General features: G+C 33.8%; 4 protein-coding genes across 4 annotated transcripts; all 4 read right to left on the bottom strand.

Annotated features, from left to right (window-relative positions):
- Positions 1–16047: 16047 nt before the first annotated feature.
- LOC131623445 (uncharacterized) lies at positions 16048–17444 on the bottom strand. The gene is made up of 4 exons (XM_058894451.1): positions 17406–17444; positions 16799–16870; positions 16469–16680; positions 16048–16361 (listed from the first exon to the last, which is right to left on the bottom strand). Exons 1-4 carry the CDS (start codon positions 17442–17444, stop codon positions 16253–16255), a joined length of 432 nt encoding a protein of 143 aa, XP_058750434.1. The 3' UTR covers positions 16048–16252.
- Positions 17445–30004: 12560 nt separating this feature from the next.
- LOC131623446 (uncharacterized) lies at positions 30005–31450 on the bottom strand. Its single transcript, XM_058894452.1, has 4 exons — positions 31412–31450; positions 30756–30827; positions 30425–30636; positions 30005–30318 (listed from the first exon to the last, which is right to left on the bottom strand). The coding sequence occupies exons 1-4, from the start codon at positions 31448–31450 to the stop codon at positions 30210–30212; spliced, it is 432 nt and encodes a 143-aa protein (XP_058750435.1). The 3' UTR covers positions 30005–30209.
- A 5773-nt stretch (positions 31451–37223) lies between these two features.
- On the bottom strand, positions 37224–39139 carry LOC131623447 (uncharacterized). Its single transcript, XM_058894453.1, has 6 exons — positions 38987–39139; positions 38744–38837; positions 38482–38510; positions 37826–37897; positions 37495–37706; positions 37224–37388 (listed from the first exon to the last, which is right to left on the bottom strand). The coding sequence occupies exons 1-6, from the start codon at positions 39137–39139 to the stop codon at positions 37280–37282; spliced, it is 669 nt and encodes a 222-aa protein (XP_058750436.1). The 3' UTR covers positions 37224–37279.
- Positions 39140–39326: 187 nt separating this feature from the next.
- On the bottom strand, positions 39327–40579 carry LOC131623448 (chloroplastic group IIB intron splicing facilitator CRS2-B, chloroplastic-like). Its single transcript, XM_058894455.1, has 4 exons — positions 40499–40579; positions 39731–39883; positions 39495–39545; positions 39327–39404 (listed from the first exon to the last, which is right to left on the bottom strand). Exons 1-4 carry the CDS (start codon positions 40577–40579, stop codon positions 39327–39329), a joined length of 363 nt encoding a protein of 120 aa, XP_058750438.1.
- Positions 40580–62497: the final 21918 nt, after the last annotated feature.

Consider the following 62497-nt stretch of genomic DNA (forward strand, 5'->3'; position numbering starts at 1 on the left):
CTTAAAGCACCAACCGTTTAAGCATAATTCTGATAGACGTTATTTCTACAAAGTCAGAAAGAAGTTTTCTTGAAGAAATACAAGATAAAATACTCTGACAAAAGAAAGATTATCGTTAGAGACATAATGATTATTAACGGCTAAAAGCAGATTTAGTAACAAGTCTCAAGAAGCGTGAAAAGCAAGTTTATCCAAGATAACACGCAAACATGAAAAGCTAAGCTAGCCTATTATCCAGCATTGGACGAAATCTTCAAATCGCTATAAATAGAAGATCATTTGAAAAAGAAAGATACAGAGCTCATACATGATATAGACAACACGCGCAAGATATACGCAAGCACGCTCAAAGAAAATATTTCATACTTGAACACTTATACTGAAACAAAATAATAATATTATTGTTCATAGTATCAGATTAAGTTCATCTTCATTATACTAAATTTAGTGAAAAATCACAGTTGTGATACAACTTAGATTAAGAGGCATTTAAGATCACTTGTTAGAAATTTTGTTTGTAATTGTTTCTTGAGTAACCAGGTTGTTGTTAGGATTCTCAAGAAGTCAAAGTTTGTATTCCTTGAGTAGCCAAGTTGTGGTTAAGATTCTCAAGAAGACGTTGGCTATTGCCTCCGTGGATTGTTGTAATCAGTTTTTGATTAGTGGATTAAGTCCTCGACAGAGAGAGGTAAAATCACCTTGACGGGTGGACTGGAGTAGTTGAGTTATAACGAACCAGGATAAAAATACCGTGTCTTTTTATATTGCAAAAAGAAACCACTTATTCAAACCCCCCCCCCCCCCCCCCCCCCCCCCCCCCCCCATTTCTAAGTGTTTTCATACCCTTCAAGTTATAGTAGAAGAAGTACCATATTTATCGTAGGTTCTAGTCAAAGAAAGACCTACAAAGTACCGATAAACACTCTGACGATCATGTCAGTGAAGACCGTAAATGAGATATTTTAGATTAGAATAATATGTACTTAAATTTGAGGTATTTATTCTACTTTTATAGTGACATTTTAGAGTTTTCAAAAGTCTAGAACCTTCTGTTTACTACACTGTGTTAGAAGACAAATCTTAAGGGATCCTGCAAGTTCTTGTCATCTAATGGTCTACAAAGACCCTTGGTCAGTCTTGATCAGATATGTGTCTAGTATGTGTATCCATCTAGTAAGCTACCCAACAATTAGAACATGGGTCACACGATCCTACGTTATTAAGCATTGGTTCAATTCTGCCTACCGATTTTTAGAAATTTCATATAGACAAATAAATTTTAATAATAAAGAATTTCATCATTCTATATAAATTTAAATATTTTGAAAATGAAATCTAATTAAATATTTAAATTGTCAAAATTTTAATTTTCTTAAAAGTGAAAATGTCTTCTTCATGTATTAACTTTGACAAGATTTAATATTAAATTATATATTGACGGATTTGAGTTCACTCAATTTGGATTAATACATTATAATGTACATGTGTGGTATCTTTGATTTAATTGGTGGTTTACGACTGCCAAATAATATTCGAATATGTATGGGAACCAAATAAGCAGTGAAGCATGAAATATAGTTTGACTCATGGGTGGAAAAGGTGCCATGATTTCAAAGGGAACTTCGGTTGGTTGGTTCTTATGCAAATAATGAGAATCACATATATTCCTATATTACTACTACCTTTTTGAAACAATGACCTAATTTTTTTCTTTTTGTTATTGTTATTAGGTTGTGTGTGATTAATTAAATGGAAAATTAACTATTAAAAGAGAGTATTAGAATAAATTGTGTATTTCTAATATATGTGGTGGGGATTTTTTTAAGGTATAGAGAATATGAGTCATTATTTTATGTATAAATATTTTTTTAATTTGTAGTCAATGTAAGATTAATCACTCTATTTTGAAATTTAAGAATTTTAAAGTTAGTCGTGTTTATAGTACGACTTATCCATATTTGAATCTTATTCTCACTCTCTCACACAAAGTCGAACTAGGACTCTGATATCATTTATTGGGAGAGTTTAAGGAGTGTGAGAAGCGACAAAGAGACGGCGTTTAAGATTCTTAAAAAATTGATATTACAAATTTTTTTGCTCTGGAATTAATTTGTGATCAAAAGGGATGAATTCACAATTCGTTACGGTGGATTAAGGCTTTCGATATGGTGGAGAAAAGACTGAATTGCAAGGTTAACACTCAAACGCTCAAATCATTAAGTGTGTGAAAAAGTGGATTTTGAATGAGAACTATTCCGTACCTCAAGAGTGGCATGTTTTTCTCTTTAAATAAGGGAGATAGTTGGTAACTGCCCATGCGTGGGATACAGTCAACTGTTGGATGGATTCTAGGAGATTGACATGGTATCCTCATGATGGACACTATGTGATCTCGCGAGAAAAAGAGTATGCCCACTCTATAGGCGACAAAAACTTATATCTCTATTGAGCTTTGTTTCTTGAGCCTCGCGGTTTACTCAAACAGTTTCCCCCAAACCATTGTCCCTGCTTTGTAGGGCGAGGAATTGTGATGTATGTTATTAACCGGTCATGGTATGTCGTCTCCTTGAATTATCTTACTCTCGAAGAGATTGAGATGAAGAAATACCTTTAGGCTCTTTATGAGGGTCTTGATTATGAAGAGGTGTTTGGCCCGGAATACTTCCAATATTTTGCTTGCCGCTTTACCGCTTCAGCATCTCACTAAAATTTAGCCATAACGCATTTGAGAAAGTCGTTTTGCAAGTGAGGTATTTATAAATCTAGAAAGGATGTGTTGTAAATACACCAAGGAAGTTTTATTTCACCTTGGTTGAAAAATTCATCCATTTAGGAATTATTTATTTGGGCTTGAAGCTAAGCCCATTAAAAGCTTGGTTTTGAGGATTTAGTTACTAAGTGACCAGTTCGGTTCGAAGGCTAAGCCCGGTCAAAAGTCTTCATTAGGTCGAGATCAACCTGTGGTTAAAATCTCATATTGGTTGGTGGTTATCCTATGTAAAATCTCCTTTTGTTTCAAACTCAACCTGGTGTTAAAAGCCTGCTAAGATTTGAGATCAGCCGATATAAAATCTCCTAGGTTCGTGAGTTTAACCCGATATTAAAAGCTCATACAGATCAAGATCATCCCTGTAAAATCTTGGTTTGAAGCTTGAAGACAAACTGATCCAAATTTCTTATGGAAAGAAGACTAATCGCTTCAACTATTCGTTTGGAAGGAAGACTCAACACTTCTCTCTGTGTTTGCTTTTTGTTTGAAGTTAGCCATGTACTTCATTTTTCTTTTCTAAGAGGTTCGAGAGTTTAACCTACTAAAATCTCTTAAGATATTAGATACTCTCAAGAAAAAATCTTGGGGAGAGGATTAGGTCTTTTCTTTTGAATGAACCTCTATAACTTCTATTTTTTTCTCTTTACCCTTAACTTTTACTTTCTGCAATTTACTTTCTGAATTTTATTTTCCTGCTGCTTATTTCTAAAGTCTATTCTAAAATGTTTTTAAAATCTAAAATTAATTCTAAACGTTTTTCAAAATCAAGTTTCTCTAAAACACACAATCCACCCCTCTTGTGTGGGAAGTCACATGATAGTAACGGGAACTTTTAACGGGAACACAAAAGATTTATAGTAATGTCTCTAGATGATAGTAAATTATTTTATGTTCATAATTGAAAAACATCCAAGGAAATGTGAGATACTCTGGTAATGATATATGGGGTTACTCCAAGCATCGAGCAAGAGGAGATGAACACACGAGGCAAAGAAGATGAAGATACCACTTTTAAATGTTTTTCAAAATTTAGAAATTTTAGAAATTATATTGGAATGTTTGTCGTTAACCAATGTCTATGAATGAAGAATTGGAAGTTTCATCCAATTCTTATATCGAGAGATATGAGCCTTCATGAATTTCAGGAAAAATCAAGGAAGAAGGAAATCATAGAGAAATAGAATGAACTAGTTAAATTACTTAAATATGAAGGAGCAAGCTAAAAAACCAAAGAATCATAAACTTCATCAAACTCTTATAAAACAACTCAAATATTTTCCTTCAAAAGGATATACTCAATAGTTGAACGATCTTCGAAAGATTCAACATTAAATAAAGGAACCTCATGTGTAAGAAACTGTGAATAAGAAGTATCTTTAAGTGGAATCTTGGAAAGAAGAAAAGAAGAAGAGACATCAAACTCAGGGAAAAATATTGAAGAACCTTATTCAAACGAAGAAGACAAAGTTTTTGTTGTGAAAAACGATACCAATAACAAAGTATAATAGGGAATTAGGGAAGAGAATAAGAACACAAGAATTGGTTATAACTGCTATTCTTTCACTTTCTCTTAAAACAAGATTACAAGTTTACAAGAATAACAAATAACCTCTCTCACCCTAAATTAGGATTTGCAGCTTAGCAATGATGAGAGACTAGTATGCTATTTATAATAAAACCTAACATACTAACTAATGGGCTTTTTCAGCAAGGCCCATTACACAAGCCAACTTAATAAACAAGCTAACTTAACAAATTAGGGTTTAAACACTAAAACCTAATTTAACATGCTAACAACCCTAGCATCTTCGACATCTGCATGCTAGACCCATCTTCGACTACAGCATGCATACTTCGACACCAGCATGTGAACAATCCTTCGACTTCATGCTTAACTCTGTCGAACTGTCGAACCAAGAAGCTACCCTTCGACAATACCAGAGTTTGATCCAATATCTCACAAATCTCCACCTTGGACCTAACTCTACAACGTCAAGGAACAAACTAGCTTTCTTCATGCAGCTTTATCAACTGCATACAGTGGAAAAACTTGCAACTCGGCAATGTCTTGGTGATCATATCAGCAGCATTGTCTTCAGTCGAAACCTTCAGCACTTGGACTTCTCCACGCTCGATTACTCCTCTGACGAAATGCAGCCTCACATCAATGTGCTTAGTTCGCTCATGATAGGCTGAATTCTTCGACAGGTGTATTGCACTTTGACTATCACATTTAACAGTGATACCTCGACCTTGAAGTTTCAGCTCCTTCGCAAAACCTTCAAGCCACAATGCGTCTTTCACAGCTTCAGTTAGGGCAATATACTCCGCTTCAGTGGTTGATAGAGCAACAACCTTCTGAAGTGTTGCTTTCCAACTAATTGCAGTGCCAAACATAGTGAAAACATATCCAGAAATAGATTTTCTGGAATCCATACAACCTGCATAATCAGAGTCGACATATCCTTCTATTACTGCTTTACTATCTTCACCCAAGGCTCCACCATAAATTAGGACTCTATTCAGAGACCCATTTATGTACCTTAAAATCCACTTCAATGCTTGCCAGTGAGCCTTTCCAGGATTCACCATGTACCTGCTTACAAGACTGACTGCGTAAGCTATGTCGGGTCTAGTACAGACCATAGCATACATCAAAGAGCCGACTATATTAGCATATGGGATGCTATTCATATAGACTCTTTCGACATCAGTACTGGGACACTGATCAATACTCAGCTTGAATTGAGGGTTTGTTGGAGTCACAACTGGCTTTGAATTCGACATACCAAACTTTTCAAGAATCTTCCGTAGATATGCCTCTTGAGATAAGCATATCTTCGACTTCTTTCTATTTCTCCGAATGTCAATTCCAAGAATCCTGGAAGCAGCTCCCAGATCCTTCATATCGAACTCCTTATTGAGTTCAGCCTTCACCCTCATCACATCTTCAACACTGTTGCTTGCTATGAGAATATCATCCACATAAAGCAACAAAATAACAAATGAATTACCAGGTCGAAATCTGAAGTAAACGCAGTGGTCGAACTGACTTCTAATGAAACTTATGCGTGCCATGAACTTGTCGAATCTCTTATTCCACTGTCGAGGAGATTGTTTCAGCCCATACAAAGATCTCTTTAACTTGCACACATAATTTTCCTTCCCCTTTTCGACATACCCTTCAGGTTGCCTCATCAGGATCGTTTCATCTAGATCACCATACAAGAACGCAGTTTTCACATCCATCTGTTCCAGTTCAAGATCGAACTGTGCCACCATGGCAAGCAACATTCGAATGGACCTATGCTTCACAACAGGAGAAAACACATCATTGAAGTCGACACCTTCTTTCTGAGTGAAACCCCTTGCAACTAACCTTGCCTTGTATCTTTTCGACGTCACTCCTTCAATTCCTTCCTTAACTTTGAAAATCCATTTACAGCTGACTAACCTTGCCCCATCAGGTTTCTTGATCAGTTCCCAAGTATGATTATCATGAAGAGATTTCATCTCATCATCCATGGCCTTCAGCCATTCAGTCTTATTTCGACTCCTCATAACTTCCTTATAGTCTCTAGGTTCTTCGTCTAGAACCTCACTTGCAGAGATTAAGGCATAAGCTATAAGATCTGCATATCCAAGTCTTTGAGGTGGCTTGATGACTCTTCTCGACCTATCTCTCGACAATAGGTAGTCATCGTCAGTTTCCTCAACTTCAGCATCTTCTGCTTCTTCTTCGACTTCATCTGGGATATGCAATTCAGCATCAACATGCTCCACCTCAACAGGAATCTCTACCTGTTCCAGCTCTTCGTCAGATGTTTCTGTACTTCGACCAACATCATCAGTTTTCTTAAAAGCCATTTCAGCTTCATTGAAAACTACATCTCGACTGGTGATACACCTCCTGTGACCTGGCTCTAGGCACCATAGCCTATAAGCTTTGACTCCTTCAGGGTATCCCATGAACATGCATTTCAGAGCTCTAGGTTCGACCTTGTCTTGCCTAATGTGAGCATAGGCTATGCAGCCAAATACTCTCAGTTTGTCGAGATCTGGTGGATGTCCCGACCAAACTTCTTCAGGTGTCTTCATATCTAACGCTGTCGAAGGACATCTGTTTATCAGATATGTTGCTGTCGAAACAGCCTCAGCCCAGAACACCTTCTTTAACCCCGCACTAGTCAACATGCATCTGACTCTCTCCAAAATAGTTCGATTAAATCTTTGAGCCAAACCATTTTGCTGTGGAGTACCTGTAGTAGTTCTATGCCTTGCAATACCAGAGGCAGCACAAAAACTGTCGAATGCCTCATTGCAAAATTCAAGGCCATTGTCGGTTCTCAACCTCTTGACCTTTCTACCAGTCTGATTTTCAACCAGAGTCTTCCAACTTTTGAAATTCTCAAAAGTTTCATCCTTAGTCTTCTGGATGAATACCCATAATTTTCTGGAATAATCATCTACTATGGATAGAAAATACCTTGCTCCTGAATGTGATGGACACCTTGCAGGCCCCCAAAGATCAGCATGGATGTAATCAAGGGATCCATGTGTTCTTTGTTTGCCTTTGTTGAACTTCACTCTGCAAGATTTTCCAAGTACACAGGGTTCACAAAACTTCAGCTTTTCGATTTTGTCTCCACCAAGCAGATTTTGTTTCCCTAATTCGACCAGACCCCTTTCACTGACATGGCCCAATCTCATGTGCCAGATTTCTGTTTTCGACAAAGGTTTCGTGGATGCAACATTTGTCGAACCACTTACAACTTCAGCCTCAAGGGTATACAAGCCTTGTTTCTTCACGCCTCTCAAGACTTCCTTCGAACCCTTCATGACTCTTAGGATACTTTTCTCTCCTTGGAAAACATATCCTTTCTTGTCGAATTCACCAAGAGAAAGCAAATTTCTCTTCAAATCAGGAACATACCTGACTTCAGTCAACAACTTTATTGACTCATCATGGAGCTTGAATCTCACAGATCCAACACCTGCAATCTTGCAAGCCTTGTTGTTTCCCAGTAATATTGATCCACCATCTTGATCACATAATTCCTCGAACAAGTCTTTGTTTGGAGTCATGTGCCAAGTGCAACCTGAATCCATAATCCACTCCTTCTTAGAGTCACTGCTTGAAACCACAAGAACATCAGATGATTCGAAATCATCTTGAACAATGGCAGCGTTGCCATTATCCTTACCTCCATGATATTTCAAGCGTTCAGGGCACACCTTTCTTGTGTGACCCTCCTTCTTACAATGGTAGCATCGAATGCCAGATGCTTCGCCACTGTAAGTCTTCGACTGGCTTTTGCCTTTCTTCTTGTCGAACTTACCATCCTTTCGTAAGAGTTTTCCTTTAACGGCCAAACCTTCGCCAACAGTCGAAGGTTTATGCTCCTTTCGTTCATTCAAGTCCTTAGAGTACAAGGCTGATTGAACTTCTTCAAACGTCAGGGACTCCCTTCCATACAAGAGAGTTTCTTTGAAGTGAGCATGTGATCGAGGCAAAGCGCACAATAGTAAGAGCGCTTGATCTTCATCATCGATCTTCACATCAAAATTTTCAAGATCAAGAATCAGCTTGTTGAACATATCCAACTGCTCAGCCAATACTTTGTCTTCAATCATCTTGAATGAATACAAAGCTTGCTTCAGGTAGAGTCGATTTACCAGCGATTTGGTCATATACAAACTTTCAAGTTTCACCCATAACCCTGATGCCGTCGTCTCCTTTGATACCTGCCGGAGAACCTTATCACCAAGGCTCAACAAAATTGCGCTGTGTGCTTTCTCGATCATAGTTGTCTTCTCTGCTGCCGTTAATGTAGCATTCATGGCTGCCTCTCCCTTCAACGCTTCCAAACAACCCTGCTGAACCAATAGGGCTTTCATCTTCAAGCGCCACAGACCGAAATCATTCACTCCGGTGAACTTTTCAATCTCATACTTTGTTGAAGGCATCTTCTCCACGCTCACCGCACCAATTTGTTGTGAAAAACGATACCAATAACAAAGTATAATAGGGAATTAGGGAAGAGAATAAGAACACAAGAACTGGTTATAACTGCTATTCTTTCACTTTCTCTTAAAACAAGATTACAAGTTTACAAGAATAACAAATAACCTCTCTCACCCTAAATTAGGATTTGCAGCTTAGCAATGATGAGAGACTAGTATGCTATTTATAATAAAACCTAACATACTAACTAATGGGCTTTTTCAGCAAGGCCCATTACACAAGCCAACTTAATAAACAAGCTAACTTAACAAATTAGGGTTTAAACACTAAAACCTAATTTAACATGCTAACAACCCTAGCATCTTCGACATCTGCATGCTAGACCCATCTTCGACTACAGCATGCATACTTCGACACCAGCATGTGAACAATCCTTCGACTTCATGCTTAACTCTGTCGAACTGTCGAACCAAGAAGCTACCCTTCGACAATACCAGAGTTTGATCCAATATCTCACAGTTTTTTTAAAGGCATCCTACGAGGAAGATGATGTTGAGGTAGTTAAACCATCTTACAAGAAATTGTTTAGAAGTTGGTTGAAGAGAGTGATAAACTTATAAAATTAAATTTAGACCTTAAGGAGTATTTAGGATCTCTTGAAGAATGTAATAAATCATTTAACTTAGAAATAACAAAAATTCAAAACTCAAGAGAAACATGTGAGACTCGTGTCTCCCTAAAAAAAGGAAGTAATTGATTTGCATGAAACCCTAGGTAAGTTTACCCGAGGGAAATAAAAGCTTGACTTGATCCTATTAAGTCAAAGGCCTTCGTTAAATAAAAATGGACTAGGATTAAAAAAGGATAGAAAACCTAGTGAAAATGTAAATCATAAGAAAAAGAATCATCCAGGATATAAATGCACACATGGAAAAAGATTTGGCAATTTAGAGTCTTTTGGTTTTGACACATTGAAAAGGTCTAAAGGTAATAACGAGACCTTTTGGAAAAACTAATGTAAAAGCATAAGGGATTTCTCATAAAGTAAAGTTCAAGCAAGTGTCTATAAGAGTTCTCGTCCTGAAAGGTCTGATTGGATAACATTGTAAAAGCATAAGGGATTTCTCATAAAGTTTTACGGCCAATCACACACATGCACACACACACACACACACACACACACACTAAAACAACTTTTCTAAACATGTTTTTCTCACGAAAATATTTCTAAAAATGTCTTGAAGTCGTGCCAGATGATTTGGGAACTGTCAGAAAAGTTCTCGGGAAATTTTTGTTCCCTCCAATCGATTGACACATCACCTAATCAATTGGGTCATTGTAAAAATATGTCCTAAACATTTAGGACAACATCTTAATGAATGGTAAAGACTATAGATATTTTCTTTCCTTTTAAAACAAACCAAACCATTATTTTTAGGCCAACCAATCGATTGGTGCTTGATGTTAGTCGATTGGCTCATCAATTTTGGCCACAAAAAACTTACTTTTTTATGCCAACCTCGATGAAAAAATTTAAATAACAATGTTTATAAAAAAAATTACATAAAAAACAAGGTTTTCAGAAAATTTACCAAAGTGTCTAGGTTTTGCAGGACCCCCTAGAGTATGCGCCAAACCATTTGGCGCATTAGTATAATTTTTTTTGAATTAGCCAATTCATTTGGCGTATATGTGTTTGTGAAAAGTAAAAAAAAATAAAAAAATAAAAAAATCCACATTTGCGCCAAACCATATGGCGCATACTCCTAATTTTTGTACTAATGCGCCAATTCATTTGGCGCATACTCCAGGGGGGTCTTCAAAACCTAGACACTTTGGTAAATTTTTTGAAAAACTTGTTTTTTTTGTAATTTTTTTTAAACCTTGTTATTTAAAATTTTTTTCGCCAACCTCTAGCTAATAAATAGAGATCCCTTTCCACACATTTTCACATCCAGAAACATGAGCTTTCATTTCTCACTCCTCAATCTCTCTAAAATATTTTTATTTACTTTCTATCCCTAAAATTTAGTCTTAGCACTTTTGAAAAAGCCGTTTTGCAAGTGAGGTATTTGTAATTATAGAAGGCCATTGTTGTAAATTCACCATGGAAGTTTTGTTTTACCTTGATTAAATAATTCATCCATTTAGAGATTATTTACTTGGTTTTAGGAATTTAGTTACTAAGCCACCAGTTTGGTTCGAAGGATTTCAAAAGTCTTCATTCTGTTCCAGATCAGCCTGTGGTTAAAATCTCATATTGGTTTGTGGTTAATTGTGTAAAACCTATTTTTGGTTCAAGCTCAGCGCGATGTTAAAAGCTTGCTAAGGTTGGATATAATCCTAGTATAAAGTCTCCCAGGTTCACGAGTTTAATCCGGTATCAAAAGCTCAACCAGGTTCTAGATCAACCTGTTTAAAATATTGGTTTGAGGCTTTTAGACTAGTCGTTTCAAGTTTCTAATTGAAATTAGACTAATCGCTTAGATTCATTGTTTGAAAGGTGAAAATAAAAGATATCATTTTATTGACTCTTAACATAAAATTGGGGGTAAAAGTACACAAAGATTGGAGAGAAAAGTGTATCGAAAAGAACAATAAATATATAACTATAGTAAAAAACACATACAAACACTCTCACAAAAACAAAAAATGTCAGAAGAAAAAAAAACTATAAGCCCTGGCTTTTAGGCTTCATTGATTTCATTACTACTTTTTCATTAATTTAGAACATAATATGGTAAAACCTAATACATATACTGCAAAATAAAAAATACATAATAGACAAAAATGAAAAACATAAACATATTAGAATATTTACATTTGTTATTTTCCCTTTCCATTTCCTACTCTATCTCGTTCATTCTTGTCATTTTTTTCACTTCTAATCCCTTAAGTCCCAAAACACAAAAAAAAAAACTTCAGTACGATTACAATATAACCTTGAATTTTTTGTCACTTTCTTTTCTTTAAAAATTCTAGACACCTCATTTACGAGCTATAAATTTTTTACAATTCTTTGTTTTTGAGTGATTACACTAATTATTGCACGTGTCAAGTTGCACCTTCGTTTGGTTTAATATGCATTAAAACATATATTGGCACTTTCGTTACTATGGTGACACTAATGATAGCTCCCAGCGGCTTGCCATATGGTGGTCATTTTGAATCAAAAAATTGCTTTTTAGCCGCCATTTCTTCAGAAAAATATGATTTATTGTGTTGTTTCCTATTATTTCATGGAGACTTTTAGCTAGCCCACCCAAATGGGAGCAATCAGCCACTATAGTGAAGTTAACTCCAATCGGAACATATTCCGCAATCTCCCTTAGATGGAAATATGTACAGCAATAAATAAATATAATAGAGTAAAACAGAAAAAGTAAAATAAAATAAACTAATAAAAATATTAATACCATAAATATGAGAACCATCCCCTGATAGCATATATTCTTCATGCTCACTATTGTTATTGTAGGAAGTTTCTATTCCGCTACCATGTCCAATCAATTAAATAGAAATGGATTGTGGCAACATCATTGTACTGTACCAACATTTTAGATAACATGCTGCAAATATTTCTCAATTGATTCTTGGTATTTATGGATTATACAATATAAGAATTTCAGCTACGATAAAAAAAATGAAGGTTTCTTCTAAGCTTTAACTTAGGGAAATGATGGGTGTAATTCAAGAACATCATCTATCATTAGGATTACGTCTTCAGATAAAAAAGCAGTAATAATTAACATGACATTGTTTCATTGTTATTGTTGCAAATAATGGACCAATAAGACATTGTGTCGAACAAGGGTAATTGAAAGTATTGATTAAGGCTTTTTTATAAAAAACATTGTGAAATTAAATATGAAATAAATGAAGAAAAATGTAAAAATAGGTGAACAGGCGAAGGTGAAAACAAGATAGTCCATTTTATAAACTCTATTTATAAAACTGGAGATACAAGTACACAAAGATTGCAGGGAAAAGTGTACCATAAAAAAAAATATAACTATCGAAAAATAAACATACAACCACTCTCACAAAAACAAAAATGTACTTGATATTTGAATTTATATATTTGTTTTTTATCTTTCTATTGGTTGATATAACTCACCAAACATTTGTCAGTAGAAAAAAAACTCTAAACTTTTGCCTTTAGGTTTTCTTGAATTCCATGACTAATTTTTCATTAATTTATAACATTATATGGTAAAACCTAATACATATAGTGCAAAATTAAAAAAATAAATAATAGAGAAAAATGAATAATAGTAACATATACAAAATATACATTTTTTCTTTTCCTTTTCCTACTTATCTCATTTTTTCTTGTCCTTTTTTTTCTCACTTCTAATCCCTTAAACCCATACACAAAAGAATTAATTTCATTGCAATTACACTATAACCCATAATTTTGTGTCACTTTCTTTTCTTTAAAAGTTATGGACACCTCATTTACTAGCTCTAATTTTTGACGAATCCTTGTTTGTGAATGATTACACTAATTATTGCATGTGTCATATTGAACATTCGTTTCTTTAAAGATACTTTAAAACCTATATTGGATCTTTGTTCACTATGGGCGGAACTAATGAGAGCACCCCACGACTTTCCATGTGGTGGTCATTTTGAATTTTAAAAATAACTTTTATGCCACCGTTACTTAAAAAAAAATTTCTTGTGATGTTTTTTATCATTTCAGGATTCCTTTAGTTAACCCACCCGAATGGAAGCAATTGGCCGCTACAGTGAAGTTAACTCCAACCTGAACATATTGAATTATCTTCCTTAGATGAAAATCTGTACAATGATAAATAAATATAATCGAGAAAACAAGTAAAACAAAAATAGTAAAACAAAAGAAACTAAGTAAAGTAATAAAACCATAAATATGAGAATCATGTCTACAAAGCTTATATTGTTCGTATCCACTATTGTTATTGTGGGAATCTTCTTTTCCGCCACCATGTCCAATAAAATAGAAAAGGATGGTGTCACCATCATTGGGGTGTGCCACCATTTTAGACAATTTGTTGCAAGTAGAGATTCATAGTATTTTTTTAATTATGTTATATAAGGTCTTCAACTACGGTAAAAAATGTAGGTTTCAAAGCTTTGGCTTTGGGAAATGTTGGTCGTAACTCAAGAACAACATCTACCATTAGCATAACGTCTTCGAACAAAAAACGTAATAATTAACAAGACAAAAATTCATTTTTATTGCTGCAATTGATGGACCAATAAGTCATTTTGCTGAAAAAGCATTGACTAAGGTATTATTTTGGTAAAACCTAATACATATTAGAACATTTAGACTTCATTGATTCCATTACTACTTTTTCATTAATTTAGAACATAATATGGTAAAACCTAATACATATTAGAACATTTACATTTTTTCTTTACCCTTTCCCTTTCCTATTCTATCCGGTTCATTCTTGTCCTTTTTTTCACTTCTAATCCCTTGAGCTCCAAAATGCAAAAAAAAATATACTTCAGTACAATAACAATATAAACTTGAATTTTGTGTCACTTTCTTTTAAAAATTCTAAACACCTCATTTACCAGCTATATGATTTTCACAATTCTTTGTTTTTGAGTGATTACACTATTTATTGCATGTGTCAAGTTGCATCTTCGTTTGGTTTAATATACATTAAAACCTATACTGACACTTTCATTACTATGGTGACACTAATGATAATTCCCAACGGCTTGCCATCTGGTGGTCATTTTGAATAAAGAATTGCTTTTTAGCCGCCATTTCTTCAGGAAAATATGATTTCTTTTGTTATTTCCTATTATTTCATGGAGACTTTGAGCTAGCCCACCCCAATGGCAGCAATCAGCCACTATAGTGAAGTTAACCCCAATCGGAGCATATTCCGCAATCTCCCTTTAGATAGAAATATGTACAACAATAAATAAATATAATAGAGTAAAACGGAAAAAGTAAAATAATATAAACTAATAAAAATGTTAATACCATCCAATATAAGAACCATCCCCACATAGCACATATTATTCGTGTTCACTATTGTTATTGTAGGAAGTTTCTATTCCGCCACCATGTCCAATCAATAAAATAGAAAAGGATTGTGTCGCCATCATTGTACTGTACCAACATTTTATACAACATGCTGCAAATATTTCTCAATTGATTCTTGGTATTTATGAATTATGCAATACAAGATTTCCAGCTACAGTAAAAAATGAAGGTTTCAAAGCTTTAACTTTGGGAAATATTGCGGGTAACACAAGAACATCATCTACCATTAGCATTACGTCTTCAGATAAAAAAACAATAATAATTAATATGACATTGTTTAATGGACCAATTAGACATTGTGCTCTACAAGGGTAATCGAATGCATTGTTTAAGGCTTCTTTTTAAAAAAAAAAAACAATGTGAAGTTAAGTTTGAACTAAATGAAAAAGAATGTGAAAATAGGCAAACAGGCGAAGGTGAGAACAAAATAGTCCATTTCATATATTTTTTTCATAAAATTGGAGTTAAAAGTGAAGGGAAAAGTGTACCATAAAGAAATAAAATAAAATATAACTATCATAAAAATAAACATACAAGCACTCTCACAAAAACAAAAATGTACTTAACATTTGAATTTTTATATTTGTTTTATTTCTTCCTATTTGTTGATATAAATCACCAAACGTTTTCTTGTAGAAAAAAACTTGAAACTCTATCTTTTAGGCTTTATTGAATTACATGACTAATTTTTCATTAATTTATAACATAATATGTTAAAACCTAATACATATAGTGCAAAATTAAAAATACATAATAGACAAAAATAAATAATAGTAACATATAAAAAAATATACATTTTTTCTTTTCCCTTTCCTAATTTATCCCTTTTATTTTCTTTCGCTTCTAATCCCTTAAGCCCTAAAATTTAAGAATCAACTTCACTGCAATTACAGTATAACCTTGAATTTTGTGTCACTTTCTTTTCTTTAAAAGTTAAGGACACCTCAATTACTAGCTTTAATTTTTTGATGACTCCTTGTTTTTGAGTGATTACACTAATTATTGCATGTCTCATGTTGAACCTTCGTTCGTTTAAAGATACTTTAAAACCTATATCGGATCTTTCTTCACTATGGGCGACACTAATGAGAACACCCAACGGCTTTCCATGTAGTGGTCATTTTGAATCTTAAAAACAACTTTTAAGCAACCATTACAAAAGATATGCACAGTTTTTCAACTTTTAAGCAACTTTTTATTCCAAAGTTTCACTCCTTTTTCGGATAGTTCATATTTCAGTACTTATAAGACTTTCAATGCTTTCATAGAAGATAGTATCACATTATAAAAAGATATGCACAGTTTCTTTTTTAACAAATAAAATACAACTCATAAGATATTAGTTTCTGATCATACATGAAAAATAGTTCCTTATGATTTTATTTATTTTCATATTAAAATACACAATATCCATACTCCATATAAACATATACTGCATTAATGTGAGGATAGTGCAATTTCCTGCTCAAACATGACCTCTGTCAGTTTGTGGGTGATATGTTCGACGCCTAAGTTGAGAATCGGTATTTGGTTGCTGCAGAAATATTCTTGTTGGATCGTTAGGATCAACATACCTGCATAATGTTTTCAACTATAAATCTTCAGTTTCTAGATTATAAACAATACAATCCATACACTAACAGACTAACCAAAAAAAAACTAAATTTCAACTTTCACTTACGCATGTCTCATCATCTCATCGATAGGAGCCTGAGATACTGGCAGAGGATCGACACGAGATTCTGTAGGCGCACTAACACGTTGATTATACTGTCTCACTGCATCAATCAAATTGAAGAAAAGAGGAATGAATGTTCCACAGCCTCCCTCTTTGAATATGATCTTAAATGAGTGTGTGGAGTAAAGAGCTCTATGTTGATCAGCTGGGACTACCTATATTGCAATTATAGAAAGTTACAAATTTTAGGACCAAATATTTTGATACAACAATAAATAATTACATAATCTATAGACCAAAATCAGGGTAGTAAATAATGAAAAATTAACTTACGAGTTTAACAAGTCCAGAAATATTATTGCAATGAAATATTGGTTGGTTAAATTTTTCACCATTGATATACAGCTGCATAGGGACCAAGACATTGAAAATATCAAATAAAGAGCATGTACGTAAATTGAATATTTATTGGCAATTGAGAAATAAAATATAAAATGCGAAATACATTTTATCCATTTCTAGTAAATAGCTCTTTCTCAACTTAACCCCCTAAGAAACGAAATAGCAACACACAAAACTATCTCAAATTTTGATTTCAAGTGAAAAAGTAATAGTTTGGAGGTTAAACTTAAGCCTTAAATAACAAGTATACGCATGCCAGGATTAATAACCTGACACACTAACATAATAAAACCTAAAGTTAGCAGGCCTCAAATAATAATGGCAATAATCATAATTTCACATGGCTCATATAACAGAAGATATACAGGGCAACATGAATATATTTATAAACCCGATAATATGACATATATTTGTACAACCTCTACAATGATTCTATTCTGCTACTCATAAATATTAATCATAGTAACACAACAAGAACCTAAAACAGAAAATTTAGTCTGCTGGCAATTGGAAGCAATGAAATAATTGTATCACATACCAAAGGGATATCGAAAGTAAAATCTAATCCTGGAAACATTATTTTATTTTAATTAGTTTATAGACTTGACCTCCCTTGGTATTCACATTACTATATTATTGACTATCCAACACAACACAACAGAAGAGTTAAAAAATAAAAAAGATGAAGTGTAACTCAACTTTTGATGCAAAATCTCCATTTCAGCATAGCATTATAGTTTCAATTGATAAATGCATTTCCAACGAGAACAAAAACTACACTTAAATGAGAAGCAACTCACCTGTTTTCTTCAGGAGGTGACAAAATGCAGCCACACATTTTCACATCCAGAAACATGAGCTTTCATTTCTCACTCCTCAATCTCTCTAAAATATTTTTATTTACTTTCTATCCCTAAAACTTAGTCTTAGCACTTTTGAAAAAGCCGTTTTGCATGTGAGGTATTTGTAATTATAGAAGGCCAGTGTTGTAAATTCCCCATGGAAGTTTTGTTTTACCTTGATTAAATAATTCATCCATTTAGAGATTATTTACTTGGTTTTAGGAATTTAGTTACTAAGCCACCAGTTTGGTTCGAAGGATTTCAAAAGTCTTCATTCTGTTCCAGATCAGCCTGTGGTTAAAATCTCATATTGGTTTGTGGTTAATTGTGTAAAACCTATTTTTGGTTCAAGCTCAGCGCGATGTTAAAAGCTTGCTAAGGTTGGATATAATCCTAGTATAAAGTCTCCCAGGTTCACGAGTTTAGTCCGGTATCAAAAGCTCAACCAGGTTCTAGATCAACCTGTTTAAAATATTGGTTTGAGGCTTTTAGACTAGTCGTTTCAAGTTTCTAATTGAAATTAGACTAATCGCTTGGATTCATTGTTTGAAAGGTGAAAATAAAAGATATCATTTTATTGACTCTTAACATAAAATTGGAGGTAAAAGTACACAAAGATTGGAGAGAAAAGTGTACCGAAAAGAACAATAAAAATATAACTATAGTAAAAAACACATACAAACACTCTCACAAAAACAAAAAATGTCAGAAGAAAAAAAACTATAAACCCTGGCTTTTAGGCTTCATTGATTTCATTACTACTTTTTCATTAATTTAGAACATAATATGGTAAAACCTAATACATATACTGCAAAATAAAAAATACATAATAGACAAAAATGAAAAACATAAACATATTAGAATATTTACATTTGTTATTTTCCCTTTCCATTTCTTACTCTATCTCGTTCATTCTTGTCCTTTTTTTCACTTCTAATCCCTTAATTATTGCACGTTTCAAGTTGCACCTTCGTTTGGTTTAATATGCATTAAAACATATATTGGCACTTTCGTTACTATGGTGACACTAATGATAACTCAACTTTTGATGCAAAATCTCCATTTCAGCATAGCATTATAGTTTCAATTGATAAATGCATTTCCAACGAGAACAAAAACTACACATAAATGAGAAGCAACTCACCTGTTTTCTTCAGGAGGTGACAAAATGCAGCCACACATTTTCACATCCAGAAACATGAGCTTTCATTTCTCACTCCTCAATCTCTCTAAAATATTTTTATTTACTTTCTATCCCTAAAATTTAGTCTTAGCACTTTTGAAAAAGCCGTTTTGCATGTGAGGTATTTGTAATTATAGAAGGCCAGTGTTGTAAATTCACCATGGAAGTTTTGTTTTACCTTGATTAAATAATTCATCCATTTAGAGATTATTTACTTGGTTTTAGGAATTTAGTTATGTTGAAAGTATTTTTGGGTAAATATTTTCGGTAATATATCGTATCCACAGGGATTGGTTAATATCACTGCCGTTCTATAGTTGTTTATTTTGAGTTAGGAAAATTGAGTTGATTTATTTTATGGTTTTAATAATAGCAAAAGTAAACAATAAATTAAAAGCGAGTAATGAACTGTTGTTAACGATTAGAGAAATATGTTGAACCTTAGGGTTCATCAACCTATTCCTATACAATTATCAATTAATTCACAATTGAACAATCTTTTGAATCATTATCTTCACTTATCCTCAAATAAGATTCCATGTCTGCAAATCAAATTAGATAACTTTTACCGGTATGAGATTCGATCTCTCCAAATATCAATATCGATAATAGTAATTAAGAACGATAATTATGAAAACTCAATCCCAATTCCATCTCTGCGAATTGGTATTGAATCAATATAGTAACCTAGGGCAAAAGTTAAATCCTTTCTTTCGATCAAAGATTCAACGATAATTTAAGAATAAAAACAAGATTTCTTATGATAATGAATTCAAACAATTGTTCACAGGAATTAATTAATGGTATTGTATATACATAGGTTAACTACTACCTTAGATTCAACACGAAGGGTTTAGCTCTCCATAGACATGAAGAACACACAAAGATTAATGGAAGAATTCATCTTCATCAAAGGAATGTCTTCGCTTGATAGAGAATTGGTCTTCAATTGATGATTGTGGCTGCACCTTCAGATTGCTCTCCTAATTTCGCTCTTCCCAAAAAGTTCTCTTTCTCTTGGAAGCTAGGGCTTTTAAATAGAAGTTTTGGGCTTTTAACGCCGAGGCCGCGGCGCGGTATCAGACTGGCGCGGCGCGCTTCAAAACAGAGATATTTTCGCGGCGCGCTCTAGAAACTCTCGCGGCGCGCCCTTTGCAATTTCCATCTTTTTCTTCTGCCTTTGAGACTTCCAGCTCTCTTTCCTCCTCATGTTCTTCTCAAGCTTCAATTCAGCTCTAAACCTACAACAATAACACCCACAAGTGATTCGATTTGCTTTACGCATGAACTAAACTTGTTCAGTTCAATTCTTAATAAAAACCTATGGATTTATCACATTTTGCATTGGTTTGGAAACTAAATCACTTCTATTAACACATGAATTTACCATTAATTTACTCCTAACAAGTTACTAAGCCACCAGTTTGGTTCGAAGGATTTCAAAAGTCTTCATTCTGTTCCAGATCAGCCTGTGGTTAAAATCTCATATTGGTTTGTGGTTAATTGTGTAAAACCTATTTTTGGTTCAAGCTCAGCGTGATGTTAAAAGCTTGCTAAGGTTGGATATAATCCTAGTATAAAGTCTCCCAGGTTCACGAGTTTAGTCCGATATCAAAAGCTCAACCAGGTTCTAGATCAACCTGTTTAAAATATTGGTTTGAGGCTTTTAGACTAGTCGTTTCAAGTTTCTAATTGAAATTAGACTAATCGCTTGGATTCATTGTTTGAAAGGTGAAAATAAAAGATATCATTTTATTGACTCTTAACATAAAATTGGAGGTAAAAGTACACAAAGATTGGAGAGAAAAGTGTACCGAAAAGAACAATAAAAATATAACTATAGTAAAAAACACATACAAACACTCTCACAAAAACAAAAAATGTCAGAAGAAAAAAAACTATAAACCCTGGCTTTTAGGCTTCATTGATTTCATTACTACTTTTTCATTAATTTAGAACATAATATGGTAAAACCTAATACATATACTGCAAAATAAAAAATACATAATAGACAAAAATGAAAAACATAAACATATTAGAATATTTACATTTGTTATTTTCCCTTTCCATTTCTTACTCTATCTCGTTCATTCTTGTCCTTTTTTTCACTTCTAATCCCTTAATTATTGCACGTTTCAAGTTGCACCTTCGTTTGGTTTAATATGCATTAAAACATATATTGGCACTTTCGTTACTATGGTGACACTAATGATAACTCAACTTTTGATGCAAAATCTCCATTTCAGCATAGCATTATAGTTTCAATTGATAAATGCATTTCCAACGAGAACAAAAACTACACATAAATGAGAAGCAACTCACCTGTTTTCTTCAGGAGGTGACAAAATGCAGCCACACATTTTCACATCCAGAAACATGAGCTTTCATTTCTCACTCCTCAATCTCTCTAAAATATTTTTATTTACTTTCTATCCCTAAAATTTAGTCTTAGCACTTTTGAAAAAGCCGTTTTGCATGTGAGGTATTTGTAATTATAGAAGGCCAGTGTTGTAAATTCACCATGGAAGTTTTGTTTTACCTTGATTAAATAATTCATCCATTTAGAGATTATTTACTTGGTTTTAGGAATTTAGTTATGTTGAAAGTATTTTTGGGTAAATATTTTCGGTAATATATCGTATCCACAGGGATTGGTTAATATCACTGCCGTTCTATAGTTGTTTATTTTGAGTTAGGAAAATTGAGTTGATTTATTTTATGGTTTTAATAATAGCAAAAGTAAACAATAAATTAAAAGCGAGTAATGAACTGTTGTTAACGATTAGAGAAATATGTTGAACCTTAGGGTTCATCAACCTATTCCTATACAATTATCAATTAATTCACAATTGAACAATCTTTTGAATCATTATCTTCACTTATCCTCAAATAAGATTCCATGTCTGCAAATCAAATTAGATAACTTTTACCGGTATGAGATTCGATCTCTCCAAATATCAATATCGATAATAGTAATTAAGAACGATAATTATGAAAACTCAATCCCAATTCCATCTCTGCGAATTGGTATTGAATCAATATAGTAACCTAGGGCAAAAGTTAAATCCTTTCTTTCGATCAAAGATTCAACGATAATTTAAGAATAAAAACAAGATTTCTTATGATAATGAATTCAAACAATTGTTCACAGGAATTAATTAATGGTATTGTATATTCATAGGTTAACTACTACCTTAGATTCAACACGAAGGGTTTAGCTCTCCATAGACATGAAGAACACACAAAGATTAATGGAAGAATTCATCTTCATCAAAGGAATGTCTTCGCTTGATAGAGAATTGGTCTTCAATTGATGATTGTGGCTGCACCTTCAGATTGCTCTCCTAATTTCGCTCTTCCCAAAAAGTTCTCTTTCTCTTGGAAGCTAGGGCTTTTAAATAGAAGTTTTGGGCTTTTAACGCCGAGGCCGCGGCGCGGTATCAGACTGGCGCGGCGCGCTTCAAAACAGAGATATTTTCGCGGCGCGCTCTAGAAACTCTCGCGGCGCGCCCTTTGCAATTTCCATCTTTTTCTTCTGCCTTTGAGACTTCCAGCTCTCTTTCCTCCTCATGTTCTTCTCAAGCTTCAATTCAGCTCTAAACCTACAACAATAACACCCACAAGTGATTCGATTTGCTTTACGCATGAACTAAACTTGTTCAGTTCAATTCTTAATAAAAACCTATGGATTTATCACATTTTGCATTGGTTTGGAAACTAAATCACTTCTATTAACACATGAATTTACCATTAATTTACTCCTAACAAGTTACTAAGCCACCAGTTTTGTTCGAAGGATTTCAAAAGTCTTCATTCTGTTCCAGATCAGCCTGTGGTTAAAATCTCATATTGGTTTGTGGTTAATTGTGTAAAACCTATTTTTGGTTCAAGCTCAGCGTGATGTTAAAAGCTTGCTAAGGTTGGATATAATCCTAGTATAAAGTCTCCCAGGTTCACGAGTTTAGTCCGATATCAAAAGCTCAACCAGGTTCTAGATCAACCTGTTTAAAATATTGGTTTGAGGCTTTTAGACTAGTCGTTTCAAGTTTCTAATTGAAATTAGACTAATCGCTTGGATTCATTGTTTGAAAGGTGAAAATAAAAGATATCATTTTATTGACTCTTAACATAAAATTGGAGGTAAAAGTACACAAAGATTGGAGAGAAAAGTGTACCGAAAAGAACAATAAAAATATAACTATAGTAAAAAACACATACAAACACTCTCACAAAAACAAAAAATGTCAGAAGAAAAAAAACTATAAACCCTGGCTTTTAGGCTTCATTGATTTCATTACTACTTTTTCATTAATTTAGAACATAATATGGTAAAACCTAATACATATACTGCAAAATAAAAAATACATAATAGACAAAAATGAAAAACATAAACATATTAGAATATTTACATTTGTTATTTTCCCTTTCCATTTCTTACTCTATCTCGTTCATTCTTGTCCTTTTTTTCACTTCTAATCCCTTAATTATTGCACGTTTCAAGTTGCACCTTCGTTTGGTTTAATATGCATTAAAACATATATTGGCACTTTCGTTACTATGGTGACACTAATGATAACTCAACTTTTGATGCAAAATCTCCATTTCAGCATAGCATTATAGTTTCAATTGATAAATGCATTTCCAACGAGAACAAAAACTACACATAAATGAGAAGCAACTCACCTGTTTTCTTCAGGAGGTGACAAAATGCAGCCACACATTTTCACATCCAGAAACATGAGCTTTCATTTCTCACTCCTCAATCTCTCTAAAATATTTTTATTTACTTTCTATCCCTAAAATTTAGTCTTAGCACTTTTGAAAAAGCCGTTTTGCATGTGAGGTATTTGTAATTATAGAAGGCCAGTGTTGTAAATTCACCATGGAAGTTTTGTTTTACCTTGATTAAATAATTCATCCATTTAGAGATTATTTACTTGGTTTTAGGAATTTAGTTATGTTGAAAGTATTTTTGGGTAAATATTTTCGGTAATATATCGTATCCACAGGGATTGGTTAATATCACTGCCGTTCTATAGTTGTTTATTTTGAGTTAGGAAAATTGAGTTGATTTATTTTATGGTTTTAATAATAGCAAAAGTAAACAATAAATTAAAAGCGAGTAATGAACTGTTGTTAACGATTAGAGAAATATGTTGAACCTTAGGGTTCATCAACCTATTCCTATACAATTATCAATTAATTCACAATTGAACAATCTTTTGAATCATTATCTTCACTTATCCTCAAATAAGATTCCATGTCTGCAAATCAAATTAGATAACTTTTACCGGTATGAGATTCGATCTCTCCAAATATCAATATCGATAATAGTAATTAAGAACGATAATTATGAAAACTCAATCCCAATTCCATCTCTGCGAATTGGTATTGAATCAATATAGTAACCTAGGGCAAAAGTTAAATCCTTTCTTTCGATCAAAGATTCAACGATAATTTAAGAATAAAAACAAGATTTCTTATGATAATGAATTCAAACAATTGTTCACAGGAATTAATTAATGGTATTGTATATTCATAGGTTAACTACTACCTTAGATTCAACACGAAGGGTTTAGCTCTCCATAGACATGAAGAACACACAAAGATTAATGGAAGAATTCATCTTCATCAAAGGAATGTCTTCGCTTGATAGAGAATTGGTCTTCAATTGATGATTGTGGCTGCACCTTCAGATTGCTCTCCTAATTTCGCTCTTCCCAAAAAGTTCTCTTTCTCTTGGAAGCTAGGGCTTTTAAATAGAAGTTTTGGGCTTTTAACGCCGAGGCCGCGGCGCGGTATCAGACTGGCGCGGCGCGCTTCAAAACAGAGATATTTTCGCGGCGCGCTCTAGAAACTCTCGCGGCGCGCCCTTTGCAATTTCCATCTTTTTCTTCTGCCTTTGAGACTTCCAGCTCTCTTTCCTCCTCATGTTCTTCTCAAGCTTCAATTCAGCTCTAAACCTACAACAATAACACCCACAAGTGATTCGATTTGCTTTACGCATGAACTAAACTTGTTCAGTTCAATTCTTAATAAAAACCTATGGATTTATCACATTTTGCATTGGTTTGGAAACTAAATCACTTCTATTAACACATGAATTTACCATTAATTTACTCCTAACAAGTTACTAAGCCACCAGTTTGGTTCGAAGGATTTCAAAAGTCTTCATTCTGTTCCAGATCAGCCTGTGGTTAAAATCTCATATTGGTTTGTGGTTAATTGTGTAAAACCTATTTTTGGTTCAAGCTCAGCGTGATGTTAAAAGCTTGCTAAGGTTGGATATAATCCTAGTATAAAGTCTCCCAGGTTCACGAGTTTAGTCCGATATCAAAAGCTCAACCAGGTTCTAGATCAACCTGTTTAAAATATTGGTTTGAGGCTTTTAGACTAGTCGTTTCAAGTTTCTAATTGAAATTAGACTAATCGCTTGGATTCATTGTTTGAAAGGTGAAAATAAAAGATATCATTTTATTGACTCTTAACATAAAATTGGAGGTAAAAGTACACAAAGATTGGAGAGAAAAGTGTACCGAAAAGAACAATAAAAATATAACTATAGTAAAAAACACATACAAACACTCTCACAAAAACAAAAAATGTCAGAAGAAAAAAAACTATAAACCCTGGCTTTTAGGCTTCATTGATTTCATTACTACTTTTTCATTAATTTAGAACATAATATGGTAAAACCTAATACATATACTGCAAAATAAAAAATACATAATAGACAAAAATGAAAAACATAAACATATTAGAATATTTACATTTGTTATTTTCCCTTTCCATTTCTTACTCTATCTCGTTCATTCTTGTCCTTTTTTTCACTTCTAATCCCTTAATTATTGCACGTTTCAAGTTGCACCTTCGTTTGGTTTAATATGCATTAAAACATATATTGGCACTTTCGTTACTATGGTGACACTAATGATAGCTCCCAGCGGCTTGCCATATGGTGGTCATTTTGAATAAAAAAATTGCTTTTTAGCCGCCATTTCTTCAGGAAAATATGATTTCTTGTGTTGTTTCCTATTATTTCATGGAGACTTTTAGGTAGCCCACCCAAATGGCAGCAATCAGCCACTATAGTGAAGTTAACTCCAATCGGAACATATTCCGCAATCTCCCTTAGATGGAAATATGTACAGCAATAAATAAATATAATAGAGTAAAACAGAAAAAGTAAAATAAAATAAACTAATAAAAATATTAATACCATAAATATGAGAACCATCCCCTGATAGCCTATATTCTTCATGCTCACTATTGTTATTGTAGGAAGTTTCTATTCCGCTACCATGTCCAATCAATTAAATAGAAATGGATTGTGTCAACATCATTGTACTGTACCAACATTTTAGATAACATGCTGCAAATATTTCTCAATTGATTCTTGGTATTTATGGATTATACAATATAAGAATTTCAGCTACGATAAAAAAATGAAGGTTTCTTCTAAGCTTTAACTTAGGGAAATGATGGGTGTAACTCAAGAACATCATCTATCATTAGGATTACGTCTTCAGATAAAAAAGCAGTAATAATTAATATGACATTGTTTCATTCTTATTGTTGCAAATAATGGACCAATAAGACATTGTGTCGAACAAGGGTAATTGAAAGCATTGATTAAGGCTTTTTTTATAAAAAACATTGTGAAATTAAATATGAAATAAATGAAGAAAAATGTAAAAATAGGTGAACAGGCGAAGGTGAAAACAAGATAGTCCATTTTATAAACTCTATTTGTAAAATTGGAGATACAAGTACACAAAGATTGCAGGGAAAAGTGTACCATAAAAAAAATATAACTATCGAAAAATAAACATACAACCACTCTCACAAAAACAAAAATGTACTTGATATTTGAATTTATATATTTGTTTTTTATCTTCCTATTGGTTGATATAACTCACCAAACATTTGTCAGTAGAAAAAAACCTCTAAACTTTTGCCTTTAGGTTTTCTTGAATTCCATGACTAATTTTTCATTAATTTATAACATTATATGGTAAAACCTAATACATATAGTGCGAAATTAAAAAAAATAAATAATAGAGAAAAATGAATAATAGTAACATATACAAAATATACATTTTTTCTTTTCCCTTTCCTACTTATCTCATTTTTTCTTGTCCTTTTTTTCTCACTTCTAATCCCTTAAACCCATACACATAAGAATTAATTTCATTGCAATTACACTATAACCCATAATTTTGTGTCACTTTCTTTTCTTTAAAAGTTATGGACACCTCATTTACTAGCTCTAATTTTTGACGAATCCTTGTTTGTGAATGATTACACTAATTATTGCATGTGTCATATTGAACATTCGTTTCTTTAAAGATACTTTAAAACCTATATTGGATCTTTGTTCACTATGGGCGGAACTAATGAGAGCACCCCACGACTTTCTATGTGGTGGTCATTTTGAATTTTAAAAATAACTTTTATGCCACCATTACTTAAAAAAAATTCTTGTGATGTTTTTTATCATTTCAGGATTCCTTTAGTTAACCCACCCGAATGGAAGCAATTGGCCGCTACAGTGAAGTTAACTCCAACCTGAACATATTGAATTATCTTCCTTAGATGAAAATCTGTACAATAATAAATAAATATAATCGAGAAAACAAGTAAAACAAAAATAGTAAAACAAAAGAAACTAAGTAAAGTAATAAAACCATAAATATGAGAATCATGTCTACAAAGCTTATATTGTTCGTATCCACTATTGTTATTGTGGGAATCTTCTTTTCCGCCACCATGTCCAATAAAATAGAAAAGGATGGTGTCACCATCATTGGGGTGTGCCACCATTTTAGACAATTTGTTGCAAGTAGAGATTCATAGTATTTTTTTAATTATGTTATATAAGGTCTTCAACTACGGTAAAAAATGTAGGTTTCAAAGCTTTGGCTTTGGGAAATGTTGGTCGTAACTCAAGAACAACATCTACCATTAGCATAACGTCTTCGAACAAAAAACGTAATAATTAACAAGACAAAAATTCATTTTTATTGCTGCAATTGATGGACCAATAAGTCATTTTGCTGAAAAAGCATTGACTAAGGTATTATTTTGGTAAAACCTAATACATATTAGAACATTTAGACTTCATTGATTCCCTTACTACTTTTTCATTAATTTAGAACATAATATGGTAAAACCTAATACATATTAGAACATTTACATTTTTTCTTTACCCTTTCCCTTTCCTATTCTATCCGGTTCATTCTTGTCCTTTTTTTTCACTTCTAATCCCTTGAGCTCCAAAATGCAAAAAAATATACTTCAGTACAATAACAATATAAACTTGAATTTTGTGTCACTTTCTTTTAAAAATTCTAAACACCTCATTTACTAGCTATATGATTTTCACAATTCTTTGTTTTTGAGTGATTACACTATTTATTGCATGTGTCAAGTTGCACCTTCGTTTGGTTTAATATACATTAAAACCTAAACTGACACTTTCATTACTATGGTGACACTAATGATGATTCCCAACGGCTTGCCATCTGGTGGTCATTTTGAATAAAAAATTGCTTTTTAGCTGCCATTTCTTCAGGAAAATATGATTTCTTTTGTTATTTCCTATTATTTCATGGAGACTTTGAGCTAGCCCGCCCCAATGGCAGCAATCAGCCACTATAGTGAAGTTAACCCCAATCGGAACATATTCCGCAATCTCCCTTTAGATAGAAATATGTACAACAATAAACAAATATAATAGAGTAAAACGGAAAAAGTAAAATAATATAAACTAATAAAAATGTTAATACCATCCAATATAAGAACCATCCCCACATAGCACATATTATTCGTGTTCACTATTGTTATTGTAGGAAGTTTCTATTCCGCCACCATGTCCAATCAATAAAATAGAAAAGGATTGTGTCGCCATCATTGTACTGTACCAACATTTTATACAACATGCTGCAAATATTTCTCAATTGATTCTTGGTATTTATGAATTATGCAATACAAGATTTCCAGCTACAGTAAAAAATGAAGGTTTCAAAGCTTTAACTTTGGGAAATATTGCGGGTAACACAAGAACATCATCTACCATTAGCATTACGTCTTCAGATAAAAAAACAATAATAATTAATATGACATTGTTTAATGGACCAATTAGACATTGTGCTCTACAAGGGTAATCGAATGCATTGTTTAAGGCTTCTTTTTTTTTTTTAAAAAAACAATGTGAAGTTAAGTTTGAACTAAATGAAAAAGAATGTGAAAATAGGCAAACAGGCGAAGGTGAGAACAAAATAGTCCATTTCATATATTTTTTTCATAAAATTGGAGTTAAAAGTGAAGGGAAAAGTGTACCATAAAGAAATAAAATAAAATATAACTATCATAAAAATAAACATACAAGCACTCTCACAAAAACAAAAATGTACTTAACATTTGAATTTTTATATTTGTTTTATTTCTTCCTATTTGTTGATATAAATCACCAAACGTTTTCTTGTAGAAAAAAACTTGAAACTCTATCTTTTAGGCTTCATTGAATTACATGACTAATTTTTCATTAATTTATAACATAATATGTTAAAACCTAATACATAAAGTGCAAAATTAAAAATACATAATAGACAAAAATAAATAATAGTAACATATAAAAAAATATACATTTTTTCTTTTCCCTTTCCTAATTTATCCCTTTTATTTTCTTTCGCTTCTAATCCCTTAAGCCCTAAAATTTAAGAATCAACTTCACTGCAATTACAGTATAACCTTGAATTTTGTGTCACTTTCTTTTCTTTAAAAGTTATGGACACCTCATTTACTAGCTTTAATTTTTTGACGACTCCTTGTTTTTGAGTGATTACACTAATTATTGCATGTCTCATGTTGAACCTTCGTTCGTTTAAAGATACTTTAAAACCTATATCAGATCTTTCTTCACTATGGGCGACACTAATGAGAACACCCAACGGCTTTCCATGTAGTGGTCATTTTGAATCTTAAAAACAACTTTTAAGCAACCATTACAAAAGATATGCACAGTTTTTCAACATTTAAGCAACTTTTTATTCCAAAGTTTCACTCCTTTTCGGATAGTTCATATTTCAGTACTTATAAGACTTTCAATGCTTTCATAGAAGATAGTATCACATTATAAAAAGATATGCACAGTTTCTTTTTTAACAAATAAAATACAACTCATAAGATATTAGTTTCTGATCATACATGAAAAATAGTTCCTTATGATTTTATTTATTTTCATATTAAAATACACAATATCCATACTCCATATAAACATATACTGCATTAATGTGAGGATAGTGCAATTTCCTGCTCAAACATGACCTCTGTCAGTTTGTGGGTTATATGTTCGACGCCTAAGTTGAGAATCGGTATTTGGTTGCTGCAGAAATATTCTTGTTGGATCGTTAGGATCAACATACCTGCATAATGTTTTCAACTATAAATCTTCGGTTTCTAGATTATAAACAATACAATCCATACACTAACAGACTAACCAAAAAAAACTAAATTTCAACTTTCACTTACGCATGTCTCATCATCTCATCGATAGGAGCCTGAGATACTGGCAGAGGATCGACACGAGATTCTGTAGGCGCACTAACACGTTGATTATACTGTCTCACTGCAGCAATCAAATTGAAGAAAAGAGGAATGAATGTTCCACAGCCTCCCTCTTTGAATATGATCTTAAATGAGTGTGTGGAGTAAAGAGCTCTATGTTGATCGGTTGGGACTACCTATATTGCAATTTTAGAAAGTTACAAATTTTAGGACCAAAGATTTTGATACAACAATAAATAATTACATAATCTATAGGACCAAAATCAGGGTAGTAAATAATGAAAAATTAACTTACGGGTTTAACAAGTCCAGAAATATTATTGCAATGAAATATTGGTTGGTTAAATTTTTCACCATTGATATACAGCTGCATAGGGACCAAGACATTGAAAATATCAAATATAGAGCATGTACGTAAATTGAATATTTATTGGCAATTGAGAAATAAAATATAAAATGCGAAATACATTTTATCCATTTCTAGTAAATAGCTCTTTCTCAACTTAACCCCCTAAGAAACGAAATAGCAACACACAAAACTATCTCAAATTTTGATTTCAAGTGAAAAAGTAATAGTTTGGAGGTTAAACTTAAGCCTTAAATAACAAGTATACGCATGCCAGGATTAATAACCTGACACACTAACATAATAAAACCTAAAGTTAGCAGGCCTCAAATAATAATGGCAATTTTTCCATGAACAACCAACAGGCCTATAATGCACTCTCATGGCCCACATAGTAATCATAATTTCACATGGCTCATATAACAGAAGATATACAGGGCAACATGAATATATTTATAAACCCGATAATATGACATATATTTGTACAACCTCTACAATGATTCTATTCTGCTACTCATAAATAATCATAGTAACACATCAAGAACCTAAAACGGAAAATTTAGCCTGCTGGCAATTGGAAGCAATGAAATAATTGTATCACATACCAAAGGCATATCGAAAGTAAAATCTAATCCTGGAAACATTATTTTATTTTTATTAGTTTATAGACTTGACCTCCCTCGGTATTCACATTACTATATTATTGACTATCCAACACGACACAACAGAAGAGTTAAAAAATAAAAAAGATGAAGTGTAACTCAACTTCTGATGCAAAATCTCCATTTCAGCATAGCATTATAGTTTCAATTGATAAATGCATTTCCAACGAGAACAAAAACTACACATAAATGAGAAGCAACTCACCTGTTTTCTTCAAGAGGTGACAAAATGCAGCCACACATTTTCACATCCAGAAACATGAGCTTTCATTTCTCACTCCTCAATCTCTCTAAAATATTTTTATTTACTTTCTATCCCTAAAATTTAGTCTTAGCACTTTTGAAAAAGCCGTTTTGCAAGTGAGGTATTTGTAATTATAGAAGGCCAGTGTTGTAAATCCACCATGGAAGTTTTGTTTTACCTTGATTAAATAATTCATCCATTTAGAGATTATTTACTTGGTTTTAGGAATTTAGTTACTAAGCCACCAGTTTGGTTCGAAGGATTTCAAAAGTCTTCATTCTGTTCCAGATCAGCCTGTGGTTAAAATCTCATATTGGTTTGTGGTTAATTGTGTAAAACCTAATTTTGTTCAAGCTCAGCGCGATGTTAAAAGCTTGCTAAGGTTGGATATAATCCTAGTATAAAGTCTCCCAGGTTCACGAGTTTAGTCCGGTATCAAAAGCTCAACCAGGTTCTAGATCAACCTGTTTAAAATATTGGTTTGAGGCTTTTAGACTAGTCGTTTCAAGTTTCTAATTGAAATTAGACTAATCGCTTGGATTCATTGTTTGAAAGGTGAAAATAAAAGATATCATTTTATTGACTCTTAACATAAAATTGGAGGTAAAAGTACACAAAGATTGGAGAGAAAAGTGTACCGAAAAGAACAATAAAAATATAACTATAGTAAAAAACACATACAAACACTCACAAAAACAAAAAATGTCAGAAGAAAAAAAACTATAAACCCTGGCTTTTAGGCTTCATTGATTTCATTACTACTTTTTCATTAATTTAGAACATAATATGGTAAAACCTAATACATATACTGCAAAATAAAAAATACATAATAGACAAAAATGAAAAACATAAACATATTAGAATATTTACATTTGTTATTTTCCCTTTCCATTTCTTACTCTATCTCGTTCATTCTTGTCCTTTTTTTCACTTCTAATCCCTTAAGTCCCAAAACACAAAAAAAAAAAAACTTCAATACGATTACAATATAACCTTGAATTTTTTGTCACTTTCTTTTCTTTAAAAATTCTAGACACCTCATTTACGAGCTATAAATTTTTTACAATTCTTTGTTTTTGAGTGATTACACTAATTATTGCACGTGTCAAGTTGCACCTTCGTTTGGTTTAATATGCATTAAAACATATATTGGCACTTTCGTTACTATGGTGACACTAATGATAGCTCCCAGCGGCTTGCCATATGGTGGTCATTTTGAATCAAAAAATTGCTTTTTAGCCGCCATTTCTTCAGGAAAATATGATTTCTTGTGTTGTTTCCTATTATTTCATGGAGACTTTTAGCTAGCCCACCCAAATGGCAGCAATCAGCCACTATAGTGAAGTTAACTCCAATCGGAACATATTCCGCAATCTCCCTTAGATGGAAATATGTACAGCAATAAATAAATATAATAGAGTAAAACAGAAAAAGTAAAATAAAATAAACTAATAAAAATATTAATACCATAAATATGAGAATCATCCCCTGATAGCATATATTCTTCATGCTCACTATTGTTATTGTAGGAAGTTTCTATTCCGCTACCATGTCCAATCAATTAAATAGAAATGGATTGTGTCAACATCATTGTACTGTACCAACATTTTAGATAACATGCTGCAAATATTTCTCAATTGATTCTTGGTATTTATGGATTATACAATATAAGAATTTCAGCTACGATAAAAAAATGAAGCTTTCTTCTAAGCTTTAACTTAGGGAAATGATGGGTGTAACTCAAGAACATCATCTATCATTAGGATTACGTCTTCAGATAAAAAAGCAGTAATAATTAATATGACATTGTTTCATTGTTATTGTTGCAAATAATGGACCAATAAGACATTGTGTCGAACAAGGGTAATTGAAAGCATTGATTAAGGCTTTTTTTATAAAAAACATTGTGAAATTAAATATGAAATAAATGAAGAAAAATGTAAAAATAGGTGAACAGGCGAAGGTGAAAACAAGATAGTCCATTTTATAAACTCTATTTATAAAACTGGAGATACAAGTACACAAAGATTGCAGGGAAAAGTGTACCATAAAAAAAATATAACTATCGAAAAATAAACATACAACCACTCTCACAAAAACAAAAATGTACTTGATATTTGAATTTATATATTTGTTTTTTATCTTCCTATTGGTTGATATAACTCACCAAACATTTGTCAGTAGAAAAAAAACTCTAAACTTTTGCCTTTATGTTTTCTTGAATTTCATGACTAATTTTTCATTAATTTATAACATTATATGGTAAAACCTAATACATATAGTGCAAAATTAAAAAAAAAATAAATAATAGAGAAAAATGAATAATAGTAACATATACAAAATATACATTTTTTCTTTTCCCTTTCCTACTTATCTCATTTTTTCTTTTCCTTTTTTTCTCACTTCTAATACCTTAAACTCATACACATAAGAATTAATTTCATTGCAATTACACTATAACCCATAATTTTGTGTCACTTTCTTTTCTTTAAAAGTTATGGACACCTCATTTACTAGCTCTAATTTTTGACGAATCCTTGTTTGTGAATGATTACACTAATTATTGCATGTGTCATATTGAACATTCGTTTCTTTAAAGATACTTTAAAACCTATATTGGATCTTTGTTCACTATGGGCGGAACTAATGAGAGCACCCCACGACTTTCCATGTGGTGGTCATTTTGAATTTTAAAAATAACTTTTATGCCACCATTACTTAAAAAAAATTTCTTGTGATGTTTTTTATCATTTCAGGATTCCTTTAGTTAACCCACCCGAATGGAAGCAATTGGCCGCTACAGTGAAGTTAACTCCAACCTGAACATATTGAATTATCTTCCTTAGATGAAAATCTGTACAATAATAAATAAATATAATCGAGAAAACAAGTGAAACAAAAATAGTAAAACAAAAGAAACTAAGTAAAGTAATAAAACCATAAATATGAGAATCATGTCTACAAAGTTTATATTGTTCGTATCCACTATTGTTATTGTGGGAATCTTCTTTTCCGCCACCATGTCCAATAAAATAGAAAAGGATGGTGTCACCATCATTGGGGTGTGCCACCACTTTAGACAATTTGTTGCAAGTAGAGATTCATAGTATTTTTTTAATTATGTTATATAAGGTCTTCAACTACGGTAAAAAATGTAGGTTTCAAAGCTTTGGCTTTGGGAAATGTTGGTCGTAACTCAAGAACAACATCTACCATTAGCATAACGTCTTCGAACAAAAAACGTAATAATTAACAAGACAAAAATTCATTTTTATTGCTGCAATTGATGGACCAATAAGTCATTTTGCTGAAAAAGCATTGACTAAGGTATTATTTTGGTAAAACCTAATACATATTAGAACATTTAGACTTCATTGATTCCATTACTACTTTTTCATTAATTTAGAACATAATATGGTAAAACCTAATACATATTAGAACATTTACATTTTTTCTTTACCCTTTCCCTTTCCTATTCTATCCGGTTCATTCTTGTCCTTTTTTTTCACTTCTAATCCCTTGAGCTCCAAAATGCAAAAAAATATACTTCAGTACAATAACAATATAAACTTGAATTTTGTGTCACTTTCTTTTAAAAATTCTAAACACCTCATTTACTAGCTATATGATTTTCACAATTCTTTGTTTTTGAGTGATTACACTATTTATTGCATGTGTCAAGTTGCACCTTCGTTTGGTTTAATATACATTAAAACCTATACTGACACTTTCATTACTATGGTGACACTAATGATGATTCCCAACGGCTTGCCATCTGGTGGTCATTTTGAATAAAAAATTGCTTTTTAGCTGCCATTTCTTCAGGAAAATATGATTTCTGTTGTTATTTCCTATTATTTCATGGAGACTTTGAGCTAGCCCACCCCAATGGCAGCAATCAGCCACTATAGTGAAGTTAACCCCAATCGGAACATATTCCGCAATCTCCCTTTAGATAGAAATATGTACAACAATAAATAAATATAATAGAGTAAAACGGAAAAAGTAAAATAATATAAACTATAAAAATGTTAATACCATCCAATATAAGAACCATCCCCATATAGCACATATTATTCGTGTTCACTATTGTTATTGTAGGAAGTTTCTATTCCGCCACCATGTCCAATCAATAAAATAGAAAAGGATTGTGTCGCCATCATTGTACTGTACCAACATTTTAGACAACATGCTGCAAATATTTCTCAATCTATTCTTGGTATTTATGAATTATGCAATACAAGATTTCCCGCTACAGTAAAAAATGAAGGTTTCAAAGCTTTAACTTTGGGAAATATTGCGGGTAACACAAGAACATCATCTACCATTAGCATTACGTCTTCAGATAAAAAAACAATAATAATTAATATGACATTGTTTAATGGACCAATTAGACATTGTGCTCTACAAGGGTAATCGAATGCATTGTTTAAGGCTTCTTTTTTTTTTTTAAAAAACAATGTGAAGTTAAGTTTGAACTAAATGAAAAAGAATGTGAAAATAGGCAAACAGGCGAAGGTGAGAACAAAATAGTCCATTTCATATATTTTTTTCATAAAATTGGAGTTAAAAGTGAAGGGAAAAGTGTACCATAAAGAAATAAAATAAAATATAACTATCATAAAAATAAACATACAAGCACTCTCACAAAAACAAAAATGTACTTAACATTTGAATTTTTATATTTGTTTTATTTCTTCCTATTTGTTGATATAAATCACCAAACGTTTTCTTGTAGAAAATAACTTGAAACGCTATCTTTTAGGCTTCATTGAATTACATGACTAATTTTTCATTGATTTATAACATAATATGTTAAAACCTAATACATAAAGTGCAAAATTAAAAATACATAATAGACAAAAATAAATAATAGTAACATATAAAAAAATATACATTTTTTCTTTTCCCTTTCCTAATTTATCCCTTTTATTTTATTTCGCTTCTAATCCCTTAAGCCCTAAAATTTAAGAATCAACTTCACTGCAATTACAGTATAACCTTGAATTTTGTGTCACTTTCTTTTCTTTAAAAGTTATGGACACCTCATTTACTAGCTTTAATTTTTTGACGACTCCTTGTTTTTGAGTGATTACACTAATTATTGCATGTCTCATGTTGAACCTTCGTTCGTTTAAAGATACTTTAAAACCTATATCGGATCTTTCTTCACTATGGGCGACACTAATGAGAACACCCAACGGCTTTCCATGTAGTGGTCATTTTGAATCTTAAAAACAACTTTTAAGCCACCATTACAAAAGATATGCACAGTTTTTCAACTTTTAAGCAACTTTTTATTCCAAAGTTTCACTCTTTTTTCGGATAGTTCATATTTCAGTACTTATAAGACTTTCAATGCTTTCATAGAAGATAGTATCACATTATAAAAAGATATGCACAGTTTCTTTTTTAACAAATAAAATACAACTCATAAGATATTAGTTTTTGATCATACATGAAAAATAGTTCCTTATGATTTTATTTATTTTCATATTAAAATACACAATATCCATACTCCATATAAACATATACTGCATTAATGTGAGGATAGCGCAATTTCCTGCTCAAACATGACCTCTGTCAGTTTGTGGGTGATATGTTTGACGCCTAAGTTGAGAATCGGTATTTGGTTGCTGCAGAAATATTCTTGTTGGATCGTTAGGATCAACATACCTGCATAATGTTTTCAACTATAAATCTTCGGGTTCTAGATTATAAACAATACAATCCATACACTAACAGACTAACCAAAAAAAACTAAATTTCAACTTTCACTTACGCATGTCTCATCATCTCATCGATAGGAGCCTGAGATACTCGCAGAGGATCGACACGAGATTCTGTAGGCGCACTAACACGTTGATTATACTGTCTCACTGCAGCAATCAAATTGAAGAAAAGAGGAATGAATGTTCCACAGCCTCCCTCTTTGAATATGATCTTAAAGGAGTGTGTGGAGTAAAGATCTCTATGTTGATCAGTTGTGACTACCTATATTGCAATTTTAGAAAGTTACAAATTTTAGGACCAAAGATTTTGATACAACAATTAATAATTACATAATCTATAGGACCAAAATCATGGTAGTAAATAATGAAAAATTAACTTACGGGTTTAACAAGTCCAGAAATATTATTGCAATGAAATATTGGTTGGTTAAATTTTTCACCATTGATATATAGCTGCATAGGGACCAAGACATTGAAAATATCAAATATAGAGCATGTACGTAAATTGAATATTTATTGGCAATTGAGAAATAAAATATAAAATGCGAAATACATTTTATCCATTTCTAGTAAATAGCTCTTTCTCAACTTAACCCCCTAAGAAACGAAATAGCAACACACAAAACTATCTCAAATTTTGATTTCAAGTGAAAAAGTAATAGTTTGGAGGTTAAACTTAAGCCTTAAATAACAAGTATACGCATGCCAGGATTAATAACCTGACACACTAACATAATAAAACCTAAAGTTAGCAGGCCTCAAATAATAATGGCAATTTTTCCATGAACAACCAACAGGCCTATAATGCACTCTCATGGCCCACATAGTAATCATAATTTCACATGGCTCATATAACAGAAGATATACAGGGCAACATGAATATATTTATAAACCCGATAATATGACATATATTTGTACAACCTCTACAATGATTCTATTCTGCTACTCATAAATAATCATAGTAACACAACAAGAACCTAAAACGGAAAATTTAGCCTGCTGCCAATTGGAAGCAATGAAAGAATTGTATCACGTACCAAAGGCATATCGAAAGTAAAATCTAATCCTGGAAACATTATTTTATTTTTATTAGTTTATAGACTTGACCTCCCTCGGTATTTACATTACTATATTATTGACTATCCAACACAACACAACAGAAGAGTTAAAAAATAAAAAAGATGAAGTGTAACTCAACTTCTGATGCAAAATCTCCATTTCAGCATAGCATTATAGTTTCAATTGATAAATGCATTTCCAACGAGAACAAAAACTACACATAAATGAGAAGCAACTCACCTGTTTTCTTCAGGAGGTGACAAATTGCAGCCACCAATGACACCAGACGGTGCTGCTTTTCAGAATCCAAAGTACCATTCTCCTTTTTAATGTCCTATAACATCCAACGAAGATAATCAAACATGAAATCCGGAAGAAAATACTCTAGAAACGCAAAAATCAAGTAGCAAATAGTAATAATATCGGGTCTGGAACATAGTTTTTATGAAGTAGTTGGGAAGAGTGAAGAGAGGAACTGAATACCTTGAGAAAGCGAGGAAAATCATGGAGAAGTGAAGCGAAGAGCGAGGGCGGAGACAAATCGGTGGAAACCAAAATACAATCGAGATCCATCAGAATGGCTGAAGGAGGCACTTGATCGAAGCTTTTCAATAATAAAGCATTGACTGAAACCATTCAAAGCACCTTCTGTAAGTTTATAGAAATTCAACTCACCATCATTATTGTCTTACATCAGTAAGATTATAGAAATTCAACTCACCATCAGCAAGATTTTCTAGACTAAGTCATTTCCTATCCTCAAAATTATATTTTGTTGACACTTAAAAAGTCTCAATGACCATTTTCAGAAATACAACAAACATTACGCATTGTGATGCCCAAGTCCACCTTTAGGTTGAAGCTTCAAAACACCGTTTGGAAGAATAGTTTCAGCATAAACCTATATCAAAATTTCCAAAACCTAAATCCAAGCCAAACATCAACAATTTCCAAATTGTAACCAAACAAGATCAAACTAAGAAATACATACCAGTAGAATGTAACACAAGGGCACTCGATAATATGCAGCAAGCGGCCCAACCTTCAAGAACATTGAAAATAAGAAAACTTAAGAACAAAAAGATAACATTCAAACCAACAAATCACAGTAACCACAAACAACTATAATCACCAAACCATGTAATTCATCCATAGCCAATTTCAGCGTGAGGACTCATATACGTATTAATCACGAAAACCTAGCTATTATATACGGCGAAAACTAACCGATTTGCCACTAAAATTCATGTAAGTTTGAGGCTTTGCGGACAAAATAGGTGCTTCTCCTATAGAGCCTAATCCAATCAAGGAATTTGACTGTAACGTATTCACCAAAATCCCTTCATTTCGAGAAAGACTATCAATCATTTCAAATCCAACCTAAGAAGAAAAAATTACCATAAGATTAAATTCAGTAAATTGATTCAATTACTTTGAAAGCTAAAAAGGTTTTGCGTGCGATGAACGATCTATGTTTCAGAGATTTTGGTTTCGGAGATTTGTGCGATGGAGATTTGGGTTTCGGAGAGGTTGTGGATGCCATGACAATAGTGAATTGAAAAGGTTGTATGTTAATTTACACCCATTAATATCATTTAACTAGACAAATAACACTTAATAAAATAAAATATAAAATAGATTGTGGTTGGTTAATAGGTGTAGAAGTAATATTTTAGATTATAAAATTAAATAATTTTTTTTAAGTCTATTTAAATTTACACCCGTTTTAAGTTTAACGGGAGTAATAGATATTTGATTATAATAATATTTTTAAATTACTCCCGTTTTTAAAAAATAAGGTATATATTGTCAGGTGATAACACTTAAAATGACACTTTATTTACAAAATTGTCACTGCAATTCTTATTTACACCCGATTTTTATATATCGGGTGTAAATTTAAAAATTACATTGTTCTTTTTGCACTAGTGAATAGAGAAAAAACAAGTAAAACAAAAATAGTAAAAGAAAAGAAATTAAGTAAAGTAGTAATACCATAAATATGAGAATCATCTCTACAAAGGTTATATTGTCTTTATCCATTATTGTTATTGTATGAATCTTCTTTTCTGCCATCATGTATAAAAAAATAGAAAAGGATGGTGTCACCATCATTGGGGTGTGTCACCATTTTAGACAGCCTGTTGCAAATAGTTTTGAATGGATTGATAGTATTGTATGAATTATGTTATATAAGGTCTCCAGCTACGTAAAAAAATGAAGGTTTCAAAGCTTTGGTTTCGGGAAATGATGGTTGTAACTCAAGAACAACATCTATCATTAGCATAACGTCTTCGAATAAAAACCGTAATAATTAATAAGACACAAATTCATTTTTATTACTACAATTGATGGACCAATAAGACATCGTTGAAAAAGGGTAATTAAAAGCATAGATTAAGGTCTTTTTTGTTAAAAAAATATGGTGAAGTTAATGTGGAAATAAGTGAAGAGGAATTTTAAAATAGGTGAATTGGTGAAGGTGAAAATAAAAGAGTCCATTTTATAGACTCTTTACATAAAATTGGAGGGAAAAGTACACCGAAAAGAACAATGAAATATAAGTACCGTAAAAAAACATACAACCACTCACACAAAAATAAAAATGTCAGAATAAAAAAACTCTACACTCTGACTTTTGGCTTCATTGAATTTCATTACTACTTTTTCATTAATTATAACATTATATGGTAAAACCTAATACATATACTATAAAATAAAAAGTACATAACAGACAAAAATAAAAAAACATAAACGTATAAAAACATTTACATTTGTTCTTTTCCCTTTCCCTTTCCTACTTTATTCCTTTCATTCTTGTCCTTTTTTCTCTTCTAATCCCTTAAGTACCAAAACACAAAAAAATAATTTCAGTGAAACTACAATATAACCGTAAATTTTGTGTCACTTTTATTTCTTTAAAAATTCTGGACACCTCATATACTAGCTATAAAACTTTCACGATTCTTTGTTTTTGAATGATTACACTATTTATTGTATGTGTCAAGTTACACATTCTTTTGCTCTAATATACATTAAAATATATACCAGCACTTTCATTACTAAGGTGACACTATAATGATAACTCTCATCAGATTGTCACTGGTGGTCATTTTGAATAAAAAATTACTCTTTGGCCTCCATTTGTTCACGAAAGTATGATTTGTTGTGTTGTTTCCTATTATTTCATGGAAGCAATCAACCACTACAGTGAAGTTAACTCTAAGTGAAGTTAACTCTAATCAAAACATATTTCGCAATCTCTCTTAGATGGAAATATGTATAGAAACAAATAAATATAATAGAGTAAAACGGAAAAAGTAAAATAAAATAAACTAACAAAATATTAATACCATAAATATGAGAACCATCCCCACAGAGCTTATATTCTTCGTGTTTACTATTTTTATCGTAGGAAGTTTCTATTCTGCCCCCCATGTCCCATTAATAAAATAGAAAAGGATGGTGTCACCATCATTGGAGTGTGCCAACATTTTAGACAACATGCCGCAAATATTTCTCAATTGATTCATGGTATTCGTGAATTATGTAATATAAGATTTCCATCTACGGTAAAAAATATGAAGGTTTCAAAGCTTTAACTTTGGGAAATGTTATGTGTAACACTAGAACATCATCTACCATTAGCATTACGTTTTCGGATAAAAAACCATAATAATTAATAACACATTGTTTCATTGTTATTGCTGCAAATACTGGACCAATAAGACACTGTGTTGAACAAGGCTAATCAAAAGCATTGATTAAGGCTTCTTTTTTTGTAAAATACATTATGAAGTTAAGTTTGAAATAAATGAAGAGGAATGTGAAATTAGGTGAACAGGTGAAGGTAAATGTGAAGGTGAAGGTGAAGGTGAAAATAAAAGAGTGCATTTTATAGACTCTTTTCATAAAATTGGAGGTAAAAACACACAAAGATCAGAGGTAAAAGTACAAAAACATTGGAGGGAAAAGTGTACCATAAAGAAAAATAAAATATAAATATTGTAAAAATAAACATAGAGCCACCCTCACAAAAACAAAAATGTACTTAACATTTGAATTTATATATTTGTTTTATTTCTTCCTATTTATTGATATAAATCACCAAACATTTGTTTGATAGAAAAAAAAAACTCTAAACTCTAGTTTTTACGCTTTATTGAATTCCATGACTAGTTCTCATTAATTTATAGTATCATATGGTAAAACCTAATACATATAGTGCAAAATAAAAAAAAAATACATAATAGACAAAAATGAATAATAGTAACATATAAAAATATCTACATTTTTTCTTTTCCCTTTCCTAATTTATCCCATTTTTTCTTGACTTTTTTTCTCAATTCTAATCCCTTAAGCCCTCAACACTCCTTATTTTTGAGTGATTATCCTATAATTGCATGTGTCAAGTTGTACCTTTGTTTGTTTAAAGATACTTTAAAACATATATTGGATCTTTCTTCACTATGGGTGGCACAATTTAGTTTTTGAATTTTATTTTATGTTTCTTATTTCTAAAACCTTTTCTAAAATGTTTTTAAACTTCAGAATTAATTCTTAAATTTTTTCAAAGTCTAGTTTTTTTAAACACACAATTCACCCTCTCCCCATTTTTTGCCCTTGTTAGGATTGGATCTAATCCTCCCCGTAACTAGGGACCTGCATCATTTATATTAACTTGTTCAAGTCTTTTCTCGTGTGGAACCAACAAGGTCTTTGAAACTTGATGTGTTATATCCCGTTGGTGGAAATTGGCGTGATCGTCAGACCTTTTCCTTGCTCTTCCTGATTAATGAGAGCTGGTCTAACAACTAAGCATCATCCTTTCCTGTCTCATTCATAAAGAACTATTGTAACTACTAAGCTTGTTGTTACTTATCCCAATCGATAGCAGCTGACGTAAGTCTTTAGTGTTTCTAGGAACCATCCCCGACCAAGGGTGGGGTTCTAGTTAATGCTCACAGGTTTTTATCCTGGTTCGGGTGGATGTATCATGGACTCCACCGCCTATGCTCTTGAAGTGGTTAGTTCCTAAGAGGGGGTATTCTAGTTGCGCTTGAGCGTATTTTTCCCTGTATGGTCATGTTACACAAAGATAATATATATCATATTGTTTAGGATTATAGAATTATTTCTGTGTATAGCATATGACAAAAATTGAAAGAGATATGCTTGGTACAAGTTGGGCGATTTTGAGGAAATGCATTGAATACAAATTGAGCAATCTTGTATATTCTCCAAATGGGCCCATATTTCTTTAATCCAAACTTGATTCTATCCTTGGTAGAAGTCTCCTGGCCCAATCACATGCCCTCTTATTATTTATTTTATTTTATCTTGATTCAATTTAATTAAAATAAATAATGGAAAATCAAAGATTTGGTTTTAAGTCTATTATGTGATCAAAATATCAAGATTATATCAACATAATTAGACTAAAATTCGTGATTAGGAGAGATTGGAAGGAGAAGAATGAAATTAAACCAAAATTGGAAAGTTTGGATGTCGATTTTCAATCAAATGCCAATCTCCTTAAATCATTGAAATTGAATCCAAGTGATGACCTAAAACTGATCTACTATATATAGGCAAAGAATCCTAATAACGATGGGGAGGAAAAATTGCTGGCAGCCTCAAGAGTTCTTCATAAAAACAAAAAAAAAAATTCAAAGAAAAAGGGAATCCGGTTTTGGGAATTGAGGCAAGTTCAAAGGCTTTTGAAGATTAAATCATGTCCCCAGGCCCTCTCTGAAGCTTTTCCAATCACCTTCAAGGCGTGAAACACTCGAAATCACCTCCAAGAACTCACGGTTTTGCACTCTCTGAACTTGATTCGAATTCAATGTTTTATTCACCATAGATGTGATTTGATTGTATATTCACGATTGTCATGATGCTATGAATATTTCTGGATAAATTAATTGCTGTTTAATCGCTTGTATGGAAGATTGCCATTGTTAGGTCATGAAGCTCCATATTTGGGGTCTGTGGATACAGGTAAAATTGGACCAAACTGCTGCCATCAATGCACTCAGACGGAGATTCTGAGTCGATATATGGTCCTACCTAGAATTTACTTAACGTGTTTATGAGCTTAACAGGTGCAGGTGTTCGGCTATGGTTATAATCGTAGCAAACTGGTGGCTAATTCGTAGCAAGGAAAAGGAGAGATTCTGGAACGAAGAAGATGAAGACGTGTTGACGTCTGATTGGACCGATTTGAAAATCCCAGCGGCGCGCGCTTGATCTTTTAATTTCCAGATATTGCTATACTTTAATATAATATTGTATTCACATGTTTCACTAACAAAATAAACAAGTAGCACACTTGGCAGGATGCGTTGGCTGGTGAAGGAGAAAACTAAGGTTCGAGCCCCACCTGGGACATATTTTTTTCTAACTATTGTGTGTTATGGTTGTCTCATGATTCAATGCTCTTCTCCTGCGCCTCACCATGGTACACTCTCATACAACAGCCCTTGGATCCATCAAACAGCAAATCCAATGCATCAGGAACTAAGGGTACACCATGGACCTCTCAAACGCAGCTGCACAGGAGTGAAGCCAGGTTTTTCCATATTAATATTTTATTTATTTTATTATTTATTTAGATTAAATATTAGATAATTAGGTTTAATTTAATTAATTTCTTTTAGGATTAGGTATAAATTAGGGTTAGGCTTTTAACTAGGGTTTAGGATTTTCTCCCGATTATTTCGATTATGTCGATTTAATTTATTTAATCATTTTTAATTATAAGAAATCACAAAAACCCTAGAAAGGTTATATGCATTAGGGTTTGCCCAATCCCACTGGCCCCTTGGCCAAAGTTTTAGGATTTAATTTATTATTCGTTCCGACTAAATCTATTGGTCGCAATGGTTAATAATCAATTAAGTTAATTAATTCAATCCTTCAATCAAATATATCCTTTATAAAATAAGGCAAATAAATTACTATATTATATTAAACATTAATCCTTAATCTAGTTTCTCTTCGATCCGATTATATCGAATAGTCACATTGGTGAGAAATAAAAATAATAAAATACATTTTATTTTGCTAAATGGTTTTAACCAAATCTATTGGTTACAATGATTAGCATATTCAACTCGTTATCGTGTAATAATCAAACCTATTGATTATGAGGGATAACGATAAATTAATAATTATTTAAAACACACTCATTTGCTATTCGTGACGATCGAATCTATCGGTCAGAATGGTTAGCAATACTTTATCTAATCCGTTAACTATAATGATCAAATATATTGATCATCGCAACTAATGGTAACATATTAAACCAGGGTTGTACGCCATTCAAAACACTCAAAAATCATCTCTTCAATACTGCGATTTTCAAAACTACGATAAGGTAATTCAAAATACCTTGCGAACTTCGCATTTCAAAACTTCGACAAGGTAACTCAAAATACCTTCAAACAATTTCTTAATCAATTCTAAGGCGTACAACCCTGTGCCCCGAACTACGTTGACTCTGATTCTCCCTAAGGAGATACGTAGGCACTTGGCAACAAGGCGAGTCCCCTTCCTCAAAATTCTAATCAGGTTCAAATCTTACCATTCACCCTTTTCATTTCTTTAGCTATTAAACCTTAACATTTAGCCATAAAACCTTTACTTTGAACATAAAACCTTAGGAGAGGGTTAAGGGTGCCTAACACCTTCCCTTGACCTGATTATAATAATCTTACCCCGATCTCTTAACTGCGTAGGGTTTCCTATTCGCTCTGGTAGAATAGATGGCAACTCTAAATAAATTTAATTTTTAGGACAGATTGCTACAGTAGCGCTCTATCAAAAACAATATCATAGGTAGCGATACAAAAAAATTAATTAGTGGTCTTTATTAGCGCTTTACCAAAAGCGCTATCTTAGATAGAAAGAAATTGAACAATAAAATGGAATATATGCATGCCAACTAGATTCAAACTTGAGACATTGCGCTTAAATTTTACTTCCCGTCTATAATAGTGCTTTACCACAAGCTCCATCTTAGATAGAGTTAATTAAAACAATCAAAAAGTTGATTTTGTATGCTAGTGTAGCAACCTGCCCTTAAAATTGAAAGGTTTAGAGTCGCCACCTATTCTGAAGGGCGAATAGGAAACCCTACGCAGGATAGAGATTCAGGGTAAGTTATTATAATCAGGTTGAGGGAAGGTATTAGGCACCCCCAACCCTTTCCTAAAGGCTACATTGTAAAGCAAAGGTTTATGGCGATAATTATGAGGTTTATAGCTAATGAATTGAAAAGGGTAAAAATTGAAATTTAGAGTTGAATTGAAATTGTAAGGGGGGAGACTCGCCTTGTTACCAAGTGCCTACGTACCTCCTTATGGAGGATCAGAGTCAACGTAGTTCGGGCACAGGGTTGTACGCCTTAGGATTGAATTTGTGGTTTGAGATTGATCAAAGGCTTTTTGAGTGGCCTATTCGCAGTTTTGAATTTGATTTGAAAGATGAAAGTGTTTTGATGTTTGGCATACAACCCTGATTTGATTTGGCACCGTTAGATGCGGTGACCAATAGATTTGGTCAGTATAGCTAACGGATTACGGGGCATTGCTGATTACTCAGATCGATAGATTGATCGTCGCGGGCAGCAAATTAAATGTATTTTAAATTTTACATATTTTCTATCTCTCGTCTAATGCGACTAATAGCTTTAGTCGGGTCGAGGAGAGAATTAGTAGAATTAGTTAAGTTATTACTATCAAACAAATTAGATTTGATCATATTATTAATAAATAATTCAAATGATAAAAATTTATTTCTCGTCTAATGCGACTAATAGCTTTAGTCGGTTCGAGAAGAAAATTATATTAAATCCCTAAAAGAAAACAAACAATTAACAATTAAAATCTTTACAAAATTTAATTAATTAAATTTATTTTCTTAATTTATTCAGAGGGGTGTGTTTTGCATTAGATAGAATTTAAGGGAGGTGTGAATAATGAAAGGTTGGGTCCATTAGAATTTTGGGCCCATTAAGTTCAGTGTGGTGAGGGCGCATAGTCTCTAATTTACGCTCGGATTAGTGTCTGGCCAGGATTCGTTGGATTTAATCTCAATGGCCTGCATGCGTTCTCAGTTGAGGGGTATAGGATAAGGTTGCACATAGAATCACGTTCTATAGCGCTGCCAAGTGGCCATGATAGGCCAAGTGGCGCAGATCTGACGGCGGAGATTTGTTTGGTGGACACAAGGAAAAGGAGAAGGAGGCTTCTCATTTTTCCAAATTTCGTTCTCTCTCTTTCTCGTTTTCTCTCTCTAACACTCTCCCTCTCTCACTCAAACAAACCCAGAACACGGCCACAACCCAACACCGGCCACCGTCCCCACCGTGAACCACCCCTCACATCACCATAATCCCCAGTTTCTGGTTGAGTTTTAACCGTGAAACTCAAACCTTCAACCATAGAACCCAGATCCCCCCTAGCACCGCCGTAGTACCCCAGATTCCGGTTGAATATCAACCGGAAAAATCATGCATTCAACCCAAAAAACCCAAACGACCCAGAAATTAAACCACGTAAACCCAAAGATTTCCAGAATTCGAGTCAATATGGCAAACACACATACAAATCAGAATCATCAAACCAAAAACCCTAAAGCTAAGTGTTCGTGTTTACCTTTTGTCTTGAATTTCTGGAACGTGTAAGCTCCCTCCTCTGATCCGTTCTTCTTCTTTCTCTTGTGTGCAGGTACGATTGAAGATTCAAAGGTTTAGGGTTTGTGCTCGCGGTGCAAAACGTCTTCTCCTAGAAATTTCTTCGACCCTTTCTCAATCTTCTTCTTTTTTCTTTTATAAGCTTAGGGTTTAATTAGATTAGGGAAGTTTTGATTTAAGTTTTAGTTTGTTGAGATTTGATTCAGATACGATTTGAGTTGTAATTCGTTCATGGATTCAATAAAATTATATATTATTTTGTTTATGTTTAGTTTAGATTTGATTTACGTTTTTGATTTGATTTAGTGAATGTTTGTCAAGATTTGATTTCCATGGGCCTGGGCAATTGTTAGATTAGGGTTTGCTTGTGTTGTTGCAGCGGCCGCCGCTGGTGATGGGGTTACTCTTGGGTGTGGCTGCGGCGCAGAGGGAAGGAAAGGATGATGAACAGGACCGGGTTGGGTCCTGGGTTTGACCCGGTCCACACGTGAAAGGAAGGAGAAAAAACCGGCCCAAATGTATTTTCCTTCGGCCCAATAACAATAATCCATCAGACCAAAAACCTTAATTATCTTAATAAATCTATTTAATAAATTAATCAATAAAATAACTAATTAATAATAACTTCTAATAATAACCCAAAAAAGACTAATTAATAATATATTAGTACTAATAATATTAATAATTAAAATATGTATTACCCAATACTCTCATAATAAAATTAACCCCTTAACTAATGACTTATGTAAATAATTAATAATGATCTAAATAATAAACACAATAGCCATAACCATGTTATTTTAAATAAAATCCTAATATTAATAGATAATAATAATATATTTAGTAATAATAACAATAAATAAAAATAAAAGGATAATAGAATGGTTAAATGAAATAAATGGGCCAAAATAAATTGGATTTAGAAAGATTTGATATTCACACCTCCACTAATTTTATATGGGCATTTTATAAGAGAGCGAGTTTAATAATAGGTATATTAAACCCTATGGCTCTTAATTTTTAACACCCTTAGTAAATTAAAACGGGAATTGCACCGGGTAAATTTTGGGGTATGACAGCTGCCCCTATTTAATTATCTTAGATTGAATGGCGTGAGAATACGCAGGTCTCACGCCTTTCGGATCGAAGAGTTATTAAATAATGGAAGACCCCTAAATTTACCTCGTGCTTGAGTGTGAGGGAAAGGATCGTCCTGCTAAAGCCTGAGTCTTACATAGCGAGGAATCGTAGCTGGCTGCGTAGAAAGTGGTTATCTTGCTATAGTGCTAGCAAGGGTTTGCAGTTCGTAGGTAACCCACTTACTATAGTCATTGTAAGTCGTCACGGCTGGTATACCCACTCCCTATCGTAGTTTGATTGAGCTCATCGTAGATGGTGTGGCACACTTACTATTATGCTAGTAAGTCGTCGCAGTTTGCCATACCTGCTTACTATCGTAGCTGGAGTGAGTTTATCGTAGGTAGTATGACCCACTTACTATTGTGCTAGTAAGTCGTCGTAGTTTGCCATACCTACTCACTATCGTAGTTGTTGTAAGCTTATCGTAGATGGTGTGGCACACTTACTATTATGCTAGTAAGTCGTCGCAGTTTACCATACCTGCTTACTATCGTAGCTGGAGTGAGTTCATCGTAGGTAGTATGACCCACTTACTATTGTGCTAGTAAGTCGTAGTTAGTCATACCTACTCACTATCGTAGTTGGAGTAAGCTTATCGTAGATGGTGTGGCACACTTACTATTATGCTAGTAAGTCGTCGCAGTTTGCCATACCTGCTTACTATCGTAGCTGGAGTGAGTTCATCGTAGATGGTATGACCCACTTACTATTATGCTAGTAAGTCGTCGCAGTTAGTCATACCTACTCACTATCGTAGTTGGAGTAAGCTTATCGTAGATGGTGTGGCACACTTACTATTATGCTAGTAAGTCGTCGCAGTTTGCCATACCTGCTTACTATCGTAGTTTTGATTAATCCCAAAAGGCTACTTGCTATAGCTCTAGCGAGTGCTCAACTGGGCCAAAAATATTCACTTGCCTTGATACAGACAAGTTCACCTGCATAGAAGGTTACTTTGCAAATGCATTATGCGTATGCTTATGATCTTGTTGTAAATGCATGAATGTTTATGCAAATGGCGCGTATGTGAGTGTATATGAATATGAATATGTATGATGACTTCGATGTACCATCTTTTGTCACCCATTGGATTTGTTTGAAACCTTTCGAGCAGCTTTGCGGATCTCAACTCGGATCGTCTGAGGTTAGTCTATTGGGATATTGCAGTGTTTTCGGAGCTATCATATCACCAGGCGTGTATTGACTGCCAGAGATGTCGTGGTCTCATCCCCTTTATTTTATCTAATGATTTGTAAGTTTCTCATTTAGAGTTCAATGCTAAAGTTTATGAAAATAATTTATCCTTTGCATATGGTATTGCAATGATGAGAAAGCGTAGTATGAAAGAAAAAGAAAGCTTTTATTGATGTTGCCTTAAATTGGCGAATGTACATAAGTGCGAAAAAGGAAAATGACAAATAGAAATGATATTAATACTACTGTTGCTCTTTTGTTATCGAGGGTCCCAGTAATCCTTCGACCTTAGAAGTGGATGATTGCACGAATCCTTATCCTTCGTAGTTTGCCTTTGGCTTATATCCGGTAATCCTGCCTTTGCTAGGCATAATACTTCTTGACCGCATCAGAGTTGATTGAGTGTGGTAGCTCATCCCCATCCATTGTAGTGAGGACTAATGCTCCTCCTGAGAACACCGTTTTTATAATATATGGACCTTCGTAGTTAGGTGTCCATTTTCCACGGGCGTCAAGTCGGGGTAATAGTATTTTCTTGAGAACAATATCACCTTCTTTGTAAGTTTGAGGACGGGCCTTTTTATCGAACGCCTTTTTCATCCTTTTCTGATAGAGTTGCTCGTGACATAAAGCCGTCAGTCGCTTTTCTTCAACGAGATTAAGCTGATCAAAACGAGTTTTTACCCATTCTGATTCTTCTAACTTCGTGTCGGGTAGGACTCTTAATGAAGGAATTTCCACTTTGATAGGGAGGACTGCTTCCATACCGTAAACCAAAGAGAATGGTGTTGCTCCTGTAGATGTGCGCACCGAGGTTCTGTAACCGTGTAGGGCGAAGGGAAGCATTTTGTGCCAATCCTTGTATGTTTTCACCATCTTTTGTATTATCTTTTTGATATTTTTATTTGCAGCTTCGACAGCGCCATTCATTTTAGGCCTGTATGGTGAAGAATTGTGGTGTTCAATCTTGAACTCCTCGCACAGCTCCCTCATCATGTTGTTGTTTAGATTCGACCCATTGTCGGTGATAATCCTGTTTGGGACCCCATACCGACATATGATGTTATGCTTGATGAACCGAGTGACTACTTGTCTCGTCACGTTGGTGTAAGAAGCAGCTTCGACCCATTTGGTGAAATAGTCTATGGCCACCAATATGAATCGGTGTCCATTCGAAGCTTTCGGTTCGATCATCCCTATCATGTCAATCCCCCACATTGCAAACGGCCATGGTGAACTCAAAACGTTCAACGGATTTGGCGGTACATGTACTTTGTCAGCGTAAATTTGGCACTTGTGACATGTTCTTGCATATTGGAAACAGTCAGCTTCCATTGTCAACCAGTAGTACCCTGCTCGCAGTATTTTTCTTGCCATTGAGTGTCCATTTGCATGAGTTCCGAAGGTTCCTTCATGTACTTCTCTGATAATCTCCCTGGCCTCATTTTTATCCACACACCTTAGTAACACCGAGTCGTAATTTCGTTTGTATAGGATATTCCCGCTCAGGAAGAACTTAGCTGCCAATCTCCTTAGTGTCTTTTTATCAATCGTAGAGGCGTTCTCCGGGTATTCTTGTTTCTCCAAGTACCTTTTGATATCGTGGTACCATGGTTTATTGTCAGACTGCTCCTTGATTGTGAGACAATAAGCAGGCTCATCAAAGTGTCTAACCGTTATCCGTGGTTTGTGGTTTAGCCAGGTCACTTTGAACATAGAGGAAAGTGTTGCTAATGCGTCAGCCATTTGATTTTCTTCCCTTGGGATATGAGTAAAAGTGATTGTCTCAAACTCAGCCATTAACTCCAGTATAAGGTCTCGATATGGGATTAGCTTTGCATCTCGAGTATCCCATTCTTTATTGACTTGGTGGATTACCAGCGCTGAATCCCCATACACCTCAAGTAGTTTGATCCTTAGATCGATTGCAGCTTCTAACCCCAATATGCATGCTTCATATTCTGCAATGTTGTTGGTGCAGTCAAAGCATAGTCTTGCAGTGAAGGGTAAGTGCCGATTGTCAGGAGATGTCAAGACTGCCCCTATACCATGTCTGTCATTCCCCAATTTTTGACCTAAGATACCACCTCATATCATTGCATATGCATCATTTGCATCTCTAACAAATTGCATAGTTTGTGTTTGCTACTTGTGACTCGGCAGGGATTTAATCAAGAAATCACTCATCAGTACAAGCAACAATCAACTAGGGTTTTGTTCTCCCTTCATCTCAAATGAATCATCTTCATCAACAATCAACATTTGGTCCTCAGAGATTCATTTCAACAAGCTCAAAGGCTCTGAATCAACCAAGATTAGGGTTTTGACTGAAGATAGCATACTCTTGACTTTTGCTCAGGATTTGACCCAATGACTTGGGACAAGACCTCAAGACCCCAAGTACATCATTTTGACCTAATCCATTAGCTCAAGGCATCTCCTACACAAAGATTGATCAGACAAATCCTCAGATCAGGGTTTTGAACTATCAGGGACTGAAATCAGGGATCACATTTGGGAAACCCTAAAAATCCCCAGGAAGTCAATCAAAAGTTTCAATCATCTTCAAATAATCCCTATGACAACATCCAATGGAAATTACATCTCAATTCAAGACCTACAGTCATCAATTTCATCTGGTCGACAATTAGGGTTTTTGACCTAATTCATCTGAACAACTGACTTTTTAATCAGGACAAGATGTCACAACTCAAACTATGATTCAATATCCTCTAATGCCTCAATATGATCCATTCATACCATTCATTTGGTGAGAATAACCTGTTTCATTTGAAATCTCCAGAAACGCGATTCGTCTGAAAAAGTCAACTGTACAAGATCACCATTGACTTTTGGGGAATTTTGGTCAACCATGACTTTTGAAGTTTTGAATCATCAATATATGATATATGAAGTCATTTGATCAAGAAAAATCAAGAAAATCAATCAAGAATCAAAAAGTCAAAAGTTTGACTTTCCATACTTAGAAAATTTTCTAAGTGTTTTGCATGGTTTTTTCCAAACTTTGGAAGGGAATTTCTCAAAATTTCACCTACAAACTGAAAAAAACTTCCAACATGAAAGTTGTAGATTTTGATCCAATAAACAACTTTGACACATATAATTTTTTTCCATAAGATCAACCATTTAAGAGATATGGTGCTTCAAAGTTGGCATCTTTGGAAAATTTCACTTAAAACTTCATTTTCTTCAAAGTTCATGGATCTTTTTCACCCATTTCCTTAAAGGTCTTGAAGAAACTTCCAACTAGGGTTTTGAAGTGTGTAACATGAGCTTTCCAAAATGTCCAAGAGCATGAAAAAATATGGAGTGTAGCCATGGTTTTGAATTTTGACATTAGTGATCATTTTCACTTGAATTTTCACCATTTTTCACTAAGTTTCAAGACTACATGACCTATAATCCAAGTAATGATGCATAGAAGCAATAATTGAATGATATTTTCTGATTTGAAGATCAGAATGGAAGAGGATAGGAAGCTTGGAATTTAACCATGGTTTAGTAACTTTAACCATATGCATTTAATGTAAAAGATTCCTTTCTATCCCTTAAGCCAAATCATCAAACTTTGAAGCAAGTTGCAAAGCTCTGAATTCAGAATCCATGGCCTATAAATAGAGATCATTTCCACTCTTCAAATCACACCAAAACCTCACAATTATAGGTTTTCTCTCTTCTTTCTTGAATTGCAAGTTTCATAGTTTTCAAAGAGGTAGAAAACTCAACCTCCAAACCCTTTGAGTTATGACCAAAGTGATGGTTCTAACATTTCATAAACATCATTTGGGATGTGTTTGAATCATTCACACACCCCAAAAACACATAAAACTCAGAATCACTCTTCAACCTCCATGTTTGCATATAATGAACCTTATCATGCCAATTTCCATTCCAGATCATTTCTGTCCAAACTATCACTTCTAACACCTTCCATATACTTCATATGAATGATCCAAACACTCACATATGACCTGTAACATCTCCATCATCAAATTCGATTCACTCTTGAAACTTCTGCAGATCGGGTACCATGGTCATGCTCAGATGAATCCAGGTGGTTCCAAGCATCCAGACATGTTCCATAATCATCATTGAAGCTATCCAGATCATTACAAAGCAGCTGCAACACCTCTAACTCAGAATTCGATTCCCAGTTTGGCCGTTTTTGAAGGTAAGCTACTTGAACTTCAAACTCTATTCTCCATGCATCATAAATGAAATATGAACATACCATCTTGTTTCTGCACCTATGAGGATCATTAACCCTCAATCAATTGCATCATAACTTGCACATACACGATTTCACAATGATTTGTCATATTAGGGTTCTTCGTGTTCATCAAAAAATCAATGGCCTTAGAGTGAAAATAAATGAAATTAAATGGTACCATCATGTTCCTTATGGAAAAACGAGTGAGATACACCCTTCACTTGATCAATTTGGTTCAGTTTTGAAGATTTTCAAATTCAAATGGGGATGGTGTTCTTGGCGCCATTTTTTGCGAAGGAAATTTAAATGTTGAGTTTGAAATATAATTGTGGTGGTCGTTTTCTTTACCTCCCCGTTTCACTTGGGAGGACGGCACGCTAAACCCTTCACGCGAAATTTGGAAGGAGAATGCGCCCGTGGTGGGATGAATTTTGTTTCAGTTCTTCCTACGATATCACACGAACTTTCTTATTTGTCCTACGAGTAGGAAAGGGGAAAAAAGATCTCAACTAAACCCTAGGAGTTTGCTAAGTGTGGGGATTTCACCTAGACTAGAAATTCTGGAGTCCGGGAGGTCGGTTATACATAGGGAAGTGTTTAAACACCCTACATATCTATAGTACTCTACAGGAACCTTCTCTGTGTCATTGTGTTTGTGTTTATTGCTAATGATTGGGAAAGTTTCTCCTTTGTGTTAGGAGAAGGAATTGAATTGATTTGAAAAGACAGACAGACAGACAAACTGACTATTTTTGGTATTTTATTAGCTCGCTGAGATTCCTTGTGAACCTCATGCCTACATATCCCTAGTGGAAGTCAGAGCTTAATGTAGTTCGGGGAACTAACTAGGGAAATTAATTATTTTTGGTGCCTTGCTTGAAGCTCAAGGTTGAAGCTTGGAATTAAATCTCTGTTTACAGTAAAGAGACATGAAATTATCTCTACAGAGAGGTATTTGTACTATTCTACCACAAACATTTAAAGGAGTGACAGAATAACTGAATTCATTTCATTCAAGAGGGGGACCTTACTTGTGTATGTGCAAGTATACCAGTCAAATGCCTCTTAAATGAAAGAAAGATGCTCATCCAAATTAGGGAAAGTTACCACATGTCTGGGTTTTACTGCCAGCTCATGCCTTTCAAAATCCTAAATGGGAGACTTGATTAAAATTGAAATTGAAATGGAAATGTTTGTTTGAATGTGGTAGAGTAGTAAAAATATCTCTCTATAGAGATAAGCTATGTCTATCTACTGTATAAAAGATTTGACTTTAGCTGGCTTGTATGAGGCCCAAGCTTGAGGCTTTTTGATTGATTAATTATTATTATTGACTCTGGGAGATGGCTCCACTGGGGGTTAATTACAGGGTATTTTTGTGTTCTGTACAAAGCCCAGAATTGAGGCTGACTCTACTTAGGGAGACTCTATTTATGTGCCTTGTACAAAGCCCAAGGTTGTGGCTAACTGTTAAGGATAATTGAATTTTTAAAACTATGAATGACTCTATTTTATGTGCCTTGTACAAAGCCCAAGGTTGTGGCTGATTGTTGCTAAGGAAAACATTATTTTCTGCCTTGTACAAAGCCCAAGGTTGTGGCGGACTCTTAAATGAATTAAGTATGGATGACTATATGGGGAAAGATCCTAAGTGTTAGGAATCTTTGACACATGAAAAATATGGTTTATCTGCCTTGTACAAAGCCCAAGGTTGTGGCTACTGAATGATGAAGAACTCACTGGGGAGACTCTATTATCTGCCTTGTACAATGCCCAAGGTTGAGGCTGACTCTTGACAGGGGAGTTTTATTGTTTGGGTGCCTTGTATGAAGCCCAAGGTTGAGGCTAACTGTTTTTGTTGGTTTTGACTCTACTGAGGAGATTTTATTTATTGAAAGACTGTTTTTCTTTGGAAGCTAACCCTTTCCAGGGATTTTGACTCAGCTGGTGAATTTGTCTGTTAAAAGACTGACTTTATCATGTTTTTTGGAGGCTGACCCTTTCCAGGGATTTTGACTCTTTTGGGGAAATTATCTCCTAAGAGAATGAAATTATTTATTAATTAATTTTGGAGGCTAACCCTTTCCAGGGGTTTTTATTGAAATGAAGGAATGTGTGGAAGCTAACCCTTTCCAGGGATTTTGACATTTTAGACAGATGTTGGAGGCTAACCCTTTCCAGGGGTTTTTATTAATATGAATGGCAGAAAGATTATCTAATGGAGACTTCTTGTTTAAAGCCCAAGATGAAGGCTGACTCAATGCTGAGGATGACCAAACATGGATCCTAGACTCTGCTAAGGAAGATTGATGAAGATAAGGGTGACAGAGACTGTCCATGTCTCTCATTCCAAAAGGTGTACTCAATGCAAAATTGAGACAAACTTAGCTTGTTTAAGGTCTGGTTTAAATTGGAAGAAACTCACCAGGGTAGGCTAAAAGGTGACTAAAGACCTGTTCCTATGTTTATAAGAAACCTGATGGGTCCTTGTATACAAGCTCAAGAGGAAGCTGGAAATGCTTTTAAGAAGCCTGTGGGTCCTTGTACAAAGCCCAAGAGGAGGCTAATCGAGGGTCCTTGTTATAGCACAAGAGAAAGCTATGTAGTTTTGAACTTATTTTGGCTCTAAGCAAATGGGTAAGAGGTTTCACCGGGAATAATTCCTCTTTGGGTGGATGTGTCCTATTTATTTGGATTCTAAGGTTTTTGCCAAGATGTTTCACCAGGAATAATTCATCTTGGGGGTTTGAACTACAGATCTCTAATTAGGAAAGAGCCTTCACCGGGAAGACATTCTCAATCCTAGGTCATATTCCTATAATATATATATAGTTTAACTGTCCTAGGGTTTACACTCAAACGTAGTTCTAAACTAATATATATATATGCACAGTTTATATTTGACAGTAATTTAAATAAAGACTGTAAATTGAAAGCTTGTAAAGCCTAACCTGGATGGAGTGGAGGCCATTGAAGAAGTATGTACAGAGCCTCAACAGTAATTTTTGTTGTTTTGTTGATAACAGGTGAATATATATATGATAAACAGTTAATGGTTTTTGAAAACAGAAGAAGTGAAGATGGACAAAGGTCACATAGGTATCTGAAGAGTTTCACCGGGAATAATGCCCTTCAAATACCAGAAGAATGTTTTTGAAAACAGAAAGAAGATTTTGAAAATACAGTTTTGAAAACAAGCTAAGAAGAGAAGGTTTTTGGGACTTACACTCTATTAGAGGCCCAGTACTTTGCAGTACTGGTGATAAAAACAGTTGGAAATGATTTGAAATGATATAAGGTTTTGTTGTTTGAAAACCTTAATCATTTGATTTAATCGAAGATTGAAAACAGTTTTGAGAATTGACAAAAGTCAACTTAATTAAAGTAAAAATAAAGATTTTTACTTAATTAAGACCTAAACAATTAGGGTTTTATCATAAAATTATTTACAAAGTGATTAGGTTAAAATAAAGTGATAATATATATTTAAAGTATTTAAGAAAATACTTAAAAACATACTATTTTAAACCTAATTAAAATTCAAGAAATAAATAATATTTTTATGATTTTTTTGACTATTCACAAAATAGATATATTAAATAATAGGTGTATGAAAAATGAAGTGAAAATGATTTATTTTGATAGGTGAATTAATTGTGTGAAGTTGTGAAGAAATTTAGTGTGAAAAGTGATAAAAAAAATGGTTTTGTCACCTAGAGGGGTTGAACTCACGCCCTCCAAGTCATTGGCCAAAACACCCACCATCTGGGCTACGCGCGTAGTTTGTTTAAGATGCACATCCAACTTATTATATTTTCAAACAAGTGGCAAAACATTGAAAAATAAATGAAGCAAAAAGTCTGGGGCGAGGGGGATTCGAACCCCAGACCTTGGGCATGAGGAGACTAAGAGCGCATGTGTGGCCACTAGGGCAAGTTGTTCAGTCGTTAATAAAACGCACACCATTCAAAATAAAATAAACTCTCCCCTGAGAATTCAAATTTTGCGCGCCACCACCATCTTCGTCTTCAACCTCAAGCTCTCCATTTTTGAATTTCTGAACTTACTCGTTTCTCAACCATTTGCAACGATGTAAACATGAAACTTGCTCTAAATTCACTCACGATTCTAAATATGTAACTAACATGAACTATCATTAACTACATCTAACTAATTTACCAGAAATCGTGAAGAACCCTAAAATTTCAAAATTAAATTAAATGACTATACTGAAAGATAAATGGATGATGATAGAGGGTTTTCAATCCTCTGATGATGCTGAACAAGATAGAATCGAGCTATTTCACAAAGAGTACTTAAATTAAAGAGAGGGAGTTTAGAAACTTACCTCTGAAAATGGAGATCGTGAGGATGATAGAGAGCAACTGGGCTTGTATGAATGATCCCAAAAGCTTCCTTGTGGCTCAGTGATGCTAACTGAATGCTTGTAATGACCTCAAACCTCCTGAATTGTTCTATGGACCTCCCTCGATTTCAGCTTCAAGTGAACATGGAGGGTGTTGATTCTCGAGTTACAGATGAGCTGCAGCCATCTGGTTAGCTTCACTATGACCTGAGGAGTGTGTCTGGATGATTGGCTTGCCTTGAAACCTTCTGAATCACTCCATGGACCTCCAACTGCAGATGCTCCAAAGTGAGAGCAACAATGGTGTTCCTCCACCTACAGAAGTGATCCAGGTGCTTGGATCACCTCAAATGACCTCCCTTGAGATGTTAGAATGCTCACTTCCCAAAGATAAGCTCTGGTTTGAAGAAATCGATTCTTCTTGCCAAAGAACTTTGAAAAACAATGAACAAGAGAAGAGAAAGAGAAAGCAAGTAATATGGTTGCTTTGGTGTGTTTTTTGAATGAGAATGAGGCCTCTATTTATAGGCAAATGTCTCAGTACTGATTGGGAGAGTGAGCTTGCTTAGTGAAGTAAGTTTGGTTTCTTAGCCATGAAGAAATCTCAAAGAATATCCAAATGTGATCATTGCATTTTCGAGCCACCTCCCCTATCCATTGATTCTATCTGATCTTAGGGGACAATTCAGATGCAAAGTGAGCTCTAATTGGTTGGTGAGAAGATTCCTTGGGTGATTCATCAATTTGCCATAAATTCTCAAATGTAATCATTACATAATCACATGTTCTTGTTTTAGGAATCTTCTTCAATTATCATGGCATGGTGAAAATGAATGCATGGCATGTTTTCAGATGTGTTATGGGTCGTGTAGCATCCATAATTGAGGTCATGTGCACAAAACTTCAAAGTTCCAAAATGATGCATGACCTATAATTTCACTTCATGAGGCCAACTTTGAACAAGCATAACTCTTAGCTCAAATTGAATTTTGAGAAGGTTGAACACAATTTGGAAAGCCCTAAACATCTACTTTAAATCATTAGTTTATGCCTTCTTCAGAATCCTTTGGGAAATTTGTGAAAAATGAGGCCAAAGTTGGAAGAAAACTAGGTTAAAACACTTAGAAAAATTTCTAAGTGTTTATGACCTAAACTTCAAAATTTCCAAAACTTCATAAATGGTTGATCTTTTGAAAAGAGTTCCCTTGTAAGATGTTGTTTTATTTGGCAAGATCTACAACTTTCATGTTGGAAGTTTTTTGAGTTGTGTAGGTGAAATTTTAAGATCTCACCATGCCTTCAAAAACCCTAATTCCCGACTTTTCGCTCCTTGATGAATTTCTTTGAATTTCTTTGGCCAAATGACTTTGACATCCATATATTGATGATATTGATCTTTGAAAGTTATTTTTTGACCAAAAACCTTAAAAGTCAATGATGATCCTTCACAGTTGACTTTTTCCTGACAAAGTGAATTTTTGGGCTTTTGTGTAGAAATAAGATCTTCTCCCTAAATGGATGATATAAATGGATTGTATGGAGGTAGTAGAGATCCTTGAATCATGTCTTGAGTTTTGGATTCATGCCCTGATCAGAAGTCAACTATCTTGGTGAATTAGGTCAAAACCCTAATTTGTCGACCATGTGAAAATAATGACTGTAGACTTTGAATTGAAGTGTGATGTCTAGTAGATCTTGTCATATGAGTTATTTGAAGATGATTGATGTCTTTGAATGACCCTCTGAGGTTTTTTAGGGTTTCCCAAATGTGATCCCTGATTTTAGTCCTTGATAGGCTCAAAACCCTAGTCTGGTGACCTGAGTAAACCTGTACTCATATGACTGGATGTCTAATCAATCATAGATGAGAAAAGTGAAGTTTTTGAGCCCCATGATTGTATTAGAGACTAATCTTTGTATTGATTGATCCTTTGCCTGAGCTTTCTTGTCTTTGAGCATCCTCGATTAGGTACCAGATGGAGAAATGACTGCTCTGGGTACTTGTCTTGACCTGATGAAAAATCCTGAAGATATGCCATCTCAGGGGGGTCAAAAATTAGGGTATGACAGATGCCCCTATTTAAGTTTCTTTTATCTGGAGGGAGAGAGATTGATATCTCGATCTCTCCTGCGTAAAAGAGACTTAAATATCAAAGAATGCCCGAATTTTGGGCGCTCCTGAGATGTTGTAATTGATAAAATCTTTACATGACTTGATCCCATTGTCGCGCTTGGCGGGGGATGATGAGACAAACTCCTGCAGAAATACTTGATGTGGATTCTGGTGAATGGATGGCAATGTAGGATGCGCAATCCATCTTCTTTAACTAAGTGTTGATACTTAGAAAAAGGTAAACAACCTCCCCCTTGTTTCGGATGTCCATATCTCGAAACTGGTCTTAGTTGTGTTTGGACAATATCTCAGATAAAGAGAAAATTTCCAATGGTCTGTTTCCTCGTCAAACTTCTTACCAGCACTTGGAGGTAAGATACCATTTGACGGTAATAAAGAAACTTCAAAGGTTTGTTTCCTCATCAAACTTCTCATCAGCACTTGGAGATGAGATACCATTTGATGGTAATAAAGAAACTTCAAAGGTTTGTTTCCTCATCAAACTTCTCATCAGCACTTGGAGATGAGATACCATTTGATGGTAATAAAGAAACTTCAAAGGTTTGTTTCCTCATCAAACTTCTTACCAGCACTTGGAGGTAAGATACCATTTGATGGTAATAAAGAAACTTCAAAGGTTTGTTTCCTCATCAAACTTCTCATCAGCACTTGGAGATGAGATACCATTTGATGGTAATAAAGAAACTTCAAAGGTTTGTTTCCTCATCAAACTTCTCATCAGCACTTGGAGATGAGATACCATTTGATGGTAATAAAGAAACTTTAAGGGGTTGTTTCCTCATCAAACTTCTCATCAGCACTTGGAGATGAGATACCATTTGATGGTAATAAAGAAACTTCACCATCTTCCCTTTTGACCTGGCATCTTTGAAAGATTGTCATATGGGCCCATGCTCTTTTGAGGGGCTAATGACTTTGTTTGAAGGCGGACGAACTGTTTTCGGGGTGAAAACTGCCATTCGTCGATTGGTGCCTGGGGAATCAACAAACTGTTTTTCTAAGGGGAAAACTACCATTTATTGACTCTGTGGGGAACTAAACATCCCTGAAACAGACAAACTGTTTGAAGAAACTACCATTTGTCGATCTCTTGAGTATTTAACAGACAAACTGTCTTTCCTTGGGGAAAGACTACCATTTGTTGACTCCTCTGGGGATCATGAACTATCTTCTGGATGAAGACTACCATTCACTGATTCTGCTGGGGAATCATTTGTCGATCTGCTGGGAGA

The sequence above is a fragment of the Vicia villosa genome, unplaced genomic scaffold (assembly GCF_029867415.1).
Source record: "Vicia villosa cultivar HV-30 ecotype Madison, WI unplaced genomic scaffold, Vvil1.0 ctg.000067F_1_1_3, whole genome shotgun sequence".
Lineage (NCBI taxonomy): Eukaryota > Viridiplantae > Streptophyta > Magnoliopsida > Fabales > Fabaceae > Vicia > Vicia villosa.

Coding starts and splice junctions, on each gene's coding strand:
- LOC131623448 (XM_058894455.1), bottom strand. CDS start 40,579: ATGGCAGAAAAGAAGATTCATACAATAACAATAATGGATAAAGACAAT. Junction 39,884..40,498: donor AGATGATTCTCATATTTATG/GTATTACTACTT, acceptor TTTTCTTCTTAG/GTTGGATTTGAAATGATTGA. Junction 39,546..39,730: donor TGAATTTTAGTGGCAAATCG/GTTAGTTTTCGC, acceptor ATGTTCTTGAAG/GTTGGGCCGCTTGCTGCATA.
- LOC131623446 (XM_058894452.1), bottom strand. CDS start 31,450: ATGTTTCCAGGATTAGATTTTACTTTCGATATGCCTTTG. Junction 30,828..31,411: donor TTACTTTCGATATGCCTTTG/GTATGTGATACA, acceptor GTCCCTATGCAG/CTGTATATCAATGGTGAAAA. Junction 30,319..30,424: donor GATGAGATGATGAGACATGC/GTAAGTGAAAGT, acceptor AACATTATGCAG/GTATGTTGATCCTAACGATC.
- LOC131623445 (XM_058894451.1), bottom strand. CDS start 17,444: ATGTTTCCAGGATTAGATTTTACTTTCGATATCCCTTTG. Junction 16,871..17,405: donor TTACTTTCGATATCCCTTTG/GTATGTGATACA, acceptor GTCCCTATGCAG/CTGTATATCAATGGTGAAAA. Junction 16,681..16,798: donor TTTCTGGACTTGTTAAACTC/GTAAGTTAATTT, acceptor ATTGCAATATAG/GTAGTCCCAGCTGATCAACA.
- LOC131623447 (XM_058894453.1), bottom strand. CDS start 39,139: ATGGTTTCAGTCAATGCTTTATTATTGAAAAGCTTCGATCAAGTGCCT. Junction 38,838..38,986: donor ATTTTCCTCGCTTTCTCAAG/GTATTCAGTTCC, acceptor TGGATGTTATAG/GACATTAAAAAGGAGAATGG. Junction 37,389..37,494: donor GATGAGATGATGAGACATGC/GTAAGTGAAAGT, acceptor AACATTATGCAG/GTATGTTGATCCTAACGATC.